The 72089-nt window shown below is 36.2% G+C and overlaps 3 protein-coding genes and 1 long non-coding RNA gene across 5 annotated transcripts; all 4 read right to left on the reverse strand.

Moving 5' to 3' along the window:
• Window positions 1–1728: 1728 nt before the first annotated feature.
• Window positions 1729–5624, reverse strand: LOC133515857 (uncharacterized). 2 transcript variants are annotated; one of them, XR_009799099.1, is made up of 2 exons: window positions 4861–5173; window positions 1729–3402 (listed from the first exon to the last, which is right to left on the reverse strand). XR_009799099.1 is itself a non-coding variant. In XM_061848443.1 (2 exons), the coding sequence occupies exons 1-2, from the start codon at window positions 5621–5623 to the stop codon at window positions 3155–3157; spliced, it is 462 nt and encodes a 153-aa protein (XP_061704427.1). In that variant the 5' UTR covers window position 5624; the 3' UTR covers window positions 1729–3154. The 2 variants fall into 2 exon arrangements, 1 of the variants encoding a protein (XP_061704427.1); XM_061848443.1 differs by lacking the exon at window positions 4861–5173 and adding an exon at window positions 5410–5624.
• A 2776-nt stretch (window positions 5625–8400) lies between these two features.
• Window positions 8401–11382, reverse strand: LOC133516612 (histone-lysine N-methyltransferase SETMAR-like). The gene is made up of 3 exons (XM_061849625.1): window positions 10850–11382; window positions 10559–10797; window positions 8401–8648 (listed from the first exon to the last, which is right to left on the reverse strand). Exons 1-3 carry the CDS (start codon window positions 11380–11382, stop codon window positions 8401–8403), a joined length of 1020 nt encoding a protein of 339 aa, XP_061705609.1.
• A 30017-nt stretch (window positions 11383–41399) lies between these two features.
• Window positions 41400–44483, reverse strand: LOC133516613 (piggyBac transposable element-derived protein 4-like). Its single transcript, XM_061849626.1, has 2 exons — window positions 43531–44483; window positions 41400–43361 (listed from the first exon to the last, which is right to left on the reverse strand). Exons 1-2 carry the CDS (start codon window positions 43954–43956, stop codon window positions 42645–42647), a joined length of 1143 nt encoding a protein of 380 aa, XP_061705610.1. The 5' UTR covers window positions 43957–44483; the 3' UTR covers window positions 41400–42644.
• Window positions 44484–57431: 12948 nt separating this feature from the next.
• On the reverse strand, window positions 57432–59680 carry LOC133515858 (uncharacterized). The gene is made up of 2 exons (XR_009799100.1): window positions 58999–59680; window positions 57432–58071 (listed from the first exon to the last, which is right to left on the reverse strand). It is a non-coding gene; the product is annotated as an uncharacterized LOC133515858 (long non-coding RNA).
• Between the last annotated feature and the right edge of the window lie 12409 nt (window positions 59681–72089).

Consider the following 72089-nt stretch of genomic DNA (forward strand, 5'->3'; position numbering starts at 1 on the left):
ACTAAACGCAAACGCGTACGTCACGATTCGCTATCGAATAAAGTTTCACTAAAATCTTTGTATTAGTTAAGTATTACTTACACAGATTTAAAGTGTAAGAGATTCTAATTCGCATCGCTCAATCCTACTCTATTCTCTTCATTCATGTACTGTCATAATCATAACTTACGTGCTAATTGAGGAGAAATAACTTGATCATCGAACGTTTGAAAATTGTGACGAGGTGTTTAGGGTTCCGTAACCCTTCGGACCCTTACTAAGCCCTTAAAACCCTTTTTCTCAGGAACGCGTGGAGGTATCAAGCTGAAATTAAATACTTAGGCCTCTTGGAGCTATGAAAACATCAAATTTATATGTCAATTCTATTTTATCTGAAGAAAAGGCCGTTTAGGCTCCATACCTACATGGCGCATATTATGACACTCACAAGGGAATCCCATAATGTTGTGTTCCTGCCAGTGAGTAAGGTTGCCAGAGCTCAAAGAGGGTGCGGAGTGTTAGGGTTGGCAACGCGCATGTAACTCCTCTGGAGTTGCAGGCGTACATAGGCTACGGAGACTGCTTACCATCAGGCGGGCATGCTTGTTTGCCATCGACGTAGTATGACAAAAAATATTACCAGTTGGTAATTTAATGAAAATTAAATGTTATTTTATTTGTAGTTATATCTCAAAATGATTACTTTTTTGCGATTATAAACTAATTTGCAGTTGGTACGTAAACTAACCACGACCTACATACAAGAACATGTTTTCTGAAGGCATTGTCGATCAGTCCAATTTATTTTTGTTAGAAATTGAAAACAAACCATTTTAACGTTTGACATACAAATCCGACCAAATTTTGTTATTATTCCTCATCTTGGTTACATTCATTAACCTGTTTTTCTCATCCCCATTCTAATCGAAATTCCTGTCCAACTCCACTGGAACTATAAGGGGCGAATGCGACTTATAAGTATCCTTTCTATTGCGTATATATACTCCATCTATTATGGAAAATGAAGGCGGCCTGTGACAGTGTTCCAAGTTTGCTTTATACATATTACCATTCAGCATACTGAATGTACTGCGGCACCGCTTACTGTTAGTGCATCTCCAATAGCTCTGACCACAGTGGACAGGTCCTTTATATGTGGAATAGTAACTGTAGCCATTGATTATGACGAAAGTTTTCCCAGCTTTGTTCTTGACCACTGTAAAGAAACGATGAGGTGGTTCTGTACAAGCAGCTTTAATCGGTACGGTAAATATCCCATAGTTGAAAACTTTTTTCATATGTAGGAAATAAAGCAAAATGTATTTTATTCACGAATTTAATTGATGATGACAGTTTAATATACATATTGTTCCTTATCAAAAATCTCGGCGCTAGGTGACAATGATCCAACTGGGCCTTCATAATAACCAGATCAGGGGACAATAAATGCAACCGAGCAGTGCATGCCCCGCCCGTAGTGCAACGCCAGATCTTCTTATACTCGTAACCACTGGTGCGGCCGTTGCAGTAGTAGGTGAAACCGTTGTAAACGGCTAATTGCTTTCCGGCAGGATTGTGTACTATTTGTACTGGAAAATAATAAGCCATTGTACATAAGGAATGGTTAAAAAGTAGAGAACAAGGTTTAATAATAAAGAATAGATTAGCAAACGACATAACGTAAGTTAAGTTTAAAACTGAATGAAGGTGTTTCTGAAAAAAATATAAATGAGAAGAAGAAGGCACTACTATATTATCGAAAAGTGACTTTATTTCATAAAAGTATTACACACAACAATAATTTTATAATAAAAACTGTGTTTGCCAGAAAAGCAGTGAAGTGATTCAGATATCTTAAATGACGACAAGGCTACACAGATGTAAATAAGTAAGAGGAGGCAGAGGAGTGACCAATAGTGATACATAAAAAACGCCAAATACAATTTCGGATAATATTCAAATGGCACCCGTACGGCGTAAGACTCATTACTGGAGAGTCTGGGTATTAATATATGTAGAATTAAGTATAAAACTATTGACTTCTTACAAATACCTTTAGCATTGCCAATTTAAAAAGTGTGGACGCGTCCACGCACAAATAGAGCGGAGAGGCCGCCGCACCGGCATAAGCCACAAACGGAAGTGGACCGAAGTTGCCTTACCAGTTTTAATCAAAATAGTTACTAATTAATAATATTAAAATAATATATAATGATTACAATTTGTCTTACACAAATAAAATAAAAAATACAATCATTAAAAAATACTTAAGAAATATAAAATTATATCTGAAAAATTAAGTGACGAAATATCGACGAAATAACTCCATATCGAAAGTTTTCTATGAAACCTTTATATACACTCCATCACGTATAACAAACACAGGCGGCGTGTGACAATGCTCTGATTGAGATTTGATCACTTGATAATCTGGAGATAGATGGAGACTGGCGCAACACGGACCATAGTTCGTGCACAACCACACCATCTTGCCGCTCTTATTTGTGCGCATACAGTAATATGTGTAACCTTGGTACAATGCTAGCTGCTTTCCTGCGCGGTTGTGTATTATTCTTACTGCAAAGAAAATTACGATGTTGTTTACTGTTATAGTTTAAGTACAACGTTTGAGAGAATAAACCCAGCTACCCAAACATTTAAAAATCAAAATACTCGTACCTCGACCAAGAGGTAAATAAGTAAACCACAGAGCATATTACATAATCTATCTGAAAAAAAGAACGAATAGCAGAGCGGCCGCCGCACCGGCGTAAACCACAACCGGAAGTGGGCGGAAGTTGCCTTGACAGTTTTAATCAAAATAGTTACTAGTTAATAATATTATAATATAATATAAGTTATTAGTTAGCGTTTCCGACTTAAAATACGTGAGTGACCCGTTGTAATATATTTAAAATAGTTACTCTTAAGTGTGTACGATGCTACCTGTACAATAGGGAAACTATATGGTTAATATATGTAAAATATATTAACACAAAATTTAAAAGACAATACCTTGTTATTCATTTTAGTTGTCTATAATTAATGATTACAATTTGTCTTACACAAATAAAATTAAAAATACGATCATTAAAAAATACTTAAGGAATATAAAATTATATCTGATAAATGAAGTGACGAAATATAACTCCATATCGACAGGTGGGATGCAATTTTATCCTATTTTAGTGTAAACTCCATTTCTAATGATAAATCGTGGTGGTGGATGGCGATGCTCATTAATGATTTTCATGACTTTGTAATCTTGCGACAGGTGCAGTCTAGCAGCGCAGCACCCGGAGCCCCCGCCGCGGGTGCATCTCCAGTACTTCTTCCAACCGTTAGCGCTGGTCACGTTGCAGTAATATGTGTAGCCGTCGTATAAAACCTGCTCCTTTCCCAAGTGGGTGCGGATTATTTGTACTGGAATAAAAAAACAACTGGTTATAAAATCTGTCTAATACGTTATCATCATGTTGCTCTTTTTGCTTTAACACTAGTTTTTGAATTCAAAAAGTAATGCGACATGAAGATGTATTTTAAATGCAAAGTAGGTACATTTGTATGCGTTTTATTGTACTATATTATATGTAATAATATTTTACTGATCAAATTAAAAAAAACTTATATAAGTAATCTTGCTAATCATAAAACTAATCAATATTTGACCTCTATTCTAATATCAGTCGAGATGCCTTTTTGTTCGAAATTAAATGTCAATTGCATACAATTTTGACATATCTCGCATGTTACTTTATATCGAATGATACAGAAATAGGCCCCCGACTTTAGTTTGTATCTGGTTTTAAAAAAAAACTACGAATGCAGACAGGCGTGAAAAATGTTTTCATTTACCGCCATTAGACGTACAGTTTTTAACGAGAAGAAGTAAGTGACGATAATGCTACATGGTCCACGAAAAAGAAGACCAGTTTGCCTTTTTACAAGGATCAGAGTCAGTCAAAGGCAGCTACGCAATATTAATAAAAAAAGCGGCCAAGTGCGAGTCGGACTCGCCCATGAAGGGTTCCGTACCATTTATGACGTATTAAAAAAACTACTTACTAGATCTGGTTCAAACCAATTTTCGGTGGAAGTTTGCATGGTAATGTATATCATATATTTTTTTTTGATTTTTCATTCTGTTATTTTAGAAGTTACAGGGGGGGGGGGGACACAATTTTTTTAACTTTGGAAGTGTCTCTCGCGCAAACTGTTCAGTTTAGAAAAAAATGATATTAGAAACCTCAATATCATTTTTAAAGACCTATCCATAGATACCCCACACGTATGGGTTTATTGAAAAAAGATTTTTTGAGTTTCAGTTCTAAGTATGGGGAACCCCCAAAATTTATTGTTTTTTTTTCTACTTTTGTGTAAACATCATAATGCGGTTCATAGAATACATCTACTTACCAAGTTTGAACAGTATAGCTTTTATAGTTTCGGAAAAAAGTGGCTGTGACAGAATCGGACAGACAGACGGACATGACGAATCTATAAGGCTTCCGTTTTTTGCCATTTGGCTACGGAACCCTAAAAACAGATATTAAATGGTGATCATTTGTTCAGGGAAAATATTAGCCAATAGCAATAGCCGATAAATAAAAAGCAATTCAACGTTGTATGAGGCTTAATAATTGACGAAATACAACCAAATTACCCAAAAAAAAAAAAAAATGCAGAGGAAAAAATATTCTAACTTAAGCTAAGATTAACATTTTAAGTTAACATTTTGAAATTATATTCCCAATCCTCTTGACTAAATGCGTGACCACAAATAGTAGACGAACTTCAATGGTTTATTAGATTGACAGACCACATAGAAAATCATCATAATGTTTAGCAGATAATCGAACTGCTATACTTTAATATACACACCATTACGAATAACAAACTTTGGTGCTTGGTGTGAATGTATCGGTTGACATTTGATCATATATGAGTCTTGAAGCAGATGAAAGCGTGCACGGCAGCCTTGGCCATTGTTGGTGCAAGTTCAAATCTTCTTGGTACCACTCTTGTTGATGTGCATGCAGAAAATGTGTAACCTTGGTACACAGCTAGTTGCTTTCCTAATTTATTTTGTACCATTGTTACTGCAAAAAAGTAAAGATTTTTATTATTTCTAATGCGACTGATATGGATCGACTAAATGGAGAAGGAGGAGAAAATTTAATAATCTGATCTATTTCTTTATTTGTCGCGTGACTCGCGCGTTATTAGACAAAATTAATATTTTATTTGTTATTTATTTTGTGTTTGAAATAGAATTAGAAAGAATATTCTTCTTAGGTATTTTATATGAACCCTTTTCGAGTAATAAAAATAGTTTACTTAAATACCAAGTATCTTATAGTCATCTGTAGACATCTCATTTAGCGTTTATATGTTAAAATTTAAGTGCCGTCTAACCTTTAATATACAAACCATCGCGAATAACAAACTTAGGAGCTTTGTGTGAATGTTGCGACTGACATTTAATTATATATGAGTCTTGAAGCAGATGAAAGCGAGCACGGCAGCCTTGGCTCTTGTTGGTGCAAGCCCAAACCTTTTTGGTACCACTCTTGTTGGTATGTAGACAGTAAAATGTGTAGCCTTGGTACAACGATAGCTGGTTTCCTGCTTTGTTTTGTAACATTCTTACTGCAAAAAAAGTTTTTTTTTTCTTATTTTTAATTAAACTGATATGGATCGATTAAATGGAGTAGAAGAAGGAAATATATGAGAAGGAGTAAATAAAAGAAATGCAAAACCATATTATAAATTTGTTTATTTATTTTCGCGTAGGGCGATTGTATGGAACTTCGCCCCAAAACCAACACAGCTAAGAGTTAGGTCATTAAATAGGTCTTTAAATTTACTTCATTGCGTTCTATAGGCATCAACTTGAATTCCATTGCAGAACTGAGATATTCATATGTTAGTCAGCGTGAATACAATCTATCAGAAAACGGGTTACTCAGAGAATACCGGCCATTAATCATTAGGATACCGAAGTGTGTAAAAAAAAGGTATTTTATAGCTAATTATTGGTTTTATTAATACAATTACTATATATTTACAGCAAGTTGTTTTCTCATTATAAATCAATAACTAAGTCATTTAATCTATTTTCTAAAATATGTCGACGCACACGCAAAACCGAACGAGGATATAATAAACAATAGCGTCCTTTTAATGCCATAGTTATGAAATGAAAAATCTTTATTTTCAAGCAACTATGGGCCCATAGATAAATACCTTAAAACTAGCATAGATATCATAAAATATTTCTTAAAAACTAAAACACACACTATGGCTGCGACTCTTACCCATATTGACCTTATTACAAGATGTTATACATTATTACACGGCAGGTGACATAGCTATTATAGTTGAACACGTCAATAGATTACGCTATCAATACCGTAATACTTGAACATAGAACATAGGTACTCATATGTACCTAGAGTAGATAAAATAGTTTTTGAACGGTTTTATATAAGTAATAATACATGATATTCCAGAAAATATAACAAGTTAACCTCACGAATGTAGTTCACGCCATATTCGGTAAGAATACCTTCAATATTAATATATTTTGTTTTAACTACCCACCAGAATTATTATATCTACAGAGTTTTCATAGCTCGTATTCACGCTGACAAACATATGAATATCTCAGTTCTGCAATGGAATTCGATTTAGTGCCTATAGAATGAAATAAAGTAGATTTAAAGATCTATTTAATGGCCCAACTCTCATGTTTGTTGGTTTTGGGGCAATTTTGACGAATGGTCCTTTTTAATATTTTGTTTGATTTTTTTGTATGTTTGTTTTCTAGTTATATTATAATTAGCTCTTTATGGAGTAGGATAAGAAAATATTCATGAGTAGGATTAAATAAAAGCAATGAAAATAATCTGATCTATTTATTTATTTCTTGTCGAGTGGGGCATTTAGGCATAAAATAAAGGCAAACATTTAATATTTTATTTGTTTTTTTTTTATCTTTGAAATAGAAAAAGTATAAATTTTCTGCTTAGGTATATTTTAATAGTGACCTTTTTCCAGTAATAAAAATAGGTTACTTAAATATTTATGTAAAGTTTTTAGTTACTATAACTTAAGGTACTTATGAGACAAGGATGCCAATTTAAACATACATTTTTACATCAAAATGACATACGCCCGTGCGTTTCGCTGGCGCCAATACATGTACGGACAAGTACAAAGCGAAATGCAATCACGAATGATAACTATTTGAATTGGCCTCCAGAATTTAACAACCACTATAACGGTGAAATTATGTATAAACCCAAGGATATAAAACATAAATACAGCAAAAAAACGAGTAAATTTCCCTTTTCATTGTTTACTGTAACAGAACCTGTTTTGAGAACCCTGTCTATAACTATTTTAGATATTAAAAATGCATAGAATATAACACGGTAAAAAGTGTAGCGTTTTATCTTACCATTAAAAAGTAATTTGTGCTTTTTGTAGAATATAAAATGAAAAAAATAAGATGTTTCATACGAGAGGTTCCGATAGAGAACTGCCAGATTTGAATTAGAATTTATTTGTTTATAAGAAGCAAATCTCCAGAAAAACAAAACTACGTTAATTTCAAACTAGATATTATTTAGCGGAGCACCCTTAGCAACAATCTTAAAGTTTTCTATGAAACCTTTATATACACTCCATCACGTATAACAAACACAGGCGGCGTGTGACAATGCTTCAATTGAGATTTGATCACTTGAAAATCTGGAGATAGATGGAGACTGGCGCAACACGGACCATAGTTCGTGCACAACCACACCATCTTGCCGCTCTTATTTGTGCGCATACAGTAATATGTGTAACCTTGGTACAATGCTAGCTGCTTTCCTGCGCGGTTGTGTATTATTCTTACTGCAAAGGAAATTACGATGTTTACTGTTATAGTTTAAGTACAAAGTTTGAGAGAATAAACCCAGCTACCCAAACATTTAAAAATCAAAATACTCGTACCTCAACCAAGGGGTAAATAAGAAAACCACAGAGCATTACATAATCTATTTGAAAATAATAATGAATTGCGGAGCGGCCGCCGCACCGGCGTAAGCCACAACCGGAAGTGGGCGGAAGTTGCCTTGACAGTTTTAATCAAAATATATTGTAATATATTTAAAATAGTTACTCTTAAGTGTGTGCGATGCTACCTGTACGATACGTACAATAGGGAAACTATATGGTTAATACATGTAAAAGTTATTAACTAACTCAAAATTTAAAAGACAAATAATACCTGTTATTCAGTTTAGTTGTCAATCATTAATGATTACAATTTGTCTTACACAAATAAAATTAAAAATACTTAAGGAATATAAAATTATATCTTATAAATGAAGTGACGAAATATAACTCCATATCGACAGGTGGGATGCAATTTCATCCTATTTTAGTGTAAACTCCATTTCTAACGATAAATCGTGGTGGTGGATGGCGATGCTCATTAATGATTTTCATGACCTTGTAATCTGGCGACAGGTGCAGTCTAGCAGCGCAGCACCTGGTTCCGCCGCCGCGGGTGCATCTCCAGTACTTCTTCCAACCGTTAGCGCTGGTCACGTTGCAGTAATATGTGTGGTCGTCGTAAATAACTAGCTCCTTTCCCAAGTGGGTGCGTATTATTTGTACTGGAATCAAAAAAGCTGGTTATAAAATTTTCCAAATACGTTATCTTCATGTTGCTCTTTTAGCTTTAACACTAGTGTTTGAATTCAAAAAGTAATGCGACATGAATATGTAGGTATTTTTGATGCAAAGTATGTTACATGAAGCGGTAGATACATTTGTATGTGTTTTATTGTGCTACATATAATATTTTAGCTGATCAGTAACAAAAAACATAGGTAATCTTAATCATAAAACTAATCAATATCATAATAGGTACAATAAAAAGTATAATGCAGAATAAGTATAATAATCTCATGACATTGTGTTTAGGGAATAAAAAAAAGTTAATTTGAGGAGTAGTCATAACTCAATTTATTGCACAGGAACACACATACTTATGACATTATAAACACATAAATTATTTTATCTACACACATATCATAAACCCTCTATGATGCCTTCAAAATCCGTAAATAATGGCCAATATTACGATAAACTGTTTTGTTACAGCAAATTTCTTATCTGTGATGATGTTGTAATTGCTTCATAACTACACCTAAATCAATTTGGTTATGACATTAAAATTTGGAACATCTCTGAAAAAAATGCATGCCTCTATTCTAATATCAGTCGAGATGCCTTTTTGTTCAAATGAAATGTCAATTACATACAATTTTGACATATCTCGCATGTTACTTTATATCGAATGATACAGAAATAGGCCCCCGACTCTAGTTTGTATTTGGATTTAAAAAAAAACTATGAATGCGTGATATGCGTGAAAAATGTTTTCATTTACCGCCATTAGACGTACAGTTTATCTTTTAAATAGCTTAAGTATAAAATGAATATGTTTTGTTGTTTTTAAAGTGACTATAGCAAAAGTTTCGTGTAAAATGAGCTATAAAAATATTTCGGTGACGCCACCACATATCCGCGCGTTTTTCCAAGAGAGCAACGATGCCCCAACGTTGACTGTAATTTGGGTTAGTGAATATATCATAGAAAGTTTATATTATATGTGTCGATAAAATAGTGTATATAACTGTACATAATTAGGCATTAAAACACTGGTGTGATCCTTTTACAAACTCACTTCGTTCGTTTCTTAAACCCACACCCGTGTATTTTAATGCCTCTTATTATGTAGCAGTCACATAAACTACTATTATAGTCCCATTTTTAAGGATCGACAGCGACACGTTACATTACAAGCTATAAATTTAGTTTCACGCTGGTTTGTTTATTAACACGTTTGCTGCGACATGGGGTTTTGACCTTAACCCATTCAGCGCTAATCACGACAAGTTGTCGTTTTGCCTCTAAGAAGCATTTCCACTACATACCGGGAAGTCCATGTGTGTCCATTGGCTACGACGTAGCGCTACGACCGTAGCTCAGCGGTGAATGTGTTATATTACCTAATTGTCCCAGTGAAAGTAGTCAATTACACATTCATAAAATATTAGGTAGACTACATCTTAGAATCTTAGTATTTTTTATAAATATTTACGTGAAACTCACACATTTTTATAGCCTAGCAAACCAAATTGTCAATTTATAAAGCTATAATTCAAAACTAGAAATTAATATGTCAGATACAATTTTTTTTACTGACACATTGATTAGCTAGACTACAATTACTTTGCACAACACGCCGTTAAAATACGTCGGGTTGGTGCATAAGTTCTTGGACACTCAAACACATTTATTAAAAATATTTTTTATTAATCCACAATATAATGACCATAGCCAGAGAGATGGCTACATGTTCAACAACATGTAACCATCTCTCTGGCAAAGACATTATGCCGTGTTCCCAAAAAGCAGGAGGCTGGTGGTCAAAAAACTCGGCAATATCGTCTTGAGAGTTGTTCATAGTTTTCAAACTTCTTCTTTCTTAGATGTAACTTTAGAGCCCGAAACAGACAATAGTCCGACGGCGCAATATCAGGACTGTATGGCGGGTGAGGTACCACTGTCCAGTTCAGCTTTTCCAGAATGTGGCGGACAGACTTCGCAGTATGTGGTCGAGCGTTGTCCTGAAGAAGTGATACAGACAGCCTTTTTGGACGCTTAGTCGCTATTTCTGGGGCTAACTTTTCCAGTTGCTCTCCACAAATAGTAGCGTTAATAGTCTGTTTCTCGTCCAACAGTTCCCAATATCCCCTGCCAGTCCCAGAAAACTGATAACATTATCTTTCGTCCATGACGATCTGACTTTGGTTCCGTTGGCGCCCTTTCTCCGCGTAGAACCCAATAGGCCTGCCGCGTTTTGTTGTTGTAGTGAACCCAGGATTCGTCGACGGTGACAATGGACCTGAGAAAGTCTTGTCTGTGTGGTTGCAGGAGGAGACTTTCGCATATGGTCACGCGTGCTGCGCGCTCGCTGTCTGTCAAAGCGTGGGGTGTCCACCGACTCATTATTTTGTGGTAGCCCATTGCATGCAGGTGCCGAATTATGGTGGAATGGTCGTACCCAAGTTCCTTCTCCAAGTCCCTGGTAGTCGCATCCGGATGTCTTTCCAAATGTGAGCGTAGAAGGTCTTCGTCGAAGACAACTGGCCGACCGGAGCGAGGTTTGTCTTCACAACTCGTGTCCCCCTTATCAAAAGACTTAAACCAATAACTCACTGTGGAATGAGCAATAGTGCATTGTCCGAACGCAGTGTTAATTTTCTCGGCCGTTTGCCTTGCACTCGTCCCTAGATTATGCTCGTAAAGCATGATCGCTCGTAGTTGACGCGGTTCCATTTTGAACTAAATTGAACAACTAGGAACGCGCGCGCTCTTTTATACCCCTTGGCGTAAAGCTCCTAGAACATTCTGTAGAATAATAGATTATTCTAGCGTGTAACCGAATTGAAACCTAGAATTTTTTTTATGAAATAAAAGTGTCCAATGATTTATGCACCAACTCAATATACATATTAAATAGAGAAACTAATTACGAATTCGAAACTAATTTCCAACTACAGCTGCACTACTATTGCGACATTACTGCAGCGGCGGCGATTGCTGCTGTTGCGGCGTGCAGTCGCAGGAGCGTTCGTTAGTTGATTGTCAATGTCAATAAGTTATTATAATAATGTTGCTGTCAGGGGTCAGACGTATAATTAAAAATACTAATTTACTTTTGTATTTTTAACGAGAAGAAGTAAGTGACGATAATGCTACATGGTCCACGAAAAAGAGGACCATTTTGCCTTTCTACAAGAGCCAGAGTCAGTCGAAGGCAACTACGCAATATTAAGTATAAGTGCGAGTCGGACTCGCCCATGAAGGGTTCCGTACTCGTACCATGTATGACGTATTAAAAAAAACTACTTACTAGATCTCGTTCAAACATATTGTCGGTGGAAGTTTGCGGTGGATGTACATTACACATCATATATATTTTTTAGTTTTATTATTCTGTTATTACAGAAGTTACAGGGGGGCACACATTTTACCACTTTCGAAGTGTCTCTCGCGCAAACTATTCAGTTTAGAAAAAAATGATATTAGAAACCTCAATATCATTTTTGAAGACCTATCCATAGATACCCCACACGTATGGATTAGATGAAAAAAAAAATGTGTTTCTGTTCTAACTACCTATGGGGAACCCCCGAAATTTGTTTTTTTTTTTCTTGTGTGAAAATCTTAATGCGGTTCACAGAATACATCTACTTACCAAGTTTCAACAGTATAGTTCTTATAGTATCAGAAAAAAGTGGCTGCGACATAAACGGACAGACAGACAGACATGACGAATTCATAAGGATTCCGTATTTTGCCATTTGGCTACGGAACCCTAAAACCCAGATATTGAATGGTGATCGTTTGTTCATGGAATATTGCCGAAATACAACCAAATTACCCAAATAAAATTAATGCAGAGGAAAAAATATTCTTAACTTAAGCTAAGTTAACATTTTGAAATTATATTCCCCATCCTCTTGACTAAATGCGTGACCACAAATAGTAGACGAACTTCAATGGTTTTTTAGATTGACAGATCACATAGAAAATCATCATAATGTTTAGCAGATAATCGAGCTATACTTTAATATACACACCATTACGAATAACAAACTTTGGTGCTTGGTGTGAATGTATCGGTTGACATTTGATCATATATGAGTCTTGAAGCAGATGAAAGCGTGCACGGCAGCCTTGGCCATTGTTGGTGCAAGTCCAAATCTTCTTGGTACCACTCTTGTTGGTGTGCATGGAGTAAAATGTGTAACCTTGGTACACAGCTAGTTGCTTTCCTGCTTTATTTTGTACCATTGTTGCTGCAAAAAAGTAATTTTATTATTTATAATGATGATATAGATCGACTAAATGGAGCAAAAAATTCATGAGTAGAACTAAAAAAGCGATTGAGATTTGATCACTTGAAAATCTGGAGACAGATAAACCCAGCTACCCAAACGTTTAAAAATCAAAATACCTCGACCCTTTGGAGGCATTTTGATTTTTGACCCCTTGGTAAATAACTAAACCACAGAGCATTACATATCTATCTGTAAAATCAATTTAATATTACACATTCGAACATATTATCCTTAAAAATATTCAAAAACATTTTAATTTACACTCCAGGACACATTACAAAATGTAGACGATTTACACAAAATAATTCCTTCAACACATTTGTTGTTCAGATTTCGTCTTTTAACATTGACAACAAAGTTCTGAATCATGAATGTTATCTATATTTCTATGTATGTATTTATCGTTATGAGTATGTACATCATCGCTTAGTACTCCGCACATTAAGAAAAAAAGAATTACTTAATCAATTGGTACCTAAAATTACAGCACACAAATAATTTAATTCCATTAATATTTAAAATCAACGTACAATTTGACATTATTATTAATTACGTTATTAACGAAATTAAGTTTTAAAAATAATTCCATGTTGTATATAAAATCTCGGAGGCTCGTGAGTATGGGCCAGGTTCCCCTTCCCCACTGTGTAGTCCCGGGCAAGATGGAACCGTGCCGAGCATCGCGTGTTGTTGGTGCAGCGCCATACTTTCTTCCAACCACTTCTGTCTACAATGATGCAATAAAAAGTGTAGCCTTCGTATATGGCTAGTGGCTTTCCCGCGTTGTTTTGGAAGATTTGCACTAAAATAAAAAATAAGTAAAAAACGTTAAAGAAAATTTGTGTAAAAATAAGTCGTGTTTTTGTTTTTGATTATTAACCCTTTGAAAGCCATGGCTATTAGGTATATACAAATATTATACTGTAACTGTGCGCGTAGGCGTCACAAAACCGTGTGTATTTTAGAAAACCGGTTTTTCGGTTTTTGTGAAACAGGAAAAGCATCTTTGCGCTTTGGCAGTTAAAGGACAACCGGTATGTACTTATATATATCATTTAAAAGGAATAGAAACGAATAATGTTGATACTCGTACTACTAAATACTTGGAATGTAAACCTATAAAATTTACAACTCAATGTGTCAATAACGAAAAAAAGAAACACTGACACTTTTTCGACAGCACATATATTTAAGAACCATCTGGATCATGGAACATCATTATTTTATTTTAAAAAATACAGGCACAAAGTCCAATTTATTCATAAATGCCTCTTAACTTCTAGCAGCCCGCAATGGCAATTGGCAACCATACAAGTAAAAGTGGCGGTCAAATTTAACTCCATGGTATTAGAAAACATAACTTAAAATTGTTTAGTTTTAAAATTAAACAAAATAAACCAAAAACAAATGTTCAATTTAATAATAATAGGTCTCATATAGATGAGTAAAGTCATAAGCATACGGCTCGCCTGATGGTAAGCAGTCACCGTAGCCTATGGACGCCTGCAACACCAGAGATATTATATGCGCGTTGCCGACCCTTTAAAAACTTGTACCTACACTCCTTTTTTTGAAGAACCCCATACTGAAGCCCCTCGACAGGAAGCTCATTCCACAGCCGAAGCGTCCGTGGCAGGAAATTCCTCTTAAACCGCACAGTACGTGACCATTTAGGTTCTAGGGTGTGAGGGTGAACACGCTGCCGATGGCGAGCAGAGCGGTGATAGAAAGCGGCCTATGGCATCATGTCAAACACTTCTTCAGAGCACAGCCCATTGTACAACCGGTAGAACACACACAAGGAGGCAACGTCTCTCCTTAGACTTAAAGGTTCAATACCGCTTGTGAGTTTGGGAAAATAGACCTGTTTTATTGCATAAAAATGTGTATCTAAGTTAATTTTGAAGTTTCACATAAACTCCGTTTTTAATGACGTATTGTGTACATAATGGGAATGTTTTAATTACACTCAATAATGCTTGAATATCATTTTGCAAGGAAATTTCGAATCATCATAATCATCATAGTGGCCCTTTTGGTGATCCAATCTTGGATAGGTCTCTTCCCTCTTCTTCCACTCCTGTCGATCTTGTGCCCGATTCATCCAGTCCCGTCCTCCGGGTCGTCGGATATCTGATGTCGGGAAATATTGAATATATTATATTTAGGGAACAATAAATAATTGGGAATATTTATATATTATATATATCGTTGTCTTAGTACCCTCAACACAAGCCTTATTGAGCTTACTGTGGGACTTAGTCAATTTGTGTAATAATGTCCTATAATATTTATTTATTTATTTATTTTAATTGGCAATAATACCACTTATGCAGGTGGGAACAACCCGATATACTCGGCGGGCGTTTTTCAAAATGATTATAAAGAAAACATGAAAAATTATATGATTTCTTTTATTCAATAATTTTACATTATATTATATTATTAAGGTAATACGTAAAATTGAGAAATGGAAACAAGAAAAGTATATTAAATACGGGTGTAATTTTACATACTTCTCCTCCACTGACAATTATATATGATCTAGGCTTTGTGTTTATAATTTGTTTCCGTTTGACGGAGCCAGAAACGGCAACTTTGTTTATTTTACGCTTCCCGAACGGAGGGAAGATAAATGTTTTAAATGCTAGTCCCGTGTTTAGCAATTTTTACATATATCCCATTCTTTATAATGTATTTGTTTGGGCCATGCGTGTGTTGCAATTTAGCATGATAAAGTGTGGATATATCTTTCCTGTTTCTGATAGTAAAGCGTGCTTTGCACATACGATGACTCGTGCATCGCCAATACTCAGCGCTACTACGCGCCTTGTGACAGTGAAACGAGTACCCGTTGACGAGCGCTATTTCTTTGTTCACGTGATTCCGGACGAACTCAACTGAAAAAAAGATTAAGTCTTAGACGCTTCAATAGTTATACAGATATAACATTATTTAAAATGCGACTTTTCGAACCTGTAAAGCGTTCGTGGTCAATAGGTCAGTATATATTTACAGATTACAGAATAATGGATACAGCTACGTGAAATAACGAAGTAACTTTGCTTTATCTCGTATCTCTCGTAAATGAAGACAAATAGCTAAGATTTCCCAATTGTTTTATTAAAATCACGTAAATGACAGTCAATTTTGAGCACTTGTATTATAATTTTAACTCTTGAAGTTTAAGGTATACCCCGTCCTTTATGACATATTTGAACGCCTCATGAGGATGTTTCACGTTTACGTTGATCATGACATTACATGGTGAAGCGGGCCTTGCAGATCTTGTTTCTGGTGCAGCGCCAGTACTAAGTATTAGGATTCTCTTTTTCACAGTAGAAAGTGTATCCGTTGACAAGCGCCAGTCGTCGGTTTGCGGTATTCCGGACAAATTGGACTGGAAACATTACATTACACGTTACATAGGTTCTGTCCTGATTTATACTTAATTGATTTTTTAACTTAACAGACACAGCCGCAAGTAAAACCGATTAGTTAGAATAACTAATGTTTTTTAAAGGCGGACACAGACAAGATGCGTCGTCACTTTGTGGCGATTAAGTAACGACTGGTTTCTTCTCTCACTTGAGTCACTTGCTCCCAGCGAAGCTTGCGGCGAGCGACGACGTTAGAACTGGACGTGCGTATTTGTGCGGGTCGGTAAAAAACAAATCGTCAATTTTGAGCGCTTGTATGAAAAATATCACTCATCAGTCGTATTCAAATTATGTAAGAGGGTTTCTCACAGTAATTAGCCTACATTAAACTCTAGAGGCGGAGCTTTCGTCAGGGATCGTATCGTAGTAAAAAAACCCGTTGCAATAATGTTCATACTATCACTCGTAACCTAAGTAACTCTTAAAGTTTAACATACACCCCGTCACGTACGACATAGTTGAAAGCTTCATGTAGATGTTGCAGGTTTCGGTTGACCATAACATTCATGGTGTAAGTGAAGCGGGCCTTGCAGATATTGTTTCTAGTGCAACGCCAATACTGTGTATTAGATGTCTCCCTTTCGCAATAGAAAGTATATCCATTTATAAGCGCTAGTTGTCGGTTTGCCGTATTCCGGACGAAAAGAACTGGAAAAATATATTGAGCATAGCTTAGCTACTAGGTAATAAATAGTTCTACTTTTCAGTTTGTTACTTTAATATACTTATTGTGGTAGACTGTCAACAAATCTCTATGTTGTCCTTGTCAAGTCCAATGTCGATGAGTCTGCCATTTGTTACGCTGTTGTGTCGCACGCAAGTTTAAATATCCTAATGGGATCACTACTTGTCCCTACGGACGAATGTAGGTACAGTCAAGTGCAAAAATACGTATCGAAAGAATCGTCTCATAAATATGGTACTACGCTCTTATTACACTGGAATAAGATGCTATGGGACATATTTTTGAGTAAGATGTGTACACCCATATTTTTACACTTGACTGTACTATACAAAGTATTAAACAGTTTTTGTTGCAAAGGCCGATACATAGCCAGTTGAATAAAACACAAACTAAAAGTTCCATGAGTTTTTACTAAAATGTTTTATACTATTATTTGACAAAGGCAATGAACATATTGCTGTGTAGATATATCTTGTCTTTTATAAAAAAAAAAATTAGGTCGTTAATGCTTAAATAGATTTTTTTATACTACGTCGGTGGTAAGCAAGCATACGGCCCGCCTGATGGTAAGCAGTCACTTTGAAGAACCCCATACTGTAGCACCTCGGAAAAACCTCGTCAGGGAGCTCATTCCAAAGCCGAAGCATCCACGGGACGAATTTCATCTTAAACCGCTTTTTTCCAATACAATATTAAACCCTGTCTTATTTGATATGCTGGGACCTTCTTGGATACTAACATAAAAAAAAAAAACATTTCTTTGTAAGATACATATATCAGAAAGAGGTAGACCAGAGCAAGTATCATATAAATTATGAAGAACTGTGAAAGTTTACAAAACAATTCCGATTTGGTGTCAAACACAAATGCACGTTACAATTGATGCAAATCACTGTAGTTTTTTTGGTGCACAACGGATGTCGGCAGCGTTGTTGTTTTGATCCCATGTCGGGCAAATGATTAGCTGCATGAAGGCGTTTAGCCATGGGAGGTAAAGGCATTACAAACTGTCTACCACGTTTTCGAGACTCTTCTTCTTCTTTTACAGTTTCAGGAGCATTTACTGTCAAATTTGTGTATGTGCTTTTGACTATCATGGATTCTGAAAACTCCATTTTAAATTCTCGTAACTTTAGTATTTTGTGAGAAGGTTTTCCCAGTGCTTGATTGTCTTGTTTGTATTTTATCCAGGAATTAACAATGGTGAGATCTAACATGTGAGAGATAAACCTAACCGTCCATTTATTGGTACGTACTCTCGCCGGACATACATCCAACAACCGGTCTGTGAGGTACACTCCTCTCATGTTGACGTTGTACTCTCTAACAATTTCTGGCCTTTGAACCGGAATGTATTGTTTCAGCTTTTTGTTATACCTTTGACACTCATCTACGTTTTCCGCAGCATAAATACTCGAAGCAAAAACAACGGGTTTGTTATCAAACCATTTTGTTATTGCAATGGTTTTATCCTCTCGCACTAAGACATCATGGCTTCCTCGACCTTTGCGTGACAAACATTTGTCGCTCTCGAGATAATTTTGCAGGTATTCTGGAATTCTATTTTTCATGATCGTTCCAACACACTTAAACCCCCTTAAATTGAGTTCCTCGATGAGATTAAAGGTTGTAAAGTATCGGTCACAAAAAATAATGTGACCAGGCACCAAGGTTTCGGTTAATTTTAAAACTGCGTTCTCGCCAAAGGATCGTTTAATGTGAGACTCGACGAATGTAGTGCTCCCTTGATAAACCAAAATGTCACATACCAATCCATTGGAGTTGGCGAGAACGAAAGCTTTTAAACCAGTTGGATGTGGTTTTCCGGGGCAAAATTGTCTAATTGCACAAACACCCGTATAAGGAATGATCATTTCATCGATCGATATTTTTTGTTCTCGATTTTGAGCGTGACACCCTCGAAGAACTCGATCTAGAAGAGGCCGAACTTTCCACAATTTATCCTTCTGCCTCATTTCAGGGGTGATATCCATATCAAACACCAGCTTCAAAGAGTTCCGTAACTGTATGTATCTGTCACGAGACATAGCTTCAGTAATAATTGGAATAGCGTATTGACGATTCCAGTACATCTTTAACTGCGGATAGTTGATGCATGACATTAGTAAAGTAATACCCACATACGTTTTGCATTCCTGAATAGATAATTTTAGAGGCTTACCAAATTTTTCGATAGCTGTCTGGTTAGACTTTTCTACAATTAAACTGTACAACTCATCATCCAAGTATTCTTCCACATACTCGTTGATATTTGATGGATCTCGAATGGATGGCAAGTAAGATGGTGAGGACAAAGTTGGCACGTCAACATCAAACTTATCACGTTTCCATAAAGGAACGTCTAGTGGCTGACCTGGACTTTGACTGCGAGAGCCCCAACAAGTACGTCCTCTGCCCCGACCGCGACGACCAGTCCTGATGAGACTACGACCTCGACATGTTGATAAATTACCTGCATCCTCACTATAATCGCTGTCGGAATTTTCGCTCGATTCTTCATCAGCCGAAGATCGTGATCTATTTATTATAAATGTATACCCAGTGAACTCTTCATTATCGCTGGAGTCTTCGTACTCGGAATTATTTAAAATATCTGTGATATCGCGGTCTTGTAACGCTGAAATTAATACATAAATTACTTTTAGTAGCGAAGGAGAGGGTAATTGCGGACAAGTATAAGGAAAAACTTAAATAAAGGCCAATTCGTAAGTAGTAATCAGTTTTATTTTACTTATAAAAATTTTTTGGAATTCCTCTAAAATAGGAACGTTGATAATTATCTGTTACTAATCAACAATTATTAAATGTGACAAAAAATTGCCTTGTGCCCGTAATTACCCAATGAGTTGGGGTAATAATTAAGGACACTTTGGGATAAATGTAGATAGACTATTAAATTTAACATTTATTGCTCAGAATAAACATTTATTTACTATTCTCGAAAGCTATATTAATTTACCCACAGACACAATTACCCATAAATGATTTTTTTTTAATTTTATAGAGCCGAGTGAAGGGCTTATGTTTATTTCTAGTATTCATATTATGCATATTTAGGATAAGCTGTGTGCTTATGTGTTGCCAACATAAGTGGTTCCTCTGATGTAGCTTATGGCCGCCGATAACTACTTCCCATATGCTCGCTTGCTTCCTATTACATTAAAAAAATTGACAATATTTTTATGTACATACAGAATACATGCACTGTCAATTTCCTTCAATTTGACTCTAAGTGAGTCTCTGTGGTTCATTTTATATATTGCTCGAATAAAATAAATTATAAAGCACTGCTAGCACAGCACATTTTTAATTACATACGTTATAATTATTTATGTATACACACTTGTTCTCAATATACGTCGTAAGATCGTGCCGGTTAAGTTAATACGGCTGGTTTCTTCTCTAGCGCGTAGCGTCTCGTAGCGCGGCTTGTGTGAGCGACGTAGCACACTGCATCAGAGGGCCTACCGCGAACACCGAAGTTCGCAAATTGCGGACATCTTTCTCTTTTACTTCGATTAAGGCAAAATTTGCGTGACAGAGAAAGATGCCTGTAATATGCGATCTTCGGTGTTCGCGGTTAGGTAGGTCTTCAGGGCCGATGACTGGTAGACTAGTGACCTGCCCCGATAGAAACGACCTCTCCATAGCAGTAGGGTACGAACCGCGCTATCACAGCCAAAAGGCTCCAGAACGAGGGTATCGAACAAGACTCATCATCATTCAGGGCCGATAAATAATATAGATTTAGTACCGTTAGCCAACACAACATAAATCAATGCCTTTACCGGGATTCGAACCCAGGACTGTCTGCTTAGTTGGCAAGGTCTTACATACTAGGCCAGACCGGTCTTCAAAAGGTCGTGAATTCGTTTTATAATTTGGAGTATAACAGTAAAACCTATCTAAGTGTATCTTAAATGTGACGTTATCTATGAAAAGGGACCTTATTGTCGATGGCGCTTACGCCGCACTGCGTCGCGCAGCGTTGTATTTTGTATCGGAGCATCGTTTATAACGGAGGAAGCGCCATCAACAATAAGGTCCCTTTTCAGAGATAACGTCACAAATATGCATTATATTATTAGGAGTTCAATGTTCAAATATTTAAAATTCCAACAGCAATACCTTACAAACTGAAACACTTAAAATCCATATAATAATTATAATTATATTTTTTGTATCTTTATTTTACCTTAAACACGTCTTAGTTACAAGTTAGAATCAAAATCACACTAACTTGAGAAACAGAAGCTAGACAAATATTTAGTACTCAAAACTAACCATCAAAGTCCTATAGTTTAATATACAGCCCATTTTTTATCATATATTTAAACGCCTCATGTGTATGCTGCAGGTTAGCTTTGAAGATATCATTCTTGAGCATAGAGAAGCGCGCCTTACACTGCTTGTTGGTGTGTCTCGTACAACGCCAGTACTCAGTTTCCACGTGTACCCTGTCGCGGTAGAACGTGAATCCGTTGATAAGCGCTAGTGATTTGTTAGCGTCGTTCCGGACGAACTGAACTGAAAAGTATGGACCGAATGTTAAGAAATGATACATAGTGAAGTTAGGAAGCAATAGGCTACCGCGTTTAATTTCGCCACTAGGGGCGCTAGTGTAGACGGAGGTCTTTTAAAATGTCAAATGCATAGAATTTTTGGGGGTTGCGAGCTATTTAATCGCGAATTTTCATTCCTTATTCATAATTGTGGTAATTATTTTTCCATCTTGGTTAATCATGGCAAACATTAGATATAATTCGTCCTCTATGCTCTGATTATATGTTTTACAAGAAGTTGATAAAACGTAGTTTTCTAACTTTCTAAACGAAAACCTCAATAAAACCTCGAGTCCTGGCCACGCGTAATATTATGAGCGCTCATACAACGAACTCATATAATTTTAAGTTTACATAGTTATGAGCAACCACCAAATGTATGATACAGTGGTTACGCCAAACTATGTTTATGCGTTTATTTGAAAAACTATGTAAACCCTTTAAAAATGACTTGACTCACTAAACTTACGAAATATACGAGTTTATTAGTTTTCACGCTCACCAAAACATTTAAAGTTGGTTTACTCAAAACTATGTTTTTTGAGATGGCAGAGATACGTCTGTCACGGCAGAGTTAAAGTTAAAATATCTGTTATATCTGTGATATCGTGGTCTCGTAACGCTGAAATTAATACATACACTACTTTTAGTAGGAGAGGAGAGGGTAATTGCGGATACGTAAGGAAAATTTTCTAAAAGGTTAAAGAAAAGCCAAATCGTAAGAAAAAATCAGCTTTATTTTATTTATAACTAAAATTTGGACATTTCTCTAAACAAGGATCGTTAATAATTATCTGTTACTAATCAAAAAGTATTAAATGTGATAAAAAACAGCCTTGTGTCCGTAATTACCCAATGAGGTGGGGAGAAAACGGATATCAAATGGGATAATTAAGGACACTTTGGAATAAATGCAAATTTAACACTTTTTGCTCAGAATAAACATGTATTATAATTCTAGAAAGCCATTGATTAAAAACACAATTTAACATCATATCAAGACAGAGGCAAGATCCACGACGCAGGCTTCGTCAATATACATATATACGTATAAACAAGCCAAATTAACCACAACATGCTTCGTCATCATATTATGCATTTATCTTATAAAATATATATCCACAACACGTTTCGTCAACGGACTACCTAGTACCTAACAATAAACAAATAGAAACCTACCCCCCACTCTGTTTTTGTACCCGGACCAAAAGTGCGAAAAATACTGGCGGCCTATTAATTATTTATGTATAGGCTCTGACCGGTCTCCAAAAACGTCATGAATTCGTTATTTGAAAAATAACAGTACTTAATTGTATTCTAAATATGCATTATATTATAATGAGTTCAATGTTTAAATAATTAAAATTCCAACAGCAAAACGTTACAAACTGAAACACTTAAAATCCATATACGTTTTTATTATAATATTTTTTTTGTATTTTTATTTTATCTTAAGTCTTTATTACAAGTTAGACTCAAAATCACACTAACTTGACAACCATAACCTAGAAAAATACTTAGAACTGAAAACTAACCCGGCAAATACTTATACGCTGTTACCCCGACATCAAAGTCCTATAGTTTAATATACACCCCATTATTTATCATATATTTAAACGCCTCATGTGTATGCTGCAGGTAAGCGTTGAAGATTTCATTCTTGAGCAAAGAGAAGCGCGCCCTGCACTGCTTGTTGGTGTGTCTCGTACAACGCCAGTACTCGGTTTCCACGTGTATCTTGTCGCGGTAGAACGTGTATCCGTTGATAAGCGCTAGTGATTTGTTAGCGTCATTCCGGACGAAATGAACTGAAAAGCATTTACAGAATGTTAGAAAATGATACATATACTGCATTGAAGGCTACCGCGTTTAATTTCGCCGCTAGGGGCGCTAGTGTAGACGGAGGTCTTTCAAAATGTCAAATGCATGTCGAATGTTTGGGGTTGTAAGCTCTATTATCGCGAATTTTCGTTCCTTATTCATAACTGGACCTGGGTACGTCCTTAAACTAGGTCCAAAAGAGAGGTATGGGCATTGTCAATGTCATCTCGCTTTGTGTGGTAGGGCACAGCACAGCGGATATCATTCCAGATCTAGAGCAGAGCCCAACTGGGGAAGTACCTCCACCTTACAGAAAACCGCAGCCAAATAACACTAGACCCTACTCATAGTGTTGTGTTCCTGCCGGTGAGTAAGGGTCGGCAACGCGCATGTGACTCCTCTGGAGTTGCAGGCGTACATAGGCTACGGAGACTGCTTACCATCAGGCGGGCCGTATGCTTGTTTGCCACCGACGTAGTATATAAAAAAAATTGGGTACTTGACACATGATTAATATTATAACAACATTTAGCTAAATGCATAGAAAATGAGCCATCTAATATAAAAAATTGGAATTTAAAAAATATATTGAGATTATAAAAAAATACAAGGTTCCAAAGACTCAAAAAAAAAAAATTATTACTTACAAAAACAAAAAAGAAAATGGTACCATTCGTACCTGGAATTTTATGGAAAAATAAATTGTGTGACAAATATACACATAAACGCAATATTTCAGGATCAAAATGGCAATTTCCTTGATCTTCCATACATTTAGGACAGACTAATGTAATGTGACGTCACTTGCGTTTCAATCGTCGAGTACGAGCGTCAGATCAGATTTTAACTCTCATTTCTGTTTGTGTTGCTTGCTGAAATGCCATGTGTTGCTTAAAGGCCATGAGTCCTATATAGACATTTGATCCTCAGGAAAATAAAAATCTATTGACATTATTACATAGCCAATTGTGGTAATTCTTTTTCCATTTTTGATTAATCATGGTAAACATATATAGTTCTGAAATATATACAAAATGACAAAAAAAACGGCAAATTTTGACGTTGATACCGTTGCCTATATTAGAACGTATTGATTTTTTTTAAATAAGCATAGCATAATTTTGATATCTGTTTTTCAGGACCCACATTAGGTATAGTGTATTTCCATGTACAAAATGTGAGTATAGAACACAACCATGACCAAGAAGTTTCCTATTTATGTATGAGCGCTACCAGCCTCTCACTAGTATGAAAAAATTGAAATGTATTTCAATAGATACACAAAAGCTGCCAATTTGTATGGAGTTATCTATTGGTGACACAGAATTAATACGCTGAAACGCTTTGACCCTTCGATTTTGGATAAATTAAATACTCTCACGTGGATTTACGCGCCGAGAGACTATAATCTACGTCTTTGAGAGTATTCAATAAATAAATCATCCGTTATGAATTTTTTTTAATACAAAAATAAATAAATCCAAAACAATTATGAAATTATTTTAACAAGAAAAAAATAAATCTTTTTTATTCCATATTTTTACAATAATAAATATCTAATGGACTCAATTCCTGAAGCCGATATACCGCATGAATTAGGTTGTAGGTGGGCTAAGTCAACTTGACGTAAACACCATTCTGTACAACATAATTGAACGGTTTGTGTGTATGCTTAAGTTTTAAGTTGGTCAGGAATTGTTTCCCAAACATAGTGAAGCGCGCCTTGCAAATGTTTCTCCTAGTACATCGCCAGTACTGCGTCTGCATGTACGTTTTTTCGCAGTAGTACGTGTATCCATTTACTAGCGCTAGTTGCCTGTTAGCGACATTGCGGACGAATTTAACTGAAAATAGCAAAATAATTGAAATTAGTAAAATTTACGCGAAACACTTCATTTCATATAATTTCATTTCGACGCTTGGATAACCTTTACATTTCCAAATTTAATGTATTTTCAAAGAGAATGTGTACTATTCATCTCTATCTCTAAGTATTATATTTTAGTATTGTTGTATAAGATTATTCTTTTAATACTATAATGTAATGTTCAGCCAGGTATAGGCCGTTGCAATTATTAATGTTGCTATTTATTTTTAATAACACTATGTGATGTTACAGTAAACATTATAGGTTTTGGAACTTATAATAACATATCAAATTATAAGTTCAGAAACATGAAGATCGCTAGATCACTGACAAAAATCAGAATCAGAAGTGTTTATTTGCTTAGATACAGTAATGGGATGTTACATAATATTATTTATAAATCTACTGTGTATCTTGCCTGCATGCAAGCGTGCAAATCAAATCAGTCTTAAATCTAATAATAAAAATAAATAATATTTATAACAATGAAGCTTAGTATAAATTAAAAATTAAGATGTCAATTTTGTATAGCTCAAAATATAAGTAAGATTAAGTAACAATACATTCAGTTCTAACCTAGAGGCACAAAAATCAGATTCTTAACCTAAAACTGAACTAACTGCGGTCGAGGTACGCCTTTACGCTATAGTAGCATCGGTCTAGAAGCCAGTTCGTCAGGCGATCATAATCATAAATCTATTGTTTCTTTTTATAAATCTATTTTGTGCAAATGTGCAAATAAATAAATTTAATTATAAAATTGTTAATATTTCCTGTAAATTAGTACTTAATAGTTGATAGTAGGTAGACTATTAACTATGAACTAAAATTGTCTGCAAATAAATATTTTTTCAATATCATCAGAAATTGCAGCTGCACTCTTGTCAATAGGTATTTTATTCTTTGGCCTTTTCATTGACAGCGTGATACGACCCGATTTTAACTTTCTCCTTTACTTGATGCTGTGATAGGTTCCTGTTACAAAGTCAGGTTTAGGATATTGAACAAAATTTATTTCGTTATTACTTAAATTCAGTCATTTTTCGGCTGAGTAGGGCAGCCAAACTCGGCTAATTATTTTTTTCGTATATTTTCTGGTAAACGCCATTATGCACTACATATTTGGAGGCTTGATGCCTATGCAGCAAATGGCAGCTGGTGACTATATCGTGGGTGACGATGAAGCGAGCGTTACAGCAGCTGCCTCTAGTGCACCTCCAGGTGGTCTTGGCGCCCTTCTGCTTGTCCAAGTAGAAGGAGTACCCGTTGACGAGTGCCATTGGCTTGTTTGTTTGTTTGTTGAGGACGTATTGAACTGGAAAAAATCTTCGCATTACAATCGGTATTGTAAAATAACCTCTATATCTAAAATGTACAGAATACACATTCAGCCCGTTTTTCCTTTTTGTTTGACTGACCATAATTAAGGTATTGGGATATAATCATTAAGTTTTTATTTATGATCATATTTTATATAAACTAATATACTCTGCATTTCACCATACTCACACGCACACATGCACGCAAGCAAGCACGCACGCACGCATGCATGCCCGCAAACACACACACACACACACACACACACACACCGGAACCGGGCAGCGCGACAAGTGATAAAGCACCGAATGTAATGTGCATATTTTATTCAAAAGCAACATAAAACACAATTATTTATAAGCATTACTTACATTCTTAACCTTATTAAAAATTATTAATATACTATTTATTTATTTTCAGATTCCTCAGATCCATAGATTGTTACTTACAATACACTTATATATAATACCTTATATTAACAGGTTACATGAAAATACTTATTTCTTAAGTCGTATGATATGAAGGTAGTATACTGGTGGAAAATACCCGAATCCCACCTCTCTGCTATCATTCTCCAGATTATTATAAACAACCGAAAAGCTAAAATTACAATTCAAATTTAGGACTTAGGTATCTATTAACTACTTCTCATGTGCTTTAATTGCTTTGAACTGCATCTCATCATTCCCTTACCTACTGTTAAGAACTACCTATTGTAAGTAACCAAATAATGAATTATATACTATAAAGTACGACATACATACGCGATAGTACTGTGATATATATATGATACTTAGTACCTTTTGTCCCACACCGTTCTTAAATATCTAATTAAACTATGACATACTTTGTTCTTCAGTTCATAATTTTCCTTTGCCCTTTTCTTTCTTTGTAACTTTCTTTTTATTTTCTTTATAATAGATACCGTCAGATACAGTATACGCGGGTGCCTCATGATTATGCTGGAAGTCAGACTTGATCATGACTCCGCAGAGCGACTGGGTGAAGCGGGACTTGCAAGCGTGGCTCCTGCTGCAGCGGCAGTACCAGACCTTCTTGGTGGCGCTCATGCTGTCCACGTAGAAGGTATGCCCGTCGATAAGCGCCAGGGGCTTGTTGGCGGTGTTTACGACGTACTCAACTGTAAATATGAATGTGATATATTTTTTGCAAACCTCAACAGTTTGTTAAATCTATAATCGTTAAATAGGTAAACAAATATTCAATTACTAATACTACAAACGTAAATAATAATTACAGGAGGAGGAATTGGAGGTAAGTTTATTCAACGTCAAATATAAAACAGACAATTCCATACAAGCCTACATAAAATCTACATATACGAAGGCGAGGAGATGAACCCTTCTTCATATCATAAAGAACAGAAAGATGAATGGAAGGAATGAGGTTAAATATAATGTCGAGTTATGATGGTTTTACAAATCACAATTACTTAGTCATACATGTAAAGTAACGCTTTCATGTTAGAATGCATGGAACTGCAATTTTATAGAGACGGTTATGTTTTTGCGATTCTTAAAATTGAAACGAATAAAGTAGTTAATAATAGCATTTTATTTCCAAAAATTACGTCCCACTAAAAACATTTTAATTTAAAATGTTACCAAGACGAAACCATAAGGCTCCCGCGAAAAATTATCAAATCTTCTAAGTTCGTTACAAGGCAAGAGTTTGTGAATTTAACAAATTCTACACCTTCGTCAAAATGTGTGGCTTGGCCGTTTCGCTATTATCATCGTCACGTGGAAATTTATTCACTATTCATTATTATTATTATACACAGGGATCGGAACCGGTTTTTTGCAAAAACATCGAAATAACCATATATTTCGGTTTATTTTATACTCTAAATGTAGGACTCAGTTGTGTTTTCAGATAACGACTTCGTATTATTAGATTGCCTAATTAGAAATGAAGTAATTAACAAAGAACGAAAAAATACCGTTTTCGTTCCCATACAAAAAATACCGGTTTCCGATCCCTGATTATACAATAGTTCTTGTAGCAACAAAACGGCCAATTCTCATAGTGTAATTGTACGGTTTGAGGGCAGGCTAGTTTTGAGTGTTTTGACCACTTCCCCATCAAGGCAGGTTACGTTACGTTCTGGCAAATGCAGCGCCAAACTCTTATCGATTTACTTACAAAATTAACGTATTTTGATAAAGAAACCGTTTCGAATAATATACTTGTATGGTTCATGGGTATGTTGCAGGGTACTTTTGACCACTTCACCATCAAGGGTGGTGGTAAAGCGCGCCTTGCATACGTTGTGGCGAATGCAACGCCAGGCCCTCGTGGAAGCGCTCACAGAGTCTACGGAGAAGGCATAATCGGCGACGAGTGCAAGCATCTTATTGGATATGCTCCGAACGTATTGGATTTCAACTGAAAAGTAGAATTTATCTTAGAAACGATTTTATTTATTAATAAAGTCAGCATCAAAATTAGCGGATCAAATAACGTTTCATAAGTATCTACCATTCTGTAACAGCTTAACAAAAAGTGATGTCTTTCATATAGAACAACTAAGACTGTAAAAGATATACTTTTGAGCGCGAATTTTAGAAATTTATCTATATTTGGAAAAGTTATGCGGAATATCAGATACTTTTGGCTCGTTGTTTCATCCGCTACTTTGAATGCTGACTGTACATAGAGAAAAATATCTCTTTTTGATAAGTTGTTTGTGAATGTTATACTTTTTACATTTAGTCTGATCTGCTCCTTTTGATCTTGACCGTACTACCCTGGTAATACTAGTAGATTACTAAATACTAGTAGATACATGAACTATATGACTGATGTTGTCATGTAGTGGTGATTGATTATACTCACGTTTTTTCAAAATATTATTTTGGCATAATAGGACATAATATGGCAAAAGTAAAATAGTTTATTCTTGCAATTCAAATAGAGTAAACCAAATAAAAAATTAAAAGTAATTTATTGTCGCATAAAAATTACAGCTACGAACAAATAAAAAAAAAACACACAAGCATAATAGGGACAATAGAGTGTAAATCCAATAAGGTCGTTGACTGTATTATGCAAAAAAAATGCATCGTGGGGCTAGCACTTAAATTTTAGTGCTATTAAAATTACCTGACGTCATAGTCGCTAATCGTTTTGACTGTTCGAAAAAAGAACTTGATTTGTCTTAAACAGTCAACCACCCTATAAGCATTAATTACATCATATTAGTAATAAGTATACAACTCTTAAGAACTCAGTTTTTGCCGCGAGTCTGGTGACTGTCAGCCCGTACCCATCTCTTTGCTTATATAAAAGATAATATTAACTGCTAACTATGTGGGGAATATATCCCTTTATAGATTTAACCGATCATGCATAATATAATACCTGCTACCAATGTATGTAAATTGAGCACTTAACTTCCTATTATTTGTACGTAAAAATGTCTACATAATAGCGGAAAAAGAATTAAAAAGCGTAGTATTTCTACTTGAAATAACACAAGTGATCTTATCGTGTTCAATATAAACACTTAAAAGCAGTTACAATATTTTCATTAAAATAATTTTATTGGTGTCCTCGTGGTACAGAAAATAATAACAAAATACTACCTTCTATAAATAGCTTAAAAACTAGCATACGTGGTAAAGATACAATCTTAAGTAGGTACCTAACAATCAGGGATGTCACGAATGTCGCATTCTTCACATTCGCGAATGCGAATCCAAATGTCCAGGATGCGAATGTCCAAATGCGAATGCAAATACGAACATCTATTGTTATTATCATTCCTAATTAGAAATAATCTGTTAATACATACCATTACCTTAGAACGGTTATAAAGGGTTGAAAAATGCTGTTTACGGTTCAAAATATATTACTTGAAAACAGTTTGCGTGCACTGTCCGTACGCGAGTCAACGAGACGAGACAAGATGCGCATTCGCAAAACATTCGCTTAATTTGATGTGAATGCGAATGTTTAAAATGATGCAAATATTCGTATATACGAATGCGAATATTTGTGACATCCCTACTAACAACATCCTAACGCAAAAAGTTGAGTTATTTTTATTTTGCACAGCTAAACTGTGGAATGAACTATCGCCCGCAGCATTTCAAGACCGACATGACCATCAAACCTTCAAGAAAAGAGCGTAACAACATTCTTCCTACACTTTATAATAAATTCCATCCTTAATAACATACAAGCATCTCTCATGCGTATGCTCCAGGTTAGCCTGGATAAATTCCCCGTTGTGAGTGGTGAATTTTGCTTTGCACTTTGTTCCTCTAGTACAGACCCAGCTCTTTTTTGCGGCGGTCTCACTGCTCCAATAGCATGCGAAAGTATAACCGTTGACCACAGCCATCAGTTTGTTGGTTCTGCTCCGAACGTACTGGACTGAAACATGTAGAATAATTAGTAATTCGCTCACAGAACAAGTAAAGGGTGCTACAAATATATTCAGACTTTAAACATATAGATAGATAGATAAAAACTTTATTCGTTTCCACAACATACATGGCAAAAAGAAGAACATGTAGCTAAGAATTATTCTTAAAAACTAATTTACAATTAAACCATATCAGTTGGTTACGCATATACTTAAATAAAAAGGATAATATTTTATTTATTATATACTCTTTGAAGTCGGTTTACTCTTTTTGTAAAAAAATGTTTTACTAAACAAGTTAGATGATAAATAGTTTCCACAGCACACATATTGCTTCATTTTAACTCTTGGAGGATTTTTAAACTCTGTCGAGACACGCGGAATATTAGGCGATTTCACTAGTCTTTTTTAATTTATATTTGTATTGTTTAGTGTATTTAATCCCAAAAAGATAACCAACTAGGGCATATGTAACCAATAAAACCAATAATAAAGTAAGAGTATTTAATATTTTATTACAGTACTCTAAATATATCTAGGTACGGTTATTTTATAGGTACTTCATATTGTGCTTGCTTATACTGAACTATACTATAGATGCGTGAAGGAAGTATATACACTTACTTCACGTATAATCCACGAGCATATCAAACACAACACAAGCTTAAATCTTAATTAAAACTCCATCCCGTATGAAATACTTTAACTCAGCGTGACAATGTTTTAAATTGCCTATGAACAATCTCCCACTTTTGATGGTAAATCTGGCCTTGCATGGCGTCCCTCTGGTGCAGCGCCAGACCTGTGAGCGGGACGCATTTGTTGCCAGATAGAAAGAATAGCTGTTGACGAGTGCTATCAATCGGCCTGCACTGTTCTTAACATATTGTACTGAAAAACAAAAATCCCAGATATTAACTACCTCCTGTGAGAGCGGAATAAATAATTTTTTAGTCACACTAGCTCGAAAAAGATCTTATTTCATTCAGGTGTGTTGAAGGACAAAGGCCTATTTTGTTCCCGCGGGTGTTATGGATTGTGAAAAAAAAGCTATAACTTCCTAGGGAGATAAAGCTTTTTTTTTATTATGTCACTTATTCATACAAACCAAGTAGCATAAATGAGTTTTACTTTTAAAATACTGACGATTATAAATTTAATATTTTTTATTTTTTAAGTCGTGAATAATTAGGTTAAGGTAGCTTTGTCGGGAAATGTGGTTACATTTCCCGAAAAAGCTTCCTTAAACTAACACAAAGTGCTAATTCAAATGTCAATTAATGAGCACCTTAATTAATCAAAATCTTAATTATCAACATTCGTGAAAAAGTATGACCGCTATTTCTCCTTCACCGCGAGGTCCTCGCATTATAGGGTATCTAATGCAGCTTGTAACTATCGTTAGTGTCTGAGAGATTCTCACCTAGGAGTCCTTGAAAATAAAACAAAACATATTCATTTCACAGTACACATTTAATTGTTCAAAGTTTTACGTATAAACCGTTACGTATAACAAACTTGGCAGGTAAATGAAAATGGTCTTCCAAAACTCGATATATTACCCTATCCTTGGTTGTGTAGATTTTCGCCTTGCAGTGCCGAGTACTGCAGCGCCAAAAAATGTTAGCTTCTCTTATTTTTTGCACAAAAAAGGTAAAGCCATTATATACCAACATCTCACTGCCCCGAGAGTTTCGTCCCCAAATTACTGAAAAAATAAATTAAGAAAAGGTCAATGTAGATCTTTTCACCATGGCTTAGAATGTATTAATCAATATATTAAACAAAAATCAAAATTGAATTGGTTTTTCTAACATACGTACAGTAGTTACAGCCTTTTTCATTTACAGCTTTGTAATACAGTAACAATTTAGGTACAGTCAAGTGTAAAAATATAGGTGTACACATCTTACTCAAAAATATGTACCATAGCATCTTATTCCAGTGTAATAAGAGCGTAGTACCATATTTATGAGACGATTCTCTCGATACATATTTTTGCCGCTGACTGTACGTTCTACCTACGGTACAGTCTATATATGAAAGTTGAACACTTGTTTTATCAATACAAACTACCTCAGGCCTGCGTACACCTGACACGTGTGCCTACGCATATATCCGGTGCGCGTGCACGTGCGCGTTGCAATATACGGATCCTTATGAGGGACGGCACATCGCTTGCGTGATAAGTGCGTGCACGGCTCCAACATTTTAGCGCACACGTATGTCTACACGTCTACTTTAAGTCGGAAGTCGGAAAGTCGAAAATAAATGATCTTTGAAGAATTTTATTTCTAGTTGAAACATACATACATTTTTCTAAGTATTCGATATCCATGCCCGTTTTTAGGAATAATTTGGAGAACTAATGTACTTACATGTTTTAAATAGTTTTAGACCACATTTATAAATAAGTAATCAGTTTACACAATACACAGATTACACATAATCATTATTTCCATAAAACATTGACTACATTACAACTTAACTAATACTCCGTTTCGTATAACGAATTTTGCCGGTGGGTGGGAATGGGTTTCCACGACGTGATATATCTCTCTCTCCTTGGACGCCATGACTCTCGCTTTGCATTTAGGGCCAGTGCAGTACAAAAAGTTTGTATTACCTCTACTGTTACCCTTGTGCATGTAAAATGTGTAGCCATTGTACACTAACAGTTCATTTCCACGTGGATTAACAACCCAGGCAACTGAAAAAAAAAATTAGTTTGGTTAGGAAAGTTCCTTATCATAGTTTATGCATGTAATTTTTGGAAGTTTTTAGTTAAGCACATTAAGTTATTTAGAAATGTAGCATTTAAGTAATAAAATACGATAAAACATATTTTATATATATATTTTTTAAATTAAACCCAACCAAAAGACACTCGAAGGAACTTTGATTTTATTGATTTATAAATACGTTTACACGACATGTTTACATTACAGTAATCCAATACGTTATAAAATTAATACTACACATATTAAGGAACAATTACTATAACATTACATTGCACATACGAATAACAAACGTTAGGGCCTAGCATCCATCACCTCACAAAATCTCAAGCAGTCATAATGAACCATTATTCGACGCAATATATATAAGTACCTATGCCTCAAATTCCGCGAAATTTACTTAAAAATATTATTTTTTATAATACACTCCGTTACGTAGAAAGAATTTCGCCGGTTGATGATCATGGGTTCTTACCACGCGGAGTATTTCTCTATCTTTGGAAGTCCAAATCCTCACTTTGCAGCCCTGGCCAGTGCAGTACCAATAGTCAGTAGTGTGTGTACTGTTACCCTTGTTCAAGGAAAATGTATAACCGTTGTAGATTAATTGTTCTTTCCCTCGTATGTTACGAACACAAAAAACTGAAATATTAAAGAATTTTATTATTATATAATTGATAGATATAATATAATGAATGATATTAACAAATAAAGATATTAATAAATGACACAAGACCCAGCACCAAGAGTTATTCTCTGAATAATATATACAATAAAATATTTCTTTTTAGGGTTCCGTAGCCAAATGGCAAAAAACGGAACCCTTATAGATTCGTCATGTCCGTCTGTCTGTCCGATTATGTCACAGCCACTTTTTTCCGAAACTATAAGAGCTATACCGTTCAAACTTGGTAAGTATATGTATTCTATGAACCGCATTAAGATTTTTACACAAAAATAGAAAAAAAAAACAATAAATTTTGGGGGCTTCCCATACTTAGAACTGAAACTCAAAAAATTTTTTTTTTCATCAAACCCATACGTGTGGGGTATCTATGGATAGGTCTTTAAAAATGATATTTAGGTTTCTAATATCATTTTTTTCTAAACTTAATAGTTTGCACGAGAGACACTTCCAAAGTGAAAAAATGTGTGTCCCCCCCCCCCCCCTGTAACTTCTAAAATAACAGAATGAAAAATCTAAAAAAAATATATGATATACATTACCAAACTTCCACCGAAAATTGGTTTGAACGAGATCTAGTAAGTAGTTTTTTTTTAATACGTCATAAATGGTACGGAACCCTTCATGGGCGAGTCCGACTTTATTAACGTCTATACGTCTACGTAACTATTATACGTCATAAATGGGCGGTTTTTTATTTTTCATTAAATTACAAACGAAACAACATAAAAACATAATCCAAAGAAAAAATTTGTCACATTTTTTATAGAAAAGTGTGTAATTTTTTATAAGATCTCATAAAGTAACATTTTTTACTTTATAAGATCCATGACAAATGAAGTACTCAAAGAAGTATAAAAACCGGCCAAGAGCATGTCGGGCCACGCTCAGTGTAGGGTTCCGTAGTTACTCTCCCGTCATAATAAGCTAAACTAGAGCTTAAAGTATAGTAAATTGTTAACCAAGGTATGTAACGGTACCTTTCACCCGAGTTAAACAAATAGGCAAATTTGCATAATCAGTACCTAATTAAAGTAAGTATTTTTACTATGAAGGGAAAACTTTTTGCGATAACTCAAAAACAGTTAAACTGATCATGTCCGCTATAGTTTTCATTTAATGTATTTCTTAAGCTCTACTTCCACGATTTTTTTCATATTTTTTGGACCTATGGTTCAAAAGTTAGAGGGGGGGGGGACACATTTTTTTTATCTCCGAATATATTCACTTTATCAAAAAATGTTTGTTGAAGACCCCTATTAGTTTTGAAATACCTTTCCAACGATACCCCACACTGTAGGGTTGAAGCGAAAAAAAAAATTCACCCCCAATTAACGTGTAGAGGAGGTACCCTAAAAAAAAAAGATTTTATTGTACGACTTTGTCGGCTTTATTGATTTATATATCCATGCCAAATTTCAGCTCTCTAGCACTAACGACCACGGAGCAAAGCCTCGGACAGACAGACAGACGGACAATGCGAAACTATAAGGGTTCCTAGTTGACTACGGAACCCTAAAAATGAACCACAACACGTATATGTATACCTATACTACGTCAGTGGCGAACAAGCATACGGCCTGCCCGATAGTAAGCAGTCTCCGTAGCCTATGGAGGCCTGCAACTCCAGAGGTGTTTCATGCGCGTTACCAGCCTAACACTCCGCACCCTCGTTGAGCACTGGCAACCTTAATCACCGTCAGGAACATAACACTGTGAGTAAAGGTCTAGTGTTATTTGGCTGCGGTTTTCTGTAAGGCCCCAATTTTGGGCCCAGTTGGGCACTACTCTGGATCTTGACATCCGCTGCGCTGTGCCCTACCATAAACAGCGAGAAGACATTCACAGTGCCCATACCTATCTTTTGAACGCATTGGACGTAATATTTTAAGGACATACCCAGGTACAAACCGTAAATCATTGTTTATCTTAGGTAGGAAAAGGGTCAGCACCACGCTTGCGCAAGCGTTCATAGGCCGTAGCCTCCACTTCCCATTGAGTGGGAATACGAAAAATTGAGAAAGGATTGAGCAGATTTCCAGATTCCTTATTTACGTGCTGCTGTAGAAATGTCCATCCTTAAACTACGAAATGGTTTATTTTAACTAAATAATACAATTGAAATTCGTATCAAAATACTTTATTCCACTGGTCTAAACCAACTGCGATAAAAAAAATTTATTTAACTTAAATACATACAATTACCTAATTATTTACTAGTTTATATCGATTGTTGTACAATCTTAAGCACCTTTATTGTTTATGTACGTTTATGAAATATAATTAAAGTTAATAATCTAATAAAATGAGAGACTAATAAAAATCCTTGACAGCAGTCTCATACTGTATTAAGTACACCATGGTCATTCGAATATTTTTAAATATAATTAAGCCGTTGAGAAGCGTTTAGAACTATATAGTTAGATGATTTCTTTATATCACTCTAGGCCAATTCAAACGAACATTTTGTTATATTGATATTGGTCATTCATGTGTATGTGCATTTCCTCGTGCTTATTGGAACTTTGTTCGAATTGACCTCCAGTACGACATGCACCTACTTACATATCGGCTAATTACTACCTATGTGCTACGTATACGTAGCAAAGAACTGTAGACCTTACGCTTTCATACGACTGTACTGTACTGTCGTACCTAAGCAGTGGCTAGATTTTTATATACTTTCCATCTTTTATAATAAACTTTGGCGGTGGATGGTTATGGTCCACCGCCACCCTGTAAATTTTCTTATCCTTGGTTGAGCCGATCTTCGCTTTGCAGGCGCGGTTGGTACAGCACCACGAAATTGTCGTTTTGTAGGTCTTATTGACATAAAACGCGTAGTTATCGCAGATCAGTATTTCGTTGCCGCGATTGTTACACACCCAGAAAACTAAAAAAAACAACATAAATGCTATTTATTACCAAACTCAAAATAAAAATAAAAAAACAACGGTTTGCACTCCGGGAGTGCCGGCAGAAGTGAAAACTTGAATATTAAAGTTGTGCATTTTGATATTTTGGAGAAATTGAGTAGCAGTTTTATAAAAAGAGATATTTCTCTATTATACCTACGTAAATAAATTTGAGTGTGGAAGAGATTTTGAAATGCGAATTTTAGTGTTAAGTTATATATAACATATACAGAGTAATTCATGAGACATGAGCAGGACTACAGCCTACACAATCAGTAAATGTTAATGAATCGTTCACCATCATATTAAGTAAAACAATCACCTACCATAAACAGCGAGATGACATTTACAGTGCCCATACCTCTCTTTTGAACGCATTGGTCGTAATAATTTAAGGTCATACCCAGGTCCAAACCGTAAATCATTGTTTATCTTAGGTAGGAAAAGGGTCAGTACCACGCTTGCGCAAGCGTCCATAGTCCGTAATACGAAAAATTGAGAAAGGATTGAGCAGATTTCCAGATTCCTTATTTACGTGCTGCTGTAGAAATGTCCATCCTCAAACTACGAAATGGTTTATTTTAACTAAATGATACAATTGAAATGCGTATTAAAATACTTTATTCCGCTGTTATAAACCAACTGCGATCAAATATATATATGTAACTTTAATACATAACCTAATTATTTACAAGTTAATAAGTCGATTGTTGTACAATCTTAAGCACCTTTATTGTTTATGTACGTTTATAAAATATAATTAAAGTTAATAATCTAATAAAATGAGAGACTAACAAAAATCCTTGACACCAGTCTCATACTGTATTAAGTACACCATGGTCATTCGAATATTTTTAAATATAATTAAGCCGTTGAGAAGCGTTTAGAACTATATAGTTAGATGATTTCTTTATATCACTCTAGGCCAATTCAAACGAACATTTTGTTATATTGATATTGGTCATTCACGTGTATGTGCATTTCCTCGTGCTTATTGGAACGTTGTTCGAATTGGCCTCCAGTACGACATGCACCTACTTACATATCGGCTAATTACTACCTATGTGCTACGTATACGTAGCAAAGAACTGTAGACCTTACGCTTTCATACGACTGTACTGTACTGTCGTACCTAAGCAGTGGCTAGATTTTTATATACTTTCCATCTTTTATAATAAACTTTGGCGGTGGATGGTTATGGTCCACCGCCACCCTGTAAATTTTCTTATCCTTGGTTGAGCCGATCTTCGCTTTGCAGGCGCGGTTGGTACAGCACCACGAAATTGTCGTTTTGAAGGTCTTATTGACATAAAACGCGTAGTTATCGCAGATCAGTATTTCGTTGCCGCGATTGTTACACACCCAGAAAACTAAAAAAAACAACATAAATGCTATTTATTACCAAACTCAAAATTAAAAAAAAAAAACAACGGGTTGCACTCCGGGAGTGCCGGCAGAAGTGAAAACTTGAATATTAACGTTGTGCATTTTTGATATTTTGGAGAAATTGAGTAGCAGTTTTATAAAAAGAGATAATTCTCTATTATACCTACGTAAATAAATTTGAGTGTGGAAGATATTTTGAAATGCGAATTTTAGTGTTAAGTTATATATAACATATACAGAGTAATTCATGAGACATGAGCAGGACTACAGCCTACACAATCAGTAAATGTTAATGAATCGTTCACCATCATATTAAGTAAAACAATCCACGCTTCTTTTCTGTTATTTAACTTTTTGGTAAGGAACAATTTGAGTATCTACAATCATGGACACCCAACAACACAAAGATACAATACATCACAATTAACAAAGATTAAACCTCTTTAACCGTTATGACAGCACTTTGATTATGAAGAAAATAAAATGTCACACTTGAATGAGATTCGATTTTTCAGTATTACGATTCAAAAGTAACCAGGCTTCGATGACATTCAATTTGCACGTCGCCATGATGTCACGTGACCATCTTACGAATTTTCAATCCGACGGTCACGTGACACCTGACGCCCTGACGTGAGTTTAACATTTTTTCCCCATCACGAAAAGTGCACAGCGCCGCTAAAGAATAGAATAGAATAGTTTATTGCATATCACATTACAAGCATGGATGGAATGGAACATATAGGTATACATGTGGGTGTGTGTGATGTGAAAGAAGTTTTCACTTCAAAAAAACACAGGACAAATTACAAATCTTAAGGGTAGTTTTTTTCATCGGTCACATCTTAGTTTAAGTATTATTTTATTTATTACGTGAGAATAAAAGTCAGACTAATCAAAGAACTATATATATATACCCATGCCCATGACGCACAAACGTTTTCATAAGACTAGTCTGAAGAAGTGGCTAGATTTTTTATAATAAACTTGGGTCGGTGGGTGATTAGTGGTGGAAGAAACCGAAACATTCAAGAGTTTATTAAAGCTGCTACCTCCTGTGGCCCTATATCAACTTGGACTATACAAGCAGTACTAAGGTTGAAATTTATCTAAATATGATGACGTTACCAGGCCCCAAGGGGTTAACTAAACGTTAATTTTTAAAATACAGGAAAAACAAAGTAAAAAGGTATTTTTAAAACTTTATAGTCTTATATAAAGCCCGTTACGTATTACAAACGGATGCGGTAAATGGTCATGGTCATTGCTTATTCTTATAATCTGCCTATCTGCGGTGATCATTCTTACGGTGCATCCCCTCTTAGTGCAACACCAGTGCGTTCGTTCACCCCTGCTGCTAGGTCTATGGATGTAGAAGGCGTATCCGTTGCATATCAGTACCTCGAAGCCGCGATTGTTCCTGGCGAAGATAACTGAAAGCAGGGTAAATATTATTATAATGCTTAGGAAGAGATTCACCATAAATTTTCGAAAGCCAAGAGGGATTTATTATGGTGTCAGGAAATGTAAGTATGAGTGCTAATATCATATTTAAAAATCTGAAAAATAAAACAGCTTCTCAAGGTAAATAGGGCCATTCCCATCTGTCCCCGTCCCTGACGTCTATACATTTTTCTAATGTAAGTTACTTTATAATCAGTGTTGGGTATTTAAGAATAAAATCATGATTGGAATAAGAATTTGTAAGAATAAAATCACGTTGATTTTATTCCCGTCAAAATTATTTCAAATAATTCCGCCTGGAATAATTCTTCGGTGAAGAATTGAATGGAAATAATATTCTATGAATAAGAATTGTAACGTGAGATTTTTTTTTTATACAGACGATGAAGCTGGTATTTAAGTATGTCATGTATGAAAGTAGGTAGGTATAGTTTGGATGAACTATGGACGGACGCACATTTTTAGTAAAACCCAGAATCGGGTTGTATGGAGCCGCCGCTACTTACTAAAATACATTTGTTCAAGTTATGACGACTGGATATATTTTCATGTTTCTAAATTAACTTCGGTGCTTTTAGTGTCCTTGTTGCTACCGAACTTTTATTACTGAGTTATTTAAAATTTCTTCATATTATTAAATGGCCGCAGCCAGCCGCAGGTGTTCAGTAAAAACCATAAAACATCAAAGTGTTTGCCAAGACACATCGAATGAGCCGAAACACGGTGTCTTTACTTTGTTTACTTTAGGAGTTCCTTTGGCCACCAGACAGCCAGAACTCCATCATCAGACCAGCTTCATAGCACCATAATATTGCACAGTTAAACCACCAAGTCTACCAGATACTCAAGTATACGAAATTTGAGCCAAATCAAACGTCAGGAAGACTATTAAATTGACTCGCAAGATTGACCTAACGATAACATCAAACTTTATTCTAATTCTAAATAACATATTATTCCACTAAAACTTTATTTAGAATAACTCCATTTCTGGAATAATTATTCCCTCTTTTATTCTTCATTTAAAATATACCATTGTGTTGGAATAAAAATTAAATTTCTGTTTTTATTCTTATTCTTATTCGAATTGATTTTTGCCCAACACTGTATATAATATCTGTCTCAGGGAGTTTATAAAACGATTAATAAAATGATAATGAAACATGATTAAGCGTTTTTTTTTGTTTTATTCATTAACTTATTACCTATATTAAATCTTATCATATTTTAAAACTTATAATAAAATTAGACCATGCAATACACTAGAGCTAGAGCCTTTCAAAGTAATGGCCTAAGAGCGGCAAATTTGAATTACAAGCAAAAAGTTGAATAATTTTCCTACGAGTACACACTTTTAAAATTACTAAAGTCAATCGGGATAAATGTTACCATGGGGTTATTGCGTCTATTAACGTAACAACATAGAAGGCGTTCTTACCCTACATATTGGAGAAGTAACGAACAGACGTGATTATCCAATACTTGCATTTAGGTTAAACTATGTAGTTAACTTATTATTTATTTCGGTGGGTTGATTATATAAATATGTCCAAATGTGTCCATTTCAATCTAAATACCACATTGTCAGTTACAGTTTCCGAGATATTGCAAACTTTAGAACACTATGAAAAATTTATGAAAATTTGTTTGGATCTAAATCAATATCTAGACGTAAAAGTAATTAAAGAACATTAAAAATAAGAAAACAAAATCAATATCGAGTAAAACTATTACGTCCAAAGTTCCTAAAACCCGAATATAAATATGAAATATCTTCTCAAAGTACATTTACCTCTATATTAAACAATTAAGGTTTTGTTTCGATTTAGGATTTTTCAGTTATAATTCGAAATATAAGTAGGTAAACACTTTATTATCTATCATTAAAAAACCTTACAAGTATTTTAATCCACAGTCTTTGATTTTAAGATTTCGGAAAAAGGTAGTTTCCAATTTCGAAGCGATTCGCGATGAATCTTTCATACGTACAGCTGCCGAGTTAGCACCGCGTCACCTGTCATCACGAGGTTGTTACCACGGGTAAGAGTTTTATTCTCATTTGTTAGCAGTTATAATAGTTAGAAATTTATTCGATGAGGTTTATATTCTTGTGAAGAAGTCTAAAACATGTGTATACGCAGATTGCTTTGTTGCAACCAACACAATAAGAAATGGTCCGTTTGTGGCACACTGCGCACATACGCCTCGTTCGGGTCTTGCCATTAGGCAACCACGGGTGGGTTTCTGGGTAATGGTTATAAGCGTCAAATTCGTTTGTGGTGGGGACGGGATATAATTTAATGGCTTGTCTACTCGTACGGCTGAGCAACTGCAGAATGAGTTCCATGCGGAATTGCCTATGAGCAAGTGTGTTATTGTTGCGAGAGTATTTATGAATAATTACGCGTTTAAAGCGGATACATTAATAAGGCGGAGGAATAATTTTTTGTACCAAACTTGGGTCCGGTCTCGCTCGATTGGGTATGCAGAAAGCTTTTTATCTTTTTTATCTAGCACACCCATCATGGTATTGTAGTCCCGGATTAGTAAAGGTTTCCGTTCTCCATCTTCACCTGTAGTGATGAAATTTCCATGGTAGGTCGATATTGTTGCTACGCGGTTCTGACCTCTCCAAACTATAAGATCAACATCACCACTGGTGACTCCAGCTACTTGCCCCGCAACCATCTGGTGTTTCTTTAAGTTTGTCAACTCTAGTGGTACAAAAGGCCGGTTGGTACGAAGAGTACCAACGCAGTCTACGCCTTTTTGTTTCAATTGGCGGGCCAAAAGTGGTGAGTTGTAAAAACTATCCATCCATAGAGTGTGTCCCTTATTCTCCAACCCTTGTATTAAACGTAAAATAAGGGCTGGTATAGCTGCTGTTAAAGGATCCTGGTTGGATGGTTGATATCCCGTTTTTTTGGTACGTACATCGAAACGCCATAGGAAGCCCGTCTGACAATCGCATATTTCATAGCTTTTTACACCTACCATGGCTGTTTTGTTAAGTTTAGACTGTTGAATATGAAGGAGCGACTCATCCAATGCTATGTTTTGTCCCATTTTGTACATGTCTTGAAATTTTTTATTCAAATGGGAAATAATACCTAGGCGCTATCTTATATATTTTAGCATCAGCGGTTCCTAGGTTATGCGTACTCATGTCGTTGTTGTCGTTGAAGCGCAGGCACGTTGAAAGTAACTCAAACCGTCTCAGCGGCATGTGTACACGAAACCCGGGAGTTAAAAAGATGTCGCTGTTTTGGTTCTAATAGTCTCGTGCCCTGGATTTGACCACCACACCCATTGCTAATAGTATTCCGAAATAGACATATAACTCATCAGGGGTGGTATCTTTCCATTCGCAAATACGACTTGATGGTAAGAGACAATTTTCATGGATCATTTTTTCAGCCACCTCCTGAGCATATTTGTTTGTTTCAAGAGCAATTTTTTCCATAATATCTTTATCCCAAATGTATACAAATACGTTATATGGGTCACTGAAGGTAATTGTAGGTCCACACTCACTCTCATCAAATATTTCCCTTCTTACCGCATGAGGAAGTGGTTGTTTTGGAAACGGCTTCCAACCAAACTCGTATAATGGATCCGACATCCATGCAGGTTGTTCTGATTGGGGATGGCTGGATGTGGCTGATGTTTCTTTGCTTAGCGACATCACTTGGTCGTCTTCTGGTGTGTCCATCAAAATTCGCTCCCTCCTAGTAATGCTTGGTTGGCCGGACAACAGATCCTCGTCATCACTACTGGCATCCGAGTCTGACTCTTAAAAAAAAATACAGGGTATACAATTTAGATATCATCATATTAGAACGATTCCACATAACTCAGGTAAAATAAAACATTTAAAAAATCTGTGACTTTATTATCTGGCCGCCAAGACGAGGAAAGCGAAGCGCAAGGGCACCACCTACCTTTTCTCGAAGCGCTTCACCGTTTTTTGAACCTACATAACTTGGGTTTGGATTATACCATATAAACAAAATTTTCGGGATATAATGTCAGTAGTGGTCTTATTAAGCATACAATATTTCAATAGCATAGCTCTCATACTTCGATTTTATGCATATCTAAAAACCCCGATTTCGTCACTGACCCTCTCACTCACTGATGATCATCAAAACCTTTAGGGTACTTCCTGATGTCCTAGGAAGCTGAAATTTGGTATGTAGGATAATATTAGTGCACAAATAACAAAAAAAATTGTTGAAATTTGGCATGTAGAGAGTTTTTGTTATGGCGAAGGATATGGAATAGTTTTCAATCCCAAAATAACCCCGTAAGGGAGAAAAGGGGGTGAAAAAGGTTAACGACGACGGAAGGGGGGGGGGAGGCGGTAGATGTTTATATAGGCTACATTTTACAATCTGATGAAGAGGCATAATATAATAAAATTAAACCCATCTAAAACATTTTCATGTAAAAAAGATATCACATTTCTTGTAGAGCCAAGCTTCTAACTCTACAAGCCCTAACTTCACAAACTCTACTCCTTAGTCAAAATATGTGGCTTGGCCGTTTCGTTAGTATAAGAAGTATTGTATAATAAAAAATAATGAATAGTGAATAAATTTTTCACCTTACGCCCAGGTGACGGTACCGAAATAGCTAAGCCATATATTTTGATTAAGGAGTAGAGTTTGTGAAGTTAGGGCTTGTAGAGTTAGAAGCTTGGTTCTACAAGAGATCTGATATCTTTTTATGAAAATGTTTTTGATGGGATTAATTTTATGCCTTTGTATTATGCCTCTTTATCAGTTTGTAAAATGTAACCGAGACCATAAGGCTCGCACTGTCAAAAAGATATCACTGTTGATGATAATCAATGAAAGATTTTTATGTATTTTGCCTGTACTTATAAATAAAATATTTTATCATCACTAAGGGTCTGTTTCACAATGTCCAAGTAAAGTATTGGATAGCTAATTAGCAAAACTTAACACTTTATCTGCCAGTTAAACTTGCTTGAAGATTGTGAAACGCCAACGATGACTTTATTCGTCAGATAAGTGGCAAGTAGCTTACGCAGGACTTAACTTGGATATTGTGAAACAGGCCCTAAGAAAAATAACCGTTATATATACATACCGCCTTCCCGAACGTGTGCAATGTTAGTAAACTGCATAATAACCTTTTTATTCTTACCCTCTAAATAGAAGTGGCTCATAGTATATTTATAAATAAATAAATAAAATAAAAATAAATTGCATTTATTTCAGACAAACATGGTCCATATTTTGTTAGTACATCTTAAGAATTAAAAAGCTATACTAAGGTTAACTTAAAAAATAAAAATAAACTTTAATAACTATCTTCGGTACTAAAGATAAATGCAGAGAAGACCAGTGCCTTATCAGGCCACTGTCCCATCTGTCAGCCACGACGGTCAGGAGACTGTGGCGGCTGTCGCGCACCCTGCGTCGCGTGGAATCCGTCCACATGTGCATCCGCGAACATGCCCGACGCACTGCAGTACCGAGGCAGCCGCAACAGTATCCTGAACGCGTCATTATATTGTTCGCGCATGGCCCTTTAAAAGCCCTTTGCGTGTACCGAGTCCACAGGCTGCAGGTGTACAGCGATACAGCGGTGCAGTTAGGGCATATGACACACTTCTCAATAAGCAATCTCAAACCATCTCTCATTTATGAACCGGGGTGAAAGCGATTCATTTCGACTCTAAGGAGTTATACTTGATTACAGGATTTGGTGTATTGTATTCAATCTATTATTTAACTTTTGATTCAATAAAAATCGACTCTTTTACGTAAATGGTTCAATTAAAATACCCTCAAGAAGAATTTTTAACTCGATTAAAACTCTCACTTCTTTCGAGCGCCTGCCATTCGTTGGTTAACAAGCTACTATTCCCGATCAGTGAAAAATAATGGTTATCATGTCTTAGTCAATATAATAAAACAGATGAACAGTAGTGTAAAGATTTTATTGCGATGTTTTACTCTATTTACATCTTCGGGCAACACCGGCTTCAGACACGTCGGAAGACAGGAGCCCAAGCGATATCTTACCGTACAAATCGTTCTGCCATTTTTTGCAGGGGGAAACGTGCACACAGTCGCACTTCTCACTAACTACATACAAAATCCAATCTGTAATGACGACACAAATACATAAAAGATGACACGCGTCAAAGACAAATCTTGCAGAGGGGAAATAGTACGAATGCCGTCTCCCTTCCCGGCGTTGCTCGAAGATTTACATACATACAAAATTAATCATACTTATGATAGGCTCCGAAGCAACCTAGACACAATCCCGGGAAACCTACACAGTCAGCGCAGCCGATCGAAACTTGAACACGTCTCTTTGAATTTTTGTAACATTGCCGACATCTTTTTCTAGTTGGTTTGCCGTTCCGTTTTGGTAAACGCGTAGGCAAATGGATATGGTTCAAATGAGGTCGAATATGCGCTGTAAAGAAGATGACAATATTATAAAATGTTCATTCGCACAAAGGTTACATTCAGGTGATCGCAATAGCATTAAGATGACGACCGTATGCCAACTGCAGCTGCATGACGCTATTTGTCATTAATTCCGATAAAATGAGTGACAGAATTACCGTCCCTATCTCGGCAGTAATGCAGCGGCGAATGTCACTCATTTTATCAAGGAAATTTGATGGAGACAGCGGCTGCAACCACCACGTAGCAACAGTAATGCAACTGCAGTTAACATCTTAACTTTACTGTTGTAAGAGTACTATTGCAGTGAAAACGCGGGTGATGCCACTGTCTATCTCCATGACAAAATAAGAGACGTAGTGAACGATCTAATCAGGACAGCATTGTGGAAACAACAGCAAGGCAATTTATAAGTTTAGTAGTGACAGCACCAGTGTATATGCAGCATTAGTTATCCAAATGTAACCAAGATAAACTAATCGTATTACGGAGACAAAGAATCTGGAGAGAGGCCTTTTACTTATGTTAACTCAAGGACTTTAATTGATTGTATTTATTTGTAAATTTTATTTACAATGAAAAAAAAAAGAAATTTATTCTGTAACAAGCATAATTAAAAAAAATACAGGTTGGTGCCCCTTTTTAAGTACTTATACAATAGAACTAGGTACCTTCATCTTTTAATAATATCAGAAAATTATTTGTAGTGAATTTAAAGACACGTTGTACATTTTATACTTTAATATAAACACCATTTCGTACAGCAAAGCTCGGTGGTGGATGGCTGTGCTCGACGTTGATACGTACGATCTCCTGTTGTTTCGTGGCACTGATTCGGGACCTGCAGCGGGGGGTTTTGCAACGCCAGGCGTTCAGCATGCCTTTGCTGCTATGTATGTCCAGGTAGAAGGAATAGCCGTTGTAGACAAGAATTCCCTTTCCTCGCGTATTGTGAAGCCACTGAGCTGCGGGATGGCAGATTATTAATTAAAAAAGTGACAGTGGTTTAGGTGACTTAAGACCGCCGATATATCAATCAGTTAACACCACAATTAAGCATTCGCAATAATAAAACAACAGGAAAGGTTTTTTAAATTATATCATTAAGTTTTTGCACAGTTATCTCTTAATTTAGCAATGGATCACAGCACAAGAGCATATTACCTTTGTTTGACCATCGTTTGTATTTATTTTTTTGAAGCAATCATTTGCATTATTAAGCTCTGAAAAGGATTGAATTGGCAACGTCTCTAGTTTTTTTTTAATTGAAAGGTTAAGTCAAAATACCAATGTTTTAATATATTCTCCTTCGAGCAACACCGGCTTCCGACACGTCGTAAGGGAGGAGCCTAAGTGATATCTTACCGTACAAATCTTTCTGCCATTTTTTGCGGGGGGAAACGTGCACACAGTCGCACTTCTCACTCACTACATACAAAATCCAATCTGTAATGACGACACAAATACATAGAAAATGACACACGTCAAAGACAAATCTTGCACACCTCGATCTCTTTTTGTGTACGAACGAGTCACAACATGCACCGCCATAGGCACAGTTGAGCCAATGCTTTGGCAGAGGGGAAATAGTATGAATGCCGTCTCCCTTCCCTGTGTTGCTCGAAGATATTATCATAATATTTGAATTTATTATATAATAATCATATCATAAATCATTTATTTCGTGGTAAAACTTAGATTTCATACAGAAGTATATAAGTACGGGTACCTAATGTTAGAAGGGTAATTAAAGTCAAGTTTACCCTGTATATTCAACTTTAATTTAAGCCCGAAAATTTAATCAACTTTGATTTTTATTCAGCACTTACCCGTATACATCTAGGTCTACCCAACACTGGGAAGGTAATATCAGAAGTGATGATGTAACATCTAACATTACCCAGTCAGTATTGGGTGTCAAATGTGTATGAGTAAACGCCGAATACAGATTAATGTTGTTTCAATTTAATAACAAAACTTCCGTGTGACACAGACATTAAATATGTTAAAACGGGTCACTCACGTATTTTAAGTCTAAAACGCCGTAAACGAGGGTGGTTTCTCGCTTCCCTTGTCACCACTGGTGCCCGCGCCGAGTCATAGGCCGCGGAGGGCTGCGGCCCGCAGTCTGCGCCGGTCCGTCAAGGTCAAGCTTCTGACGAAACTCCTCGGTACGGAGCGAGCGTCGAGCGTTTTCGACTTGAAATACTTTAGTGATCCGTTTTAACATATTTAATATGTTGTTTAAATTTTCGAACTTTACCCTAAAGGCTTGGGTAATACTAGGTATTCCCAGGTAAACTTAGGTTTACTTAAGCTTCTAGTACTTATTTCCCATAAGATTTAAGCGAGTTGTGAACGAAAATGAGAAACATAGTCATACTTGCGTAACCCAAATATGAACCGAATGAAAATATTTTGAATTCGCTCAAGTTTATTAAGTTGCTCCTCTGTTAGGTCAAGATATGAAAAGTCAGCATAATTTTTTAACTTAACTATACTTCGTTGAAAATATTTTGGTAGAAAACAATCTTTGGTTCTGGAAAACTGTACATATTATATTTTTATAAAAATACCATCCCGAACTATAAACTTCTGTGGTACATGTTGATGTTCTTCGGAAACCCGAATAATCTGCCTTTCTTTGGTGGCGCTGATTCTCGATTTGCAACTGGGGATTCGGCAACGCCACATATTCCTGGTTCCTTTGCTGTTGTGCGAATCCAGGTAAAACGAATAGCCGTTGTAGATAAGGATTTCCTTATTTCGTGTATTTATAAGCCATTGAACTGGAAAATAAAGGACAGTAAGTACCTGAAGAGAAGCTCCGCATTAGGTGTTCCCAAGCATACGCGTGACAATCACTTATCTCCGTCGCACTTCTTTAATGGAGACAGAGATCTGTGCCCCTAGTGTAAATTTAGTCGATAGCGAAACGTGACGTACGCGTTTGCGTTAAGTCTCATTTTGTATGGGTTTTTGAACAGCGCGCCAAGCGGGACGTTTTGGAAAGTCAAAAATCTCATACAAAATGACAACGCAAACGCGTACGTAACGTTTCGCTGTCGAAAATATTTACACTAGGGGTACTGGTATTCACTTGCATCTTTGAACGCGTACTTGGCTTAAGAGAAACTAAACGTATTAATTACTAGCAAAGAAATTTGATGACTAAGGTGTGTTTCTACAGTTATTTTAATGTACACTAATGATTTGCTATATCGAAAATTTAAGAGTAAGAAAAAAATAACAAACATTTTATTTTTTTAATAGATAGTGTTGCACAAAGACGTCGCCATAGAAGCCTTCTTGTCGCAATATTGGTTTAGTTTTAAGATGATGAAGGATGCACTAGTAATGTTCGTCAATTTTGATTTTTATTTTCTTTTAATTATAAATACATACTGGATAATTTTACACAACTAGACCCACAGTCAGCTTAACACGTTCACTGCGGGACAAATCTTAAAGAACTTTCACCTGGTGCGGTTGAGATCGAATCAGCCCAAACCTAAGCTCTTTTTCAGTGCGGGTGAGGCCTAATCGACCTCGAATTTCAGTAGGTATTTAAATCCTTCATACTCGTACTTTACCTATTCTCGGAATAGGTGATTTTTCTTATGTGCTCTACATTCAACAGTAAATGTTTAAAATACCCTTAGCTTCGCCTTTGGTGCTGATCTTTGGTTAAAGAAGAAATACCTAAAGAATCTTTAAGGTCTTTTAGGTCTCAAAACGCACTAAATTTTGTCTAAGTCTAGTGAAGGGAACGGCAGTTATCGCTAAACTATCGATGATCATCATCTCGTTGAACATCTTCGAGACAATATCTCTGACGCCAATTTAAACAGTAAGGTTAGCGGGCCAGTGGATGACAATATAAGAAGGGAATTCACACATTTTTACAAATAACTTCTGAACTATAAAACATAACACTCCCTTCGGTTGCGTTTTAATTTATCACCACTCGTTGCGAATTTCCTATTTTTTGCACTTGTATCGTAAATAACTATTGTGTCTTTCATGAAAACATGCTAAGCATAAAGCTTGCTTGCATTCAGAACAACTGGTAAGAATTTTTTTAGTTTTCTTAGCAGCAAGGGTTCCGCTCAGGGAGATCCGTAATTTAGAGTAGCAGCCGACGCACCGTTTTCTTGTTTGTCCCTTTTCAAAAATATGTTTTATTTCCGAGTTTTCTTTATTGTGATCTGCGAAACATCAAATAAACAAAATAAATATCAAATTTAATATTTATGAAATACTTACCAAAAAACAAAATATCCCAAACATACAGACTTTTTTAGTTGCTGGAATTCAATTAAAAAGAACTAATCCATAAAACTGATCCATGTGTTAAGAGATTATATAGATTTATTACCATAGCCCAGGCAAAATAAACGCAACCAGTAATACAGCCTGTATTTTTAATATTACCTCAAACCAAAACTAAACGTAGTCTCAACCACTAAAACGTAAATAATTATTTACAGCAGTTCAATGTTATCACTGGTGACGTCACACAAGTAAGTAGCGATACATTGTATAGTGAATTATTTTGTAGGAAATAAATAGATAAAAATAAGTTTTAATTGCAATATCGGTTCATAGTATTAACGCATACGTTTGGTTAGGTTAGGAGGAAATTTGAGGTAATATTAACAATACACGCTGTATCATATCATTATAAATAAAATCTTTATTTACTTGAAACCTAATACAAAATGTGAGGCTTACATTAAATTACAAAATAAACTTATTTTAGGTTTGTAACAGTTCCATTTGGATTGAGCCTCTGTTTCCTGAACTAGGACAAAGCCTGTGACTCAGGATTCAGCGATTCCTCCGGAGAAATTGAAATGTAAACCCATATAAAATTACATGGTGCAGTTTAGGTATAATTGTAGGTTGTAGGGTGGTATATAACAAAAAAAGAATAGTACGCCCACATAAAGATAAACTCGTGCACAAAATGTTATATTGATGCCTCTATTACCAACGTGTCAACCAGACATTTCACCCAGTTGGACGGTAAGTATTTTTTTTTCCCAAGCGTTAATCTGGTTTGTCGGTTAGTAGTAGGCTTTCCTGACCCACACCCTGGTTGTAAGGTTGGTACTTTTTTTTCTTAACTAACCACCAAGCTGGCAACTAGGTGGTCAGTTAGTATTTTTTTCCTAATTAGCCAATTTATTTGCCAACCAGGTGGTCAGTTAGTATTATTTCCTAATTAGCCAATTTATTTGCCAACCAGGTGGTCAGTTAGTACATCTGTCCCAGGAGACCAACCAGGCATGCCGATCAGGTGGTCAGTTTAGTACATCTTTCCCAGCAAACCATCCAGACATGCCGATAAGGTGGTGTGTGTGTTGTTTTCTTGCTCAGGCACTACTGAGTAGAGCAGATCTGTAGGGGAATAATTTTGTAGCGGAGAATTCGCTAAAAACGAGTGTTTTCCAATACGGTGAATATCTTGCTAGTGCTAGGACTCATATATGTTTTTGGTTGACCCCTGTCTTCTAGTTCTACAATTTTCTGCGTTTTGGATCAGGAAATATATCAAATTCGGAATCACTGTCGCTATAATCTGCTGGGTTTGCACGCTCGATGCTATGCGATGGTGGATGCACTTGCATGTTACTAAGGATTCGAATTCCACTAGAAAATTTATTAGCAACATTATCACTTTCTGTTTGCGATTCCGAATCACTGGAAAACCCTCTGATGTCCATCTTCAACCTTTCGTATTGTAGGTACTACGATAGATATACCTCTGGATAAAATCTTATATTCTTAGAAACATTTATAATCCAGGAACACACAAATACTGCTTCGTAGGCAGGATCACTACCGATTAGACTAAGAGCCCATCAAAATATCATGAAGAGTATTTTGGCTTATCAAATTTGTAACACTGGCATAAACTACAAACTAAACGTTACTGAAACTGCTACGTATTAATATCGTTTCGTTATTGTTCATAATTATATTTTAATAAACACACCATTCCGTATTACAAAATTTGGTGCTCCATGCTTATGATCGATATAAACCCGAATGATCTGCTTCTCTTTAGTGGCGCTGATTCGTGATCTGCAGCTTGCATTGGTGCAACGCCACGCGTTCCGAAGCCCTCTGCTGTTGTGTTTGTCCAGGTAGAAGGAGTAGCCATTATATATGAGTAATGCCTTGTCTTGCACATTGCGAATCCATTGAACTGTAAAATGATAAGTAGACTAGTAAGAGAAAGAATAAACATCGAGCTTCATAATTAGGGTAATGAAATAGAAAGATATGTGTAAGTATGAAGAAAAAATATCAAAATAAACACGTGTAAAACGTAAAAAAAAAATGTTTCACGAGTAAAATAAAAAAGGGAGTTTTTTTCACGAGAAAAGAAAAACAATGTTTATTCATGATTTTTTAACAGAATTATAAACTTAAGAGTCCTTATTCCTACAGACGAGCGTATTTTGTAAAATGCTTCCTTTTTCATTCAAGATTACGACGTAACTATTAGTATTTATTCAAAAACTGATAACGTACTTAAATAATCGTTTCCTAAACTAGGGGCTCCAACAGTTCAAATTTTCATTTTCCCTTTTAAACCTCTTTTTTAATGAGGTTTTTTGGGAGTCTTTTCCAAATTTTGCAGTGAGATGTGGCGTTTCGGTTCTCAATTTTGCTATAAACAAGAATCATTTGGTACATGAATGACTACAATTTGATTCAACATATCTCGTACGAGGGGCTGGAATGATTAACAATCGAAGATTCATTTAAAAAAACTGATAAAATACCTTCCGAGTTTTCTTCATTTTTTTGGCGAAAACAGGGTTTTATTATATTTTATTTCCGCAAATTGTGCGCATATTTTGCTTTAAAAATAATATTATAGCAAACTGTAACTTTATGTTAACCTATAAAAAAAAAATCGTAACTATGGGACCTACATTGCCGTAAATTTATATTTTTTTAAAACACGTATAAATCACGCAGCAGCGACGCCCCGCTCTCAGTCCGCGCGGAGCGCGCTTAGAGGACGGACCTGTGCTCGATTGTCAGGCATTCGTTGCGATCGTAATCAGCTACGGAGTTCCGAGAAGTGCTATATACTGCGATTAGAAAATCTTAATAAAAGTTCATTTTTTACAGTATGCCTAACAGACTCGCTTATTGATAGATTTTCAGTGTTACTTTTTTTTAAATACTAAGTCGGTGGCAAACAAGCATACGGCCCGCATATGTACGCCTGCAACTCCAGAGGAGTTACATGCGCGTTGCCGACCCTAACCCCCTCCCTCCCCTCGTTGAGCTCTGGCAACCTTACTCACCGGCAGGAACACAACACTATGAGTAAGGTCTAGTGTTATTTGGCTGCGATTTTCTGAAAAACGCATTTTCACTTGATTTTACGTTAGGGTTTGCATTATTATTTTTGACCCGGATGAAGTCCAAGTTCTCATGACGGAGTCAGGAGTTGGTCACCAGAACTCCTAATCTACTAATTATAATCCCATCGTGTTTGGGCTCAAAAGATTTGCCCTGACGAACACCATCGATCTAGATGAGGTCCAGGGTCTCATGATGGAGTCAGGAGCTGGTCACTAGAACTCCTAATCTACTCATTATAATTCCATCGTGTTTGGGCTCGACAGAGTTGCCCTGATGAGCACCTTCAATCTAGATGAGGTCCAGGGTCTCATGATGGAGTCAGGAGCTGGTCACCAGAACTCCTAATCTACTCATCATAACTCCATCGTGTTTGGGTTCAATAGAGTTGCCCTGACGAGCACCATCAATCTAGATGAGGTCCAGGGTCTCATGATGGAGTCAGGAGCTGGTCACCAGAACTCCTAATCTACTCATCATAACTCCATCGTGTTTGGGCTCAATAGATTTGCCCTGATGAACACCATCGATCTAGATGAGGCCCAGGGTCTCATGATGGAGTCAGGAGTTGGTCACCAGAACTCCTAAACTACTCATCATAACCTCATCGTGTTCGGGCTCAATAGATTTGCCCTGACGAGCATCATCAATCTAGATAAAGTCCAGGGTCTCATGATGGAGTCAGGAGTTGGTCACTAGAACTCCTAATCTACTCATTATAATTCCAACGTGTTTGGGCTCAAAAGATTTGCCCTGATGAGCACCATCGATCTAGATGAGGTCCAGGGTCTCATGATGGAGTCAGGAGTTGGTCACCAGAACTCCTACTCTACTCATCATAACTCCATCGTGTTTGGGCTCAATAGAGTTGCCCTGACGAGCACCTTCAATCTAGATGAGGTCCAGGGTCTCATGATGGAGTCAGGAGCTGGTCACCAGAACTCCTAATCTACTCATCATAACTCCATCGTGTTTGGGTTCAATAGAGTTGCCCTGACGAGCACCATCAATCTAGATGAGGTCCAGGGTCTCGTGATGGAGTCAGGAGCTGGTTACCAGAACTCCTAATCTACTCATCATAACTCCATCGTGTTTGGGCTCAATAGATTTGCCCTGATGAACACCATCGATCTAGATGAGGTCCAGGGTCTCATGATGGAGTCAGGAGTTGGTCACCAGAACTCCTAAACTACTCATCATAACCTCATCGTGTTTGGGCTCAATAGATTTGCCCTGACGAGCATCATCAATCTAGATAAAGTCCAGGGTCTCATGATGGAGTCAGGAGTTGGTCACTAGAACTCCTAATCTACTCATTATAATTCCAACGTGTTTGTGCTCAAAAGATTTGCCCTGACGAGCACCATCGATCTAGATGAGGTCCAGGGTCTTATGATGGAGTCAGGAGTTGGTCACCAGAACTCCTAATCTACTCATCATAACTCCATCGTGTTTGGGCTCAAAAGATTTGCCCTGACGAGTACCATCGATCTAGATTAAGTCGAGGGTCTCATGATGGACTCAGTAGTTGGTCACCAGAACTCCTAATCTATTCATCATAATGGTAATTTGATGGTGCTTGTCGGAGTAAATCTATTGAGCCCAAACACGATGGAGTTATGATAAATAGATTACGAGTTCTGGTGACCAACTCCTGACTCCATCATGAGACCCTGGACTTCATCTAGATCGATGGTACTCGTCAGGGCAAATCTTTTGAGCCCAAACACGATGGAATTATAATGAGTAGATTAGGAGTTCTAGTGACCAACTCCTGACTCCATCATGAGACCCTGAACATCATCTAGATTGATGGTGCTCGTGAGGGCAAATCTATTGAGCCCAAACACGATGGAGTTATGATGAGTAGATTAGGAATTATGGTGACCAACTCCTGACTCCATCATGAGACCCTGGACTTCATCTAGATCGATGGTACTCGTCAGGGCAAATCTTTTGAGCCCAAACACGATGGAATTATAATGAGTAGATTAGGAGTTCTAGTGACCAACTCCTGACTCCATCATGAGACCCTGAACATCATCTAGATTGATGGTCCTCGTGAGGGCAAATCTATTGAGCCCAAACACGATGGAGTTATGATGAGTAGATTAGGAATTATGGTGACCAACTCCTGACTCCATCATGAGACCCTGGACTTCATCTAGATCGATGGTACTCGTCAGGGCAAATCTTTTGAGCCCAAACACGATGGAATTATAATGAGTAGATTAGGAGTTCTGGTGACCAACTCCTGACTCCATCATGAGACCCTGGACTTCATTTAGATCGATGGTACTCGTCAGGGCAAATCTATTGAGCTCGAATACGATGGAATTATAATGAGTAGATTAGGAGTTCTAGTGACCTACTCCTGACTCCATCATGAGACCCTGGACTTCATCTAGATTGATGGTGCTCATCAGGGTAAATCTATTGAGCCCAAACTCGATGGAGTTATGATGAGTAGATTAGGAGTTCTGGGGAGTTCTGGTGACCAACTCCTGACTCCGTCATGAGACCCTGGACCTCATCTAGATCGATGGTGTTCGTCAGGGCAAATCTTTTGAGCCCAAGCACGATGGAATTATAATGAGTAGATTAGGAGTTCTGGTGACCAACTCCTGACTCCATCATAAGAACCTGGATGGACATTATTCGGGTCAAAAATAATAATACAAACCCTAACGTGATTTCAAATAACACTGAAACTCTATAGCACTAATGTGCGCAAACGATTGGCATCTTGACTACGCAGCATGGGTGCGTAGCCACCATGCCAATCGATACGACAACGAAACACTATCTGTCTCTCTCTCGTACTAATATGCACAAACGATTGGCATCTTGGCTGGGCAGCATGGGTGCGTAGCCAACATGCCAAACGTTTACGATACGACAAGGAAACACTATCTGTCTCTCTATCGCACTAATATGCGCAATCGATTGGCTTCTTGGCTAGGTATCATGGGTGCGTACCCAACATGCCAATCGTTTACGATACGACAACGAAACACTACTCTCTCTCTATCGCACTAATATACGCAAACGATTGGTATTTTGGCTAGGCACTAAGCAAGTGTGTGGCCAACATGCCAATCGTTTACGATACGACAACGAAACACTATCTGTCTCTCTATCGCACTAATATACTTTATTTATACCTGCAGTCATTTAGTAACTTCTTCATTTTCCATTGGTGTGAAAGAGACAGAATAAAGAGCAAGGGTTATAGTACACTCTGTAGTCTGTACACTTAGTAGTAGTGTACATAAAAAAAAAAACTACTGTGCATATACAATAAAATAAAGAGTGCCCATATGATATCATATGACACTAAAATTAATGTTGCTTGAAATTATATTGAAAACTATCAAGATTATTCTAGTCTGCATTGAAACGCGCGTCGCGTTGCCGGCGCTCGCGTACCGAGCGCCAACGCCATCTATCGAGCGTTATTTCGTGAAATCGGAGAACGCTCCAAGGATTAAGGGCTCTTAAACCAACATAACTATCGATCTAGTTTAACAAGTCTTGTAACTCGTGTATTATTTCAGACTTATTCTTTGACGAAGCAATTCCTATCTTTAATTCAATTTGGTAATTGTAGTTTATAGTGTTTTTACTGTTTTTTTTTCGTGCCTAGATTAGGGCGTAAAACTGAGCAAAGCTATGTAATTTCATAAATGTATATAAAAAAATCTATCCTTCCTAACAAAATCATAATAAAAGAAAAATCAAGATTGTATAAAGGTATCAGATCTTAAGATAAAGATTCCGAATGATGAATCGCGGCGGTGGGTGTGTATGATCCAACTTTGGCCTTGAAATGGTGCCATCCTTGGATTCGTTGTTTCTGGCGTTACATGAGTGTCCACGCGTGCAGTACCAGTACCTGGTCTCTTTAGCGGAAACTATACGGCAGTAGAAAGTGTAGCCATTCAAAATCAACAATTCTTTGCCTCTGCTGTTCCTGACGTGAGTCACTGGAAAAAAAGAATAACCACCATGAAAATATGTAAAAGCATCTCAAATTTTGGAATTCCGAATATGCTTTGACTGTTTAATTTCAGCATTTTACTGCCATAACATAAGGGATCATATTCAAATTATACTGATACAGCATAATACTACTCTCAGTGCATCTTTCTTGCGCGTATTTGTTGGTGCGGCTAAATAAAAACGATTTTCATTAAAATAATAAGTAACATAATAAAATAAAAGTCAAAATTGTATCAATATATCAGATCCTAAGACAAAGACCATTCCGAATGAGGAATTGCGGTGGCGGATGAGTGTGATCTAATTTTTGCCTTAAAATGGTGCTATCATTGGATTTGTTGATTCTGGCGTTACATGTGCGTGGACAACAAGTGCAGTACCAGTATTTGGTTCTCTGGGTGGAAACCTTGCGGCAGTAGAAAATGAAGCCATTCAAAACCAACAATTCTCTGCCTTGGTGGTTTCGCATGTGAGTGACTAAAAAAAAAATGAATAAGTACCATAAAAATTAAAGCACATCTAATTCTGAAATTACCCGATTTTGTTTTGGAAGTTTTATTTTAGCATTGTACTCGTACTGTGCCGAAAACGTCCATATTCTAATCATATTGATATAGCACTAGATAAGAAAAATGCGCTGGGAGTAGTAACTCTCAGTGCATTTTCCGTGCGCTTATTTGTTGGTGCGGTTAAACAAAAACGATTTTCATTTAAAAAAGTATTCAATTATTTTTTACATGATAAAAAGAGTCAAGAATGTATCAATATATCAGATCTTAAGAAAAAGACCATTACGAATGATGAATCGCGGTGGAGGGTGAGTGTGATCTAACTTTTGCCTTAAAATGGTGCCACCCTTAGATTCGTTGACCCTGGTATTGCATGAAGTTCCACGCGTGCAGTACCAGTACCTGGTTCCCTGGGTGGAAACCTTGCGACAGTAGAAAGTGAAGCCATTCAAAACCAACAATTCTTTGCCTCTGCTGTTCCGGACGTGAGTCACTAGAAAAAAAGAAAAAAAGAGTTCCCATAAAAATCTAATTCTGGAATTGCTTTGAACATTTTACTTTAAATTTTTACTCTCAGTGCTTATTTGTTGATATGGTTAAACACAAAAAAACATCTTTACGTCCATAACTAACTTTATTTCGGTTACAAATTTAATAAATTACTTCAATTTGTATAAAATGCCATCTATAATGACACATTTTGGTGGCGCATGGTTAGGCTCTAGCCTCATCCTAAGAACTTGTCCATCTTTGGTGGTGTTCACCATGCATGCGTAGGTGCAGTACCAGAAGTCCGTCAGGGCCTGGCTAGAACATTTGTGGCGGTAGAAACTGTAGCCTTCGGCCATCTGGAGTTCGTTGCCGCGCTTGTTACGAACCACTACCGCTAAAATATATATACCAATGGAAATCGTTGACTGTTCATACTGTCACGCTAAGATCACCCCATATTAAGGCAGTCAAAGAAGGATGGAAGAGTATCTCTATCATTTAAAAGAAATCATTTTTGTTCCTTATTTATTTTTTATTGTAAGTAAAAAGGTTAGCTTCAAACTACAGATAAGGTGAGCTACATTGGATAGCTTCCAATAACTCCTGTAAGGAATATCGGGTTTTTGTTAATTGACCGAAGCGTTAGGGAAGGTCTCCGTTTTAACTCGGGCATTTTGCTTTCGTATATCCGGATATTTTCTTCTATAGGTCGCTATTCGTAACCAATTCTCGTGATATTTTGTGACCAGATTATATGATTAAATAGATTTATTTTGTCGATCAAGTTTTTCATTTTTTTTTTCAAAATGTGGAAAATGGCGCCAATAGCGTCTATAGCGCTTAAGGCCATTGTGATAACGACTCAACGAACAAAGTAGTTTTCACTTTTACATTTTCTAAGCTTAACGCGCGGTCTACAGCTCACAGAGCCACTATTATACTTGTTATATTTCTCGTTAAGTGCTATTAGGTAAGGAGCCTATTTTTCGGATGGTGTTAGACTAATATTATTACTTAAGCCTTCAGCACACAGAGCGTAAGTTAGTAAAAACGTTACGAGTACGAGACGCGTAGAGTTCTGGGCACAACGCGTTGCGTAAGCGTAATCGTGTTGTAAGCGAAATCCTATTAGTTGAAATCATGGCGTCACTGGCGTCAAATGTCTTCGGCGGATAAATCGACAATTTTACTTTCTCGTCAGATTAAGATATTTGTATTGTTTGATTAGGCCTAACTTTTGTTTCTTACACCTGTATTACGCTACGCCTGTCGTAATGGCGACAGAAATCTCATACGCTACGCTACGACGACGCTTCGTGTGTGAACTTATTTGAACTTGCACGTGCTCGTAGCGCTCTCGTTCTACGCGCGTATTACGATACGCTTACGCGTCTCTTACTACATTTGTTAGTAGGTACAAATTAATAGTACATTATTGCAGAGGCCGGGAAATGGCAATTCGTGGATGAGTTTCGATTTTGTCGGACGACGTGTAGCATCCATGAATTACTGTTCCTTCCGAGGCATATATAGTGCTTTTCTTCAAACATGCGAGGAAATCCGGTAAAATAATCATAATGTAAGCATCAACCAGCACTCAAATCAAACCTTCACATCAAAAATGTTAAAAACAATTTCCCTCTTTAATTATTTTTTAAAAGTTAAAGGCACAACTATTCTGCCATTCTGTACCATTCAATATTCGCTCATGCAATATAATTGTGCAATATAAGCTGTATTTGCACGCATGAGATCCTTAAAAAAAGTTATATAGTCTGATTTCATTAAGCAGTATTCGCACGATCATACACGACTCTATCCTATAGCTTGAAATGATGCTGACCGGGTCGTGTAGACGCAGCCTGCGGCTATATTAATTGGTTGTATGCGTTTTTCTTAGTGGATTAAAAAAAATCAAAATAAAAAAAACAATAAAGTAATAACTTCACGTCATAAACGTCATAAACACGACAATAATAATGGTATAATAAATAAAAATAAATTAAAATATAAATAAATTTATAAATGAGAAAATACTTAACAAAAATATTTATTAAGTATTTTTGTAAATTAGAATAGAATAGAAAAACATTTATTGCAAAAACCATATAAATCATTAAATCTTTATAACAAAATTGGGAGCTTCGTGGTTATGTTCCAATGACGCCCTGAGTATTTTCCTCTGATGAGTTGCGAGGAAATGGCTCTTGCACTTGTACCTGTAATTTGTACACCTCCACGATACGTTCTTCTCTCTCGGTGAGTTCCTACAGTACTTGTACCCGTTTATCAGTACCATCGGATTACCTCTCGTGTTCACTGTCCAAATCACTAAAAAAAAACAGGTTTTGTACCTAAGCTGAACTTTATTTTTTCAGATGGTATTGGTTGATATTGAAACTCCAGTTTAAAGAAGTATGTATTGTATACCTATACAAAAACTATATCAAATATCTATGATAAAAACACAAGTGACCTTAGGTACCAGGATTTTAACCCGGGGCATCTTGCTTTGTAGTCAGGGTCACTGCGGAATAGGCCAGGTAAGTAGCTCGGACGCCGTAAGGAAGTTTATTGTAAATCCCGTTCCTTATAACAAAATTCGGGGGTTTATGGTTATGTTCTAATGATGCCCTCAGTATTTTCCTTTCACGAGTAGCGAGGAAGTGGCTCCCGCATTTGCTGTAGGAATTTGTACACTGCCACGATATGTTCTTCTCTCGCGCTGTTCTTGCCTTGCCTCGTGTGTTCAACGTCCAAATAACTAAAACTAAACACGTATTGTATTTGTACCTATGTATGAGTGAACTTTATTCTCTCATATGGTATTTGGTCGATAGATACTTGTAATTTAAAGAAAGTGTGTATATCTTAAATACTTAAAAGGTGGCACTAGCACAGCCATTGTAAACCTAATTTTACTCCGTAATCCTAATCTGTATCTTAGTTACTATATAAAATTATTTTTATTATTTTATCTATTTTGTATATACTAATTACACAGAAAATATTAATAGCATATAAACAAATATCTATGTTACACACACAAGTAAATGCCCTTCCAAGGATTCGAATCCGGGACATCCTGTATGTACCCCCAACACGAACAAAAAGTGCGCACTTTACAAGTGAAGGAATAACTATGAAATAAAACAACCAATGTATTAAACCTTTACCGCTTATTCAAACATATATGTACTTATAATATTCAAAACTATTGACAGCTATTAAAAGTTCAAATTTAAACAAAATATATTGTATGACATGCGTTAAGGTACTAAAAATAATCTCACACCCTTTTATACAATCCCAATATAAATTTTATTAGCGCGATGTAGAAATCGCCGCTCCCGGTACAGCACCATCTCGCGTGATATTTAGTAAACATACTTGTATGAAACGTACCCTTACGGAAGTACGGACGCAAGCACATCCTGCTTCAGTAGGCAGAGTCACTACAGACTAGGCCTGGAGGCTATGACGTCGTGACGAAGTTTCTTATAAATTCCGTTCTTTATAACAAAATTCGGAGCTTCGTGGTTATGTTCTAACGATGCCCGGAGTATTTTCCTGTCTTGGGTAGCGAGGAAATGGCTCTTGCACTTGCTGTAAGAGTTCGTACACTTCCACGATACGTTCTTCTCTCTAGCTGTGTTCCTGCAGTACGAGTATCCGTTTATCAGCACCATCTCATTACCTCGTGAGTTTAACGTCCAAATCACTAAAAAAAAACAAGTATTTTACCTATGAGTGAAATTAACTCTCTCAGATGGTTGTCATTGAAAGTTGAACTAAAAAAAAGTGTTTGAATTACGCTTAATTTTTATTTAGGCTTAAATAATATCCTTTTAGGTATAGGTAAAGATATATAATGATTTTGAAAATTAATTCTAAATAAAGGATATGTCTTAATGCCTAGTTGCATCGGGACCATTTCATGTAAGTATGTACTTATGATATATTTTATATAATTTTAATTTAAGATTATTTATTGTACCATTTATATAATAAGTGCTAAATTATTATGCTGCTGATTTTATTTAAAGGCTAACATGATTATAGTATAAGTGCTTAAAGATAATATACGAATAACAATAACCAAATGGTCAATAAGGCCAAATATCGTGCTAAGTGGGGACGAATATGATAGTCAATAGACTCTAGGCTCCGAAGATTCCGAGGATTCAATAAAGCTAAATGCAACAATGAGAGAACAACACATGTATAAATAAATAGAAGCAAGAAACAAATCAGTCTTAAGCTAATTTTACGGTTTTTTTTGCAATATACGCGAATATATTTCTTATCATTAAGACAGGCTCTGCGAAATATGTCACGCGAGCGACTAGAAATAAGTAAAATTTTCTATGTCTCGCGACAGTCTAAATTAAATCAGAGTCTTTTAAAAACCCCGTTATCCGTCACATAGAAATTCGGAGCCCCGTGGTTATGTTCCAAAGTGGCCTTAAGTATCTCCTTCTTATGAGTAGCTAGAAGATGGCTTTTACAGCGGTTGTGCGAAGATGATGTGCACTTCCATGATATCGTCTTCCTTCTCACCGTGTTCTTACAGAATGGGAACCCATCCACTATCACCATCTCTTTCCCTCGAGCGTTCACCGTCCAGATCACTGTAACCAGGAAATACTCGTAAATATTTAAAATGGACAGATAAAGATTGTAACTTATTAAGTACATCAAGATCCTTTCCATGTTGGTAATAATAATTAAATGCATGTAGGTATCGAAAAAGACGTGTTGTTCATGATCTTATATTCACTGAAAAAAAATACAAGTTATAATACTCGTAATCATAAGACAAAATAAGTTTCTAAACATGAAACAATATTTGAAAATATCGCAAAATTGAGAACGGCAAAAATTATTGACAAATATTGGACCGCGTGCCATTGTTTGTCATGTATACCTCTCTATGTTAAATGCTGAAAGTAGCAATAGCGCGATCTCCTCTCCATGCCATGGCATCAAAGATACCTATATAATAGTCTTGTTACCTAGCCGTCAAACAAAATATATAATCATACTATTTTACACTGTTATATAAATCCCATTCCGTATAATAAACTGAGGAGGCTCATGACTGTGGTTGAGATCAGCACGCAGTATGACTCTGTCCGGCGTTGACAGAAAACGGCTCTTACACTTGTGGTGAAGAGTACATGTCCAGGAGATCGTGTTCTTCCTGACACTGTTGGGGCCGAAAGAATACCCGTTGATTACTACCAGCTCCGTTCCCCTTGGTGTAGTGGTCCAGATCACTAAAATATCAAAAATAATAGAATTTTATAACGTACACTAGGTATGTGTAATACCGATGAATTTGGTACAGGAAAAAAAGTCATATTTTCATTCGAGTTGAGTAATGTGATTGTGATACATTTCGAGAAAAAGTAGACAACAGGATCACAAGTTATAAATTTCATGATTATCTCCATACGTTAACCTTAATTACGCATCGAGGTTAAACATGAACAGTACAAACGGTGACCGCATATTTATCTGCTTCAATTATACAAATAACCCTCAATAACCCCGAGAAATATTATCAAGTCCCTGTGTATACTGACGCATAGACTGATGACTATCCCTATAGTCATCAACTCATCATTTTTAGCGTTAAAATTTTGGCGTCCTCATTTAAGACGCCGATTATTCTAGATTTCAATGTCATTTTTTATCTTCCCTACTGACCACTGCACACTTTAATATAAAATCCATTTCGTTTTTGGAACGAATGCGGCGGATGGTAGCTTCCACACTGGATCCTTTTGTTTGACATAATTTTTGAAAGTCATGATGTGATGATTGTCAGATTATCATTAGTCATAATTCTGAAACAGTTAACTTTTCAGGATTTCCGTAAGGTTATCCTATATATAGGTTTGTTTTATGGCGATCCTGAGAAGTTACGCTTTTCTGAGAAAAAACTAATTATGACTAACGAAATGCGAACAAACTATACATTATGACTTAAACCTTATGAGAAACAATAGAGACCCCTTCCACACATACGGGTCTGCGTGCATCTCCAGGATATGGCTCTAGTATTCTCTGCATTTATATAAAATGGGTAGCCATTGACGAGAGCTGTACGCTTTTCTCTCACAATGTTGGCAAATAATACTGAAACAGAAGGTGAACCCGGTTCTCACACATTTTTGGAGCAGTTACCCTTTTCAACTACTATTTCATATCATTAAACAAAGTGTGAAAACTTTGCGTTCGTGTTCAAATGCGTAAATATTTGAGATTGCATATTATTCGTAAAAAAAACGCAACAACATTTTTCATTGCATTATTTTTATTGCGCACTAACGAACATGAAAACTAACATACAAGTATTCGTGAACATTAACACTAACATATTACTGAACTTATCCTTTAACGCTAAGGCTAACGCTAATCGTTAGGTATAGGTAACTACAGTCTGACCAAGATAAGTCTGCAGCGATTTTGATAGCCCAGACAGTACAAGTGTTATCTTAAACGTCAAACTTCTATGAAATTATGACGTTTACTTAACACGTGCACAGGCTGAGCTATCAAAACCGCTGCCGACTTATCTTGGTCAGACTGTATTGAACGAGGCTTATTGAATCGAACACAGTATTAATGTAAATTTCGTTAAATATAGAAAGATAATTACTTGAATTTTGACAAACCTAAATGAGGTTTGTCAAAATTCAAGTCATTATCTTATCGGTGGTCGTGCACGTATAGGGACGTCAAGTTGTGCCAACCCTAATTGCTCGGAGCAATGCTGAGCCGAACGGAGCAGGGAAAGGCCGAAAGGAGGAGTGTCGCCCCACTGCTAACACCTTTGACAGTTGCCAACCCCAGTAGGTATTATAATTTAATGACAACTCCATTCTGTATGTAAGACGGCTCAGGCACATGGTTATGGTCAAGATACGCGCGTATAATCCTCCTGTCCTTGGTGGCCAGAAAACGGCCCCTACACTTCGCTTTGTTGCTTTGATTACATTTCCAAGATATATTCTTCATGGACACGTTGTTGATACAAAATATGAATCCGTTGATGATCGCAGCTTCTTTTCCTCTTACAGTTATGGCCCAAATAACTGAAATAATTCAAGAAATTTAAAATGAACACCCGAAAAATAACATCAGTTTCTAAAGTATTGTGTCTAGAAAACAATGCAGTCAGCGAAACCAAAAAAATACATCATTTTTCTACTAAGTAACTTTTACTTCATACTAAATGTACCCACATCAGCCCGACGCTGGCGTACTTATAGAAATAGGCAAGTTTATAATATAAAAATTTGTATTTCCCGTACGAAGCAATGGTGTTTTGGAGATTTGAGAGGCGTTGCGTTGGATGTTAGAGCCAAAGTCAATAACAAATTCGACTCAAATTTAAGGGGTAAGCTTCCATAGTAGCGGCACATAATACGCGTCAAAAGTATTTAGCATTAATTATCTAACACCTTAACACAAAACGATAGAGATCTATCGTATTATACGTAGAACAATAAAATACACAGTAAGAGACACTTTAGAGGAGAAACTGTAGATAAAGCTGGAAAAGTTATCCAAGGTAGCAGATACTTTTAGCGCGTTGTTTCATCTGCTACTATTGATACTGACTGTACAGCGATTAACAATAAACAATTTATATTAATATGTTACACTTTGATATAAATTCCGTTACGTATGACATACTCAGGTGCAATATGGTTGTGGTCAAGGTGGGCGCGTATTATTCTTCGGTCCCTGCTGGCAAGGAAATGGCTCTTACATCTTATGTTGCTGTTGCTGTACTGAGTGCACTTCCAAGATATATTTTTATTGGTCATGGTGTTAATGCAGAAAGTATACCCTTCGATGATTACTATTTCTTTCCCTTTTATATTTTTGGTCCAAATCACTGGAAATTAAGATAATGAATTATTTTATAGTTAAGAGATACTTATAGCATATAAGATAAATACAAACGAGGAAAAAATATGCAACAATTTTTTTTTCGCACGCTACGTTTATTTAATATTGACTCACCTACATAAAAACTACTTCGACGTTCTTACGCAAACATAAAATGTAACTTGTTATACTCCTACCCTAATTGGATAGAGATAACTGTTTTTTTGTGTAAATCTTATACATGTTATGACTTAAGGATACTTTTTTTGGGTCTATACTTTTTGTATTAACTTCTTTATTTTACAAAAAACAGCAAAGTTAAAAGAAATTGTCGGTTTATCTACCGTAAACCTACCTAACTATAGTCCGGATTCTGCTACTATGGTCTAATCTTAACTCAAGTATAGTATGAATTTTCTCAAATTTAATTTTAAGCTTGTCCCTAATCTGTTAAAAAATGCTGTTTCTTTTATGGAGAGGCGACTCAGATGCATACCAAACCATGTCGTTAAAACACAACTATCGTTATAATATTATGGTTCAAATTTATATAACAGCACATTCTAGATAACGAGTTTGGGTAATGTAGGACGATCGGTCGGCTGCGTGTGGCCTGTCAGGTAACAGAATGAGCTGATGAATTTGAACCATATATATAGGACGGTAAAATGTCTTTTTCAACGAGTTTGCTCCCGTTCTGTCAGTAGCGGTAGCACTGGTAAGCGCTGCACAAAAGAAACATAGGCTTTTGTTTATCAAATTAGGATCATACTTCATATCTTTTTTTTTTTTAGCTGTGATTATTATTGAAATAGCCTTGCAGAGGCAAAGCATTTCCATAAAAGGAAGAGAACATAGCGTTACTATTGATTTTTTATTAGGCATGTGTTGAATTTATGGACCGTCCGTAGTAGGTAGTGGACTACATGTACACAGTTGGGTGGTTTTTAGTATAAGTTACACTTTGATATAAATCCCATTGCGTATGATATACCCAGGGGCGGCATGGTTGTGGCTTAGGTACCCGCGAATGATTTTCCCATCCCTGGTAGCCAGAAAATGGCTCTTACACCGTATGTTGCTGTTGCTATATTGAGTGCACTTCCAGGAAATGTTTTTATTATTTTGCTTGTTGATGCAGAACGTAAACTTGTCGACGATCGCCATCTCTTTCCCTCTTATATTTTTGGTCCAAATCACTAAAACATGCAAAATAAACTAGTGCTTACACTAATAAAATACAACCAATACATTTTGAGATTTTTTTTTACAAAAAGTATAATAAATACACACTATAAATTACAACAATATATTAATTTGAATGTTATATTGCAACTGAATAATGCCTTGATTTATAACCTGACATTTAATATTTATAATATTATTAGTAAATGACTAGGACTATATTTTCCATCAGACAAACATCCTCACACAAAACGTCTTAACACAAAAATACGTAATGCATGAAATAAAAGCCAAGACATCATTAATGAGTTGCCAGAGCTCAACGAGGGGAGGGAGGGTTGTTAGGGTCGGCAACGCGCATGTAACACCTCTGGATTTGCAGACGTACATAGGCTACGGAGACTGCTTACCATCAGGCGAGCCGTATGCTTGTTTGCCACCGACGTAGTATTAAAAAAATGAGTACAAAGTGGTCCTTCGAACCGGATATTATTGTTTTTTTTTTTATACTACGTCGGTGGCAATCAAGCATACGGCCCGCCTGATGGTAAGCAGTGTCCGTAGCCTATGTACGCCTGCAACTCCAGAGAGTTACATGCGCGTTGCCGACCCTAAACCCGCCCCCCCTCGTTGAGCTCTGGCAACCTTACTCACCGGCAGGAACACAACACTATGAGTAGGGTCTAGTGTTATTTGGCTGCTGTTTTCTGTAAGGTGGAGGTACTTCCCCAGTACAACACAAAGCGAGATGACATTCGCAATGCCCATACCTCTCTTAAATTTCATTTTTTTTTTCTTATTTTTTATTTGTTTAGTGGTGAAAAACTAACAATCGCAGTGAAATAAGAACATGTGTCAAATATTATAGACCTCACGCATCGACCATACGAGAACAACATATATTTACAACAAACAACAATACAACATACGTAAATTCAAGAACAACATATATTGCCTTCTTTAGCGCCTTCCTTTGTTACACGTGATGGAATGTATATCAAAGTAATACTTGACTGTTACGGCAAGCATTTTTTTTTTTAATATTGCTTATTTTACCCAGCATCATGATAGATGGCGCTGTCAAGCACACAATGTGCAAGGAGAGTTTTTCTTGCGACTTGTACTAGTACTGGTCGCAAGAAAAACTCTCCTTGTAAAATAGGCAAAATAAATAAAAAAATTGCTTGTCGCAACAGTCATGGTTATGCTCCAGATCGTACCATTCCGTGTAGCGAGAATTTTTTTACACCTTTTGGTGAAATACGCCAAGCTACGTTTATCTTATTCATGTTATTGAGGCTGAGCGCAACCCCATCGATCACCAATGTGTCTTTTTCTTTTTTGTTGTTGGTCCAAAACATTAAAAATGATTTTTCAGTAAATAAACTGAATTACACCGGGTTAAAACATAATCAAAACATTTAGCAATGTAACCCACACCCACCATTCACCAACCTACATAACATGGTTGTGTTTCAAAATAAAATCAATTCTTCAAATAAGCAAAAAAAGTCGGATATGTAACATTTTATATTAAGGTATTGTACGTAAACAAAATGGGTTGACATTTAAATAAAGCACCTAATCTCCAACACGTATGATAAACTCAAGCGCAACATCATTAAGAAAAACTTAAAATAAAACTCATAAAATGGGATATGCAAGTAAATTTATATAAACAAACACCATACTAAAACCTAATATATTACATTTTAATGTAAATTACATTTTAATGTAAATTCCATCGCGAATAATAAACGCAGGGGCAACATGATTGTGTTCGAGGTTGGCGCGAAGTATTTCCCTGTTCCTTGTAGCTAGAAAAGTGCTCCTGCACTTCCTTCTGCTGTTATATTGCGTGCATTTCCAAGATACAGTAATCTTACTAATTGTGTTGACGCAGAACGAGTAACCGTTGATGATGACCGTCTCCTTTCCTTTCATGTTTGTAGCCCAGATTACTAAAATACAAGTGATTATGATATAAATAAGTATTTATAACTCTTGACTAAAATATAAGTATGTTCTGCTACACATAAAACAGTAATATGCATTGTTCGAATTAATTTTCGACACTAAAATTATCCTTATATATCATAGAGGGCAATTTAAGAAATACACATTACAATTAATCCCGCACGGAGCATGGCCTTTATCGCCCGAAAAAAAACATTAAATGCTGTCCAAAAAAATACGACAAAACAAACTAACAAAAAATAAACTACATATGTATTACACAGAATACTCTCATTCATATTTTAGACATTACAAAAAACATAACCAAAATGGGAACTTTTGTTAGTGTAATTATTTTTATTTAAACGTGCTTACATTAGAATGAAAACATTATTTGAAGTACTTTACACTCTGTAGTAAACTCCATCTCGTATAATAAAGTTAGGGGCCGCGTGACTATGATCCAGATGGGCGCGAATTATTCTTCTGTCCCTGGTGGCCAGAAAATGACTTTTACACCTTCTCCCTGCTGTGCATTTCCAACTTACGTTTATTTTATTTATATTATTGATGCAGAATGAGAAACCGTCGATAATAACTGTCTCCTTTCCTTTTGCATTTGTGGTCCAGATCACTGAAATAAAAATAAAAAATATTTAGAAAAGTAACTACCCAAGAGTTTAAAGTACTAAAAATAACAATCCAAATTTGTATTCCAAAAGCTACGGAAATATGTGTTATGTTTTAAATACTCATACATTTTATCTCTTAAAAAACATACAATGAGTACTTTCGATAGTGAAATGGTGATTTTGTACAAATCAAACATTTCACAGTACTCGATATGTCACTTTGTTTAACTGCATCATGTAAAATGCATAGGGCTGCTCACGTATAATAAATGATGCTTATTGTGGTCCAAATTAGTGCCAATTCTTCTTCTGTCGTGGCGAGTAAATTGCTTTTACCCTTTCCCTGCTGTGCAACGTATAACCGTTGATAATAACTGTATAATATGATAAAGTAAATATAGTGCAAAAGTTGCCAAAGACGACCAAAAGGTAGTGCCGTATACTGTTTAGCGTAAAATACAGAAGAACAATTGTATTTTTGCTTACAACAAAAGGGACAAGGCCATACACATAATAATGGTGCAAATGTTGTTAAAAAAACAATTCTAACTTTACAATAAACGGTACAGCGGGCTCTGCGAAATTAAAACATTGTAATACTTTCAGTAGGTCAGGGTCGGCCGAATTTCATCTTCCTATACAAACGGCCTGATTCGAAGAATGAGATACGATAACGATAAGTTCTGGTTTAGATAAGTTCTCATTTAGATATCATTTATATGTCGTATAATTGAGAGAAGCAGCTCGATTCGGGCGACAAATGTCACTTTGACGTTAGAAATATTGTAGATAGTTCTTATTGGGATCACAGCGGAATCGAAATAAACGTTTGAAACGTTATTTTGACATGTCGTTTAGTTATCTTGTTTTAGTTGTTGTTTTTGTAGTTGTCGTGTCTTAATCATTCTTCGAATCGGGCCGAAACACAGTTTCGTTCTCATTTTAAAATGACGTATTGGATTGTAATGAAACATTGCACATATAATAACATGAGGTATATCTGTGCGTCCAAACGGTTTAAACGGTTATAAAACAAACGAAATAGAGCAAAACAAGTTTTGTATGAAAAAATTCGCTGTATTTTTTTATTAGCTATGGTATAAACTAATTACAGTCAGATATACCTTATCCGTTTTGTGGCAAACAAGCATACAGCCAGCCTGATGGTAAGCAGTCACCGTAGCCTATGGACGCCTGCAACACCAGAGGCATTACATGCGCGTTGCCGACTCTTTAAAAACCTGTACACTCCTTTGTAAGTACAAAGTTTCAGAGCAATGTAGCTAGTTGTTTTAAAACGAGAGCATAACTACGTTTGTATGG

Source organism: Cydia pomonella, chromosome 3 (assembly GCF_033807575.1).
Source record: "Cydia pomonella isolate Wapato2018A chromosome 3, ilCydPomo1, whole genome shotgun sequence".
Lineage (NCBI taxonomy): Eukaryota > Metazoa > Arthropoda > Insecta > Lepidoptera > Tortricidae > Cydia > Cydia pomonella.

Excerpts from the sequence above, each read along its gene's own strand:
- LOC133516613 (XM_061849626.1), bottom strand. The coding sequence starts at position 43,956 with ATGGACACACCAGAAGACGACCAAGTGATGTCGCTAAGCAAAGAAACA. Across the intron at positions 43,362-43,530 it reads GTGTGGTGGTCAAATCCAGG|CGCCTAGGTATTATTTCCCA; the intron begins GCACGAGACTAT and ends TATATAAGATAG.
- LOC133515857 (XM_061848443.1), bottom strand. The coding sequence starts at position 5,623 with ATGTTACAAAACAAAGCAGGAAACCAGCTATCGTTGTACCAAGGCTAC. Across the intron at positions 3,403-5,409 it reads TAAGTTTGTTATTCGCGATG|TACAAATAATCCGCACCCAC; the intron begins GTTTGTATATTA and ends TTTTTATTCCAG.
- LOC133516612 (XM_061849625.1), bottom strand. The coding sequence starts at position 11,382 with ATGGAACCGCGTCAACTACGAGCGATCATGCTTTACGAGCATAATCTA. Across the intron at positions 10,798-10,849 it reads AGGGCGCCAACGGAACCAAA|GGGATATTGGGAACTGTTGG; the intron begins GTCAGATCGTCA and ends TGGGACTGGCAG. Across the intron at positions 8,649-10,558 it reads TATTGCGCCGTCGGACTATT|TACAAATAATACGCACCCAC; the intron begins GTCTGTTTCGGG and ends TTTTGATTCCAG.